General features: G+C 40.9%; 1 protein-coding gene and 1 long non-coding RNA gene across 4 annotated transcripts; both read right to left on the bottom strand.

Moving 5' to 3' along the window:
* Nucleotides 1-204: 204 nt before the first annotated feature.
* LOC137752629 (uncharacterized) lies at nucleotides 205-31103 on the bottom strand. Of its 3 annotated transcripts, none has more exons than XR_011071242.1 (5): nucleotides 30928-31103; nucleotides 26770-26846; nucleotides 11059-12019; nucleotides 10780-10840; nucleotides 205-644 (listed from the first exon to the last, which is right to left on the bottom strand). It is a non-coding gene; the product is annotated as an uncharacterized lncRNA (long non-coding RNA). The 3 variants fall into 3 exon arrangements; XR_011071241.1 differs by having other exon boundaries at nucleotides 10780-10857; XR_011071243.1 differs by lacking the exon at nucleotides 11059-12019 and having other exon boundaries at nucleotides 10780-10857.
* A 2104-nt stretch (nucleotides 31104-33207) lies between these two features.
* Nucleotides 33208-43577, bottom strand: TAT (tyrosine aminotransferase). The gene is made up of 12 exons (XM_068528691.1): nucleotides 43505-43577; nucleotides 42661-42907; nucleotides 42402-42506; nucleotides 40133-40200; nucleotides 39102-39260; nucleotides 38758-38896; nucleotides 38276-38328; nucleotides 37356-37508; nucleotides 36609-36737; nucleotides 36188-36271; nucleotides 35028-35126; nucleotides 33208-34298 (listed from the first exon to the last, which is right to left on the bottom strand). The coding sequence occupies exons 2-12, from the start codon at nucleotides 42893-42895 to the stop codon at nucleotides 34158-34160; spliced, it is 1365 nt and encodes a 454-aa protein (XP_068384792.1). The 5' UTR covers nucleotides 42896-42907; nucleotides 43505-43577; the 3' UTR covers nucleotides 33208-34157.
* Nucleotides 43578-65921: the final 22344 nt, after the last annotated feature.

Genomic DNA, 65921 nt, shown 5'->3' on the forward strand with positions numbered 1-65921 from the left:
TTATGATTCTGGATGAACAATAAGGAAGCTAGTTTATTGTTTGTTTGTTTTTTAAGTTTATGACAAGAGTTGATAACAAATGGAATAGGAACATAAAATAGGTTCATAAAGAATGAGGTACGTTTCAGAAAAAGTTAGCCATTGCTCTACCCTAAATCAATGTGGACTTAAATGGCTAACTGCAGATAATTTAAACATGTTGAATGAAAAGAAATAAAGGCTCCTATTATTTTATGTAGTGGTAAGGTGAATGATTATCTGATCCATCATAAACCAAACTATGAGACCTTAGCAGATGCAACACACACACACACACACACACACACACACACACACACACAGGCCATTCTAGATGCAAATAAGCTTAAAAAAGTTGACTACACTAAATTTAACTGGGTTTTCAAATGTGAGACCCTCAGAACTTCAAATATGTTTATGTGCATATTAAGAAGGGATTAGAGTATATAGCAGTTCTCCCAAACTTCTTTGACCACGGACGTTTTCATCCTGTTAACATCTGTCAGTAGAATGTTTTGAGAAAGAGCAGTTGGAGAAATGCTGAATTGTCTTCAGCACTCACAACCCTGGACGTTCCCAACACTCTGGCTTCTCCTTGCCTTCTCCCAAGCCCAAGCAGGCAAATTCTGAATGGAGAAAATCACATGAGGGCAGCTTAGTTCACAGGCAGTTATAATCACCTCCATCAATTTATGATCACTTCAACACTCACCTGCAACCCTTTCCCCCTCTCCATAAGAACTTTCAGGTTTAGAAAGCCTTTCAAGATCTGTCCCTTGCATCCTTCTCTAAGAACTCCCTCTTAGACTCTACTTCCCCCATCTCAAATGTGAAGTTCTACCAATGTACCACATCTGGATCTTAGATCATGCTGCTTCTCCCACCTGGAATACCCTGTTCTGTCCCATCTTCAACTTCTCTGGCTCATTTTTTTGATCCCTCAGTTCTCAACTAAAACATATCCTCTGGAAGTTTTTTCTGGCTTGATCCTTAAGCCTCTGTTGAATGCCACTTTTACATGCTTTCTATTATAGCATTTATCACATTGTAATAAAACTGCCCAATTTATGTGTTCTTCGAGCTCTTTGAGGGCAGAGTCTATCTTATTCACTGTGGTATAACCAATGCCTAGCACAGTTCCTAGCATCTAGTAGGCACACAATAAATATTTGTTTAATAAATGAAAGCTTGATCTCAGCCTCATTTTATGTAAAGGGATCAGTCTTTATGTAATACTTTTTAAAAGGCCAATCAGAGAAACACAGTGACATATTTAAAGATTCAGATAAGAAATAACCAACATTTAAGAGTTTCCTGTCTGAGTGAAATAAGGGAAGTTGAATCTTAAAGCCAACAGCTCTGAAGTGCTGGTCAAGTGGGGTGGCAGGTGGGAGGGTGGATAAAGCAGAGATTCAAAAATTAAGTTGAACTGTATTTCTAATAGTGATACATATTATCATAGCAAGAGAAGCTGCAAATTATGCTGGTTGTCTAAAGCGCTGCATGTGTTCACAGGGTGCCATCTGGAAGCAGCTGGCAAATACTTGCTTAGTGATTGCCCTCCAACTGTTTTTTAGGCAAATCTCCAAGCAGAAAGTTTATGACTTGTTTTTTAATTGCCTCTCCACCCTCATAATGGCAACATTTTGTTTAAGGAATGTCTTGGGGGAATAGAGTCACCTTTGATTCTTTCTTTTCTTTCACTTTCCACAATCCCGTCCATCAGCAAATCCTGTTAGCTTGACTTCCAAAATGTACCCTGAATCAGACCATCTCCACTCACCATCTGCACTGCTACAATGCACTGCTACAATGTTCATCCAAACCAACCTCAAATCTCACCTGAACTGCTGCAAGAACCTCCTAACAGGCCTCTTCTTGCCCTGCCCTCATAGTTCACCTCCCATTTACTAACCAGAATGACCTATCTAAAGGGTAAATTAGATGCCAATTCTCTGCCTAAAGTCCTCCAGTAAATTATAGCCCAGGTGACTGTAAAAAGGAGAATGGATAAATAAGTTGGTAAATTCATATCATGCAATACTATTCAGTAATAATATTGAATAGTTGATACATGCAACATGGCTGCCTCTCAAAAGCATTAGGCTAAGTGAAAGAAGTTCTACATGAAAGAGTTCATACTATATGATTTCTTAATATGTACAGTTGTAGACCAGGAAAAAACTAATATACGGTAGAAAAAAATCATAACAGTGGTTGCCTCTGGGGGCGGGGAGGTGATGGTGACTGACGGGGAAGAGATATGGGGAACTCTGTTGGGTGATAGAAATGTTTCATATCCTGACAGGAGCTTGGGTTGCACAGGTGCATGAATCTATCAAAACTCAATGACTGTACACCTAAGATTTATGTACTTCATTGTATGCAAAATTTACCTCAAAAGAAAAAAAAAACTGCAAACAAATATTGAATTCTAGTTAATGATACACATGCGGGAGAATTTAGAAGTTACTGATGTCTGCAACTTACTTTGCATTGCATCCAAAAATACATCAGAGTGAATGATAGATAAATGGACAGATATGATACAACAATTATAACAAAATGTTAATGGTAGAATCTTAGTAAGGAGAACATGGGTATTCACTGTGAAATTCTTCCAACTTTGCTGTTTAGAATTTTTCATACTAAAATAGATGGGGAAATAAAACCCCTAAGGTGACCACACTTCTGGAATGGCAGCGTGAGAAGCTCATCTCCCCACTGAAACATTTAACTAGTGAAAATTATTTTTTTTTAAACCAACCATTTAAAATCTCTGGATATTGTCCCAAGAGTATACAGAAAATGGAGAAACATTTATTCAAGAAAGTTTAGTAAATCTTGATAAGAACAGTAAGAGTCTATGGTATTTGAGCCACTGTCTGATTCTATCTCCTCCCAGCTTACTGTGACATAAGTTCTACTTCAAGCAGGGAGGTCAAAGAAAATAGGACTCCCTTTCCCTTCAGCTCCTAGTTTAGGACTATGGTTTCACCCAAGGAAGGGCAAGTGGCCAGCATATCATCCCTCTTTCTGGCAGGGGCCTGGACTGGGACTCCCTTCCAAATCCCAGGTCCCACTCATAGGGTGGAAGCTTTACCTAGGCACAGAAAGCTGAGAATATTGGGTCCCAATTGCCCCCACCCCAGCTCACTCATAGATTCCATGCCAGGAGGGCAAGCCCAAAAGACTAGGGGCTGCCATCCACATCCAATGCCCCACTTGTGGAGCAACACAGGTTTATCACTTCAGAAGAAGTGGACCACAGTCCCTTCCCCTGCCCTACTCTAATGCAGTAGTACAGGCATTCTGTTGGAGGGTGGGGGAGAGGGAGGCCATAAGAACAGAGAGCTCAGACACTTCTCTGGTGGCACAGTGGTTAAGAATCCGCCTGCCAATGCAGGGGACATGGGTTCAATCCCTGGTCCAGGAAGATCCCACATGCCACGGAGCAACTAAGCCCGTGCCCCACAACTACTGAGACTGCACTCTAGAGCCCGCGAGCCACAACTACTGAGCCCGCATGCCTAGAGCCCATGCTCCACAACAAGAGAAGCCACTGCAATGAGAAGCCTGCTCACCACAACAAAGAGTAGCCCCTGCTCGCCACAACTAGAGAAAGCCCGTGCGCAGCAACGAAGGCCCAGCGCGGCCAAAAATAAATAAGTAAATTAATTAATTAATTAATTAAAATAAAAAAAAAAAGAACAGAGAGCTCAGTAGCTCTCCCTAAGAGGACATACTTTATTAGGAAGACAATGTGGGGAAGTTCATGCATAAGGGTATTGTCAAAAACAATGGAGAGTTTGGTGGCAAACAGTTAAGAGGAGGCTCTTAGCTCCATTAAACTAGCAGCAACAAACAAAATAGTAGCCCAGCTAGAAGTTTAAGAGAGTAAACCAAGGAAAGAGACAGATAAGAAGGGCCCTTCTGAGCTCAGAGCAAGCCTCAAAGACTGCCCCCACAAAGGGGCCTGACTTTAGCTGGATCACACTGTGGAACAATTTTATGCCCCAGACTTTGCCAAAAACAACAGAGCAGTCAGCTAGCAATTACTGGAGGCTAAAGGCTGTGAGTGTTACAGTAGAATCAGATCACCTAGCAGCTTAACAGGGAGACCAGGGAAAGAGAGCACTGCTAAAACTACAATAATCCCTGGTGGTCAGAAGACTGTGCACATGGTCAAAGCTTCACTCTTTGAGGAGCAACATCAGAGACTACACACTGTGGATAAAATATTGATAGATTTCTGTGAACTAGTCCAGGCAAGTCACTGAAAAAATAAATAAGAAAACAAGCCCCAGGTGAGAGAGGGATCAATATCCAGAGTTGCTACAATATATTATTGTAGCAATGTTCCATTTTCAACAAAAAAATTATGAGACATGCAAAGAAACAGGAAAGCGTGACCCATGACAAGAAGAAAAAAAAAAAATTAGGCAACAGAAACTGCTTTGGTGGGGGCCTAGATGTTGAACTTAACAAAAACTTCAAAGTCCCTATTGTAAATATGTTCAAAGAACTAAAGGACACCATATTTATAAGGAATGAAAGGAAGGTATGTTGACAACATCTCATCCAACAGAGAATATCAGTAAGGGAGTTAGAAAATGTTTAAAAAAAAAACAACAAATAAAAATGAAGACACAAAATACCAAAACTTATAGGATGGAGCTAAAACAGTGTTCAGAGGGAAATTTTTAGCTATAAACGCCAACATTAAAAAAAAAAAAGAAAGAAAGATCTCAAATCAATAAACTAAATTTCCACCTTAAGTAACAGGGGGGGAAAAAGCAAACAAAACCCAGAGCAAGCAGAAAGAAGAAAACAATAAAAATTAGAGTGGAAATTATCGAAATAGAGAACGGGAGGGGAAAAAAATAAAACCTAATTTCATTCTTTGAAAAGATCAACAAAATTGACAAACTTTTAGCTAGACTGACCAAGAAGAGAGAAGACTAAAATCAGAAATGAAAGAGGGGACATTACTACTGACCTTACAGGAAAAAAAAGAATTATAAGAGAATACCATGAAGAAACATATGCCAACGAATTATAACAAACGAAATGGACAAAGTCCTAGGAAGACACAAACTACCAGAATCAACTAAAGAAGAAACAGAAAGTCTGGAAAGGCCTATAACAAGTAAAGAGATTGGATTAGTAATTTAAAACTTCCCCCAAAGAAACTCCCAAGCCCAGATGACTTTACTGGTGAATTTCACGAAACACTTAAAGAATTAATATGAATCCTCTCAAACTCTTCCAAAATATAGGAGAGGAGGAAACACTTCTCAATTCGTTCTATGAAGCCAGTGTTACTCTGATACAAAAACCAGAAAGACATGTTACCAAAAAACCCTACATACCATTATCTCTTATGAATATGGACACAAAAGCCTCAACAAATACTAGTCAACTGAATGCAGTAGTATATAAAGAGAATTATACACCATAACCAAGTGGGAACTATCCTAGGAATGCAAGGTTGATTTTACATTGGAAAATCAATTAATTTAATGCACCACATTAATAGAATAAAGGACAAAAACCATTTCATCATCTCAATAGGTGCAAGAAAAAAAAAAAGCATTTGACGAAAATCCAAAAACGTTTCATGATTAAAAATACTCAGTAACCTAAGAATAGAAGGGAACTTCCTTAAACTGAAACAAAGAACATCTATAAAAAACCCACAGCTAATATCATAATGGTGAAGAAATGAATACTTTCCCCCACAAGACCAGGACCAAGACAAGGATGTCCATTCTCACCCTTTTATTCAATAATATATTGGAGATTCTATCCAGGGCAATTGAGCAAGAAAGAAATGGCATCCAGATTGAAAAGGAAGAAGTAAAATGATCTTTATTTGCAGATAACATTATCTTATATATAGAAGATCCTAAGGAATCCACTAAAAAAATATTAGAACTAATAAAGGAGTTTAGCAAGGTTGCAGGATACAAGATGAATAAACAAACACCAATTCTACTTCTACATACTAGCAAACAATCCAAAAATGAAATTCAAAAAACAATTTAATTTACAATAGCATCAAAAATAAAGTACTTAGTAATAAATTTAACAAAAGAAGTGTAAAACCTGTACATTGAAAAGTATAAAAAACTGTTGAAAGAAATAAAAAGATCTAAATAAATGGAAAAATATCCTATGTTCATAGATCAGAAGACTTAATACTGTTAAAAGGGTAATACTCCCCAAGCTGATCTACAGATTCAATGTAATCCCTATCAAAATCCCAGGTGGCTTTTTTTGCAGAAACTGACAAGCTGATACTAAAATACTGTGGGAAAAAACAAAGTTCTGATTTCAAAATTTACTACAGAGCTACAGAAATTAAGACAATGTAGGGACTTCCCTGCTGGCACAGTGGTTAAGAATCCGCCTGCCAATGCAGGGGACATGGGTTCGAGCCCTGGTCCGGGAAGATCTCACGTGCCACGGAGCAAATAAGCCCGTGCACCACAACTACTGAGCCTGTGCTCTAGAGCCCATGAGCCACAACTACTGCAGCCCGTGTGCCTAGAGCCTGTGCTCCGCAACAAAGAGAAGCCACCGCAGTGAGAAGCACACGCACCGCAATAAAGAGTAGCCCCTGCTCACCGCAACTAGAGAAAGCCCGCGCACAGCATCGAAGACCCAACACAGCCGAAAAATAAATAAATTTATAAAAAAAAAAAAAAAGACAATGTAGTAGTAGTATGAAGACAAATAGATCAATGGAATAGATCAATCAATCTACGCACAAATGGTCAAATGATCTTTGAAAGGGTGCCAAGACGACTCAATGAGGAAAGAATAGTGTTTTTGTTTTTTAATAAATTTATTTATATTTATTTATTTTTGGCTGCGTTGGGTCTTCGATGCTGTGCGTGGGCTTTCTCTAGTTGTGGCGAGCAGGGGCTACTCTTTGTTGTGGTGCGTGTGCTTCTCACTGCGGGGGCTTCTCTTGTTGCAGGGCACGGGCTCTAGGCGGACTTCAGTAGTTGTGGCTTGCGGGCTCTAGAGCGCAGGCTGAGTAGTTGTGGTGCATGGGCTTAGTTGCTCTGCAGCACGTGGGATCTTCCTGGACCAGGGCTCGAACCCACGTCCCCTGCACTGGCAGGCGGATTCTGAATCACTGTGCCACCAGGGAAGTCCCAGGAAAGAATAGTTTTTTCAACAAATGATGCTAGGACAATTTGATATCCATATGTAAAAGAATGCAGTTGGACCTCTACCTCACACCATATACAAAAATTAACTATGATCTATTATCATAGGCCTCTTATGTAAGAGCTAAGACTATAAAACTCTGAGAAGAAAACATAGAAGTAAGTCTTCATGACTCTTGGTTAGGCAGTGGTTTCTAGGGTATGACATTGAAAGCACATGCAACTAAAGAAAAAAGAGATGTCGAACTTAATTAAAATTAAAAACTTTTGTGTTTCAAAGGACACCATCAAGAAACTGAAAAGACAACCTGCAGAATGGGAGAAAATATGTGCAAATCATATATCTGATAAGGAACTTGTATCTGGAATATATGAAGAACTGTTACACTTCAACGATAAAAAGATAAATAACCTAATTTAAAATTTATTTATTTATTTATTTTTGGCTGTGTTGGGTCTTCGTTTCTGTGCGAGGGCTTTCTCTAGTTGCAGCAAGCGGGGGCCACTCTTCATCGCGGTGCGCGGGCCTCTCACTATCGCAGCCTCTCTTGTTGGCGGAGCACAAGCTCCAGACGCGCAGGCTCAGTAGTTGTGGCTCACGGGCTCAGCTGCTCCGCGGCATGTGGGATCTTCCCAGACCAGGGCTCGAACCCGTGTCCCCTGCATTGGCAGGCAGATTCTCAACCACTGTGCCACCAGGGGAGCCCAAATAACCTAATTTAAATATATATATGTGTAACTGAATCACTTTGCTGTACATGTGAAACTAACACAACATTGTAAATCAACTATACTTCAATTTAAATAAATAAAAATTATACAGTGCTGTATGTCAATTATATCTTAATAAAACTGTAAAAAAAAACAGTAAATAAAAAAACACAGGCTTCCCTGGTGGCGCAGTGGTTGAGAGTCTGCCTGCCAATGCAGCGGACACGGGTTCGAGCCCTGGTCTGGGAAGATCCCACATGCCGCGGAGCTACTGGGCCCGTGAGCCACAACTACTGAGCCTGCGCGTCTGGAGCCTGTGCTCCACAACAAGAGAGGCCGCGATAGTGAGAGGCCCGCGCATTGCGATGAAGAGTGGCCCCCGCTCGCCGCAACTAGAGAAAGCCCTCGCACAGAAACGAAGACCCAACACAGCCATTAAAAAAAAAAAAAAAAAAAGTACAAATGCACAATAAAAATTATTTAAAAAAAAAAAAACACAATGAGATACCCACTAAGATTGCTGAAATAAAAAGATAATAAATGTTCGGCAGTTCCTCAAAAGGTTAAACATAGAGTCACCATATAGCAATCTCACTCCTAGTTATGTGCCCAAGAGAAATACAACCATTTACCCACACTTGTATACAAAATCTTGTATGTGAATGTTCATAGCAACATTATTCATAATAGCCAAAAAGTGGAAACAACCCAAATGTTCATCAACTGATGAATGGATAAACACAAGTAGCATATTTATACAGTGTAATACTATTCTGCGTAAAAAGGAATGAAGTACTGATACATGCTACAACATGGATAAACCTTGCAAACATTATGCTAAGTGAAAAAAGTCAGTCACAGAAGACTATATGTTGTATTATTCCATTTACATGAAATGGCCAGAATAGGCATATTCATACAGACAGAAAATATATTAGTAGTTGCCTAGGGCTGGGGGTGAGGGCAGGGTGTGAAGGTAGAAAGTGAATATTAATGGCTATGGGAATTCTTTTGGGGGTGATGAAAATGTTCTAAACTTGATGGTGGTGATGGTTTCACAATTCTGTGAACATATTAAAAACCGTTGAAATTGTACACTTTAAATGGGTGAATCATATATGAATTATGTCTTTTTTCGCCGTGCAGCTTGCGGGATCCTAGTTCCCTGACCAGGGATTGAACCTGGGCCCTTGGCAGTGAAAGTGCGGAGTCCCAACCACTGGACCGCCAGGGAATTCTCTGAATTATGTCTTAATAAAGCTGTTAAAACAAACAAAACAGAAACCTCCAGGGGTTTCCAACCCACGTGGCCCTTCTCTCCTCATTCACTCACCTGCATCCATGTTCTCCACTTTCTACCAAATTTTCTGGACTTTGTATGTGTGGTTCCTGCTTAGAACATTCTACCCCAAATTATCTCAAGCTGACCTTATTATTATTTAGTCTCGATTCAAATGAATCCTCCTCAGAGACATTTTCCCTGACCATCCCAACTAAAGCAGTCTCTCCCCCTTAAAATGGTCTATTTTATATTCTGTCAAGAAACAAAAAATAAAGTAATTCAGATATTCAGCTGATGCGTGTCAGGTAGCGCCTCAAAATTAGCTAACTCCCCGAGCTGAAGCAGAACTGGAGTTTTTATAAGGCAAGAGAAGAAAGGGGTATATGGTTATGGTATTGTCCCAGGCTGCAATTTTCTTTATCTGTAATTGCTGCAAAACACTGCAGTTTAAAAGGGTGGGATATATTGGGGTATTCATGCCTCTTTCTTGTAATTGCTGGTGTAGTGTTATTTTGGTAGCAGTTGAAAGGGTTCTTTTGAGAGCTATCTTTGTAAGCCTTCTCAATCATCTAATGCTAATTAAGTTCATGGGAAGGACTGACAGAAAGGGGAAAAAAAGGAAAGGAAAGGAGAAAGAAAAAAAAAGGAGGTAAAGCCTGAAACAAGGAAAAGCAGGGTCTGTTTCAATTCTTTAGAACATGTCTCAGTATCTGAAATTGTCTTAGTTGTTTGCATGTTTATTTTCTGTCTCCTCTACCACTAGGATGTTTCTGTCTTGTTTGTCCACATAGTAGATGCTTAATATGTGGTGGCTGATTGACCAAATTCCACACCAACATGATAATCTAAGGTGAAAGCATGAGCAAATATTTTGGAACTTTCTAACCACTCCTCTCATTTCTCAGGACTATAATGAACTGTCACCTGGGTGCTTAGAGAATTAAAAATTATTGGGCCACACCTCCACAGACTGGTTCATCTTTGCTTTAATTATACATCTGCCTGCCTACAGAAACAAATATTTTAAAAGGTAAGGAAAAATCTGTGTGACAGTCTGGGCAGTGCTTCCATTGCCTCGAACTCGACCCTAGGATTGTTGATTATATAGGAGGAACTGGAACAAACCTACTGAAATTTTATGCAGGGGTTTCAAGTCTTTAATTCAAGCTTGCTTCTTCCTAGAAGTAGGAGTGGAGTCATTGTGCTTAGTTACTTCTGCAATTGCTAGAGGTTAGGAACAAAGACTCAAAGAATTTAAGTGCTGGAAGGAACCTCAGGCATTACTTAGCTTCTTTCTTTCTTATCAGATGTTTCTTATCGTCTGTATCCAAAATATCAAGATTTTACCCTCTAAGAACACTTCCCTGCTCAAAGCACTTTCTCAGACCAGCACCACTGGCATTACCTAGAAGTCTGTTTGGAAATGCAGAATTTCAGACCCCATTCCAGAGCTATGTAGTCAGAATTTGTAATTTCACATGACCCCCAGGTAACTGGTGTGCAGTCTGAGAAGTGCCGCAGCATTTCTGGACATGCTGAACCAGTGCCTACTATCTCCAACAGCATGCATTTATCATTAGCACTTACCTGCAAGCTGGACCAATGGAACAAGGAAAATTCATAGGTGGAAAGTTTTCCCAAATGTCCCCTGCAGAATTCAAAGACCTGTGTATTAGGGAAAGAAAAGAAGAGGCTCAAAGGATAAAGCTCAAAAGTAATTACAAAGCTTACTGGTAAAATGGTGATAATTTTTTTGAACTGGGTGATGAATACATTGAGAGTCATTAAACTACTCTCTCTACTTTTGTGTATATTTGAAAGTTTCATAATAAAAATTTTTTTAAATTATATTTTATTCACACTTACCTTTTTTTTTTTTCGGCCACGCCATGTGGCATGAGGGATCTTAGTTCCCCGACCAGGGATCGAACCCTTGCCCTCTGCATTGAGAGTGCAGAGTCTTAACCAATGGACCACCAGGGAAGTCCCCTGAAAGTTTCATAATAAAATATTTTTTTAAAAAGTAGTCTCAAGTTTGGGACTTCCCTGGTGGCACAGTGGGTAAGACTCTGCACTCCCAATGCAGGGGGCCCAGGTTTGATTCCTGGTCAGGGAACTAGGTCCCACATGCATGCCACAACTAAGAGTTCGCATGCCACAACTAAGGAGCCCACATGTTGTAACTAAGACCCAGCGCAACCAAATAAATAAAATTAATTTTTAAAAAAAGTAGTCTCAAATTAGTGATAACTACCAGTCCCACCAAGAGGCACTTGTGGTGAGAAAGTGTAGTCAAGAATGTTGTGTATCTTGGGACTTCCCTGGCAGTCCAGTGGTTAAGCCTTCACCTTCCAATGCAGGGGGTGTGGGTTTGATCCCTGGTCAGGGAGCTAAGATCCCACATGCCTCAGAGCCAAGAAACTAAAACCTAAAACAGAAGCATTATTTTTCTTTAAGAATTTATTTATTTATTTATTTATTATTTATTTATTTGGCTGTGTTGGGTCTTCGTTGCTGCACGAGGGTTTTCTCTAATTGTGGCAAGCAGGGGTTACTCTTCATTGCAGTACGTGGGCTTCTCACTGTGGTGGCTTCTCTTGCTGCAGACGACGGGCTCTAGGCGCGCAGGCTCCAGTAGTTGTGGCTCATGGGCTCAGTAGTTGTGGCTCGTGGGCTCTAGAGCACAGGCTCAGTAGTTGTGGCGCATGGGCTTAGTTGCTCTGCAGCATGTGGGATCTTCCCAGGACCAGGGCTCAAACCCATGTCCCCTGCGTTGGTAGGCGGATTCTTAATCACTGAGCCACCAGGGAAGCCCCTAGAAGCATTACTGTAACAAATTCAATAAAGACTTTAAAAATGGTCCACATCAAAAAATCTTAAAAAAAAAAAAAAAAAAAAAAAAGAATGTCGTGCATCTGCCCCAAAGTGAAGGCTGAAGGGGAATGGGGAAGAACTAAGGTTTATGGACCAGACCCCTTGGGTACATTCCTTCATTTAATCCCCCATCACAGCTCTGTTAGGTAACACCACCTTAACCAAGTGATTGAATTTAGCATCACCAATCCTGGGACAAATTGATACTGTATGCCCCCGGTTGAGTGTATGGGGAAGTACACATCCTCGTTGATGTGGTCCTCTCACCAAAAATGTCTCACCTGAATCTAAAAAGGAGGCAGCAAACGCTGAACAGAGGACATTCTACCAGACAATGGGCCTGGACTCTTCAAAAGTGTTAATATCATGACAGACAAAAGATTTAAAAAGTAAGGTGAAGTGCTTTAAATTAAAGGAGACTAAAGACGTATGACATCTAAACGCAATGGGTGAACTTTGATTGGATCCTAGATTCAAAAAAGAAACACTAAAAAAAGTCATTGTGGGGACTTCCCTGGCGGTCCAGCGGTTAAGACTCCGTGCTTCCAATGCAGGGGGCACAGGTTCGATCCCTGGTCAAGGAACTAAGATCCGGCATGCATGCAGTGTGGGCAAAAAAAAAAAAAGAATCATCTAATACACTGTCCATTTTCCAAGTTTCTAATTGTCCCCACAATGACGTTTTTTAAAAATAAATAAATTTATTTATTTATTTATTTATTTTGGCTGCAATGGGTCTTTGTTGTGGCGGCGTGTGGGCTCTTCGTTGCAGTGCGTGGGCTTCTCTGGTTGTGGCGAGCGGGCTTAGTTGTGGCATGTGGGATCTTAGTTCCCAGACCAGGGATTGAACCCGGGCCCCTGCACTGGGAGCACGGAGTCTTAACCACTGGACCACCACGGAAGTCCCCAAGATGATTCTTTAAAATATATATATATTAAAATGTACTGGGTGTGACTAAAACAACAACAACAACCTTATGAGGTAAGTGGTAACCCTCTTTTAAAGACTGGGAAACTTAAGTTCAGAGAGATAAAGGGACTTGCTCAAGAATCCGCAGCTGGTAAATGGCAGCGCCAAAACAGGCCCAGATCTCCCTGACTCCACAGCACAAGCTCCTGGCTGGTGGATGCTTCTTCCTCTGCAGCACCCCCAGGAAGCAAGAGATAGGGCTGTGTCTCCAAGGAGATGGTAAGGGTTGTAAAGAGGCACCGTGCATTGTTATGCCACGAGCAGTCATTCATTTATTCAAAATTTAATTTCTGTGTGACAATGATAAGCAAAAACAGGCAGTCCCTAGACTCAGGTTGCTTACAGCCTAGTGGAGGAGACAGATGCTGATCAAATGTTGGAAACACTCAAAGGAATATATATATATATATAACAAAAGGAGATCAGAGCAATGAAGAAAAGGAAGCTGACCAAAGCAGAGGGTCAGCAGAAGACTTCTATGAGTTGTGCTTTAAAGACTGAATAGAAGTTAATGATACAGACAGAAGGAAAAGTGTGAGCAAAAGGCCTATGGCAGGAGGGAGCATGACCTTGCAGTAGGAAAGCCCCAAGAGCCGGCAGCTGTGTGGTGCAAGGTAAGAATGGAGGAAAGTAGGCAGGGTCTGACCATGTAGGACCTTAAAGGCCATGCTAGGAATTCTGTTCAATTTTAAAAGCAATGGAAAGTTATTAAAGGGTTTAAGCAAGTGACAACATAAGATTTCAAGTTAAAAAAAAAAAAAAAAAAGAAACACTTTGGCTGCAACGTACCAGTTAAAAGAGATTGTGGTAACCTGTGGTTACTTGTATTAGAATGAGCACTGGAGATGGAAGGGGCCACATCCAGAGGATATCTGGGCAGACCGGATATGGGGAAATGCAGGAAAAGGAGGTACTGAAGATGTCTTAGGTTTGTAGCTTGTGCAGTTGGATGGAGACGCCATTCTCTGCGAGAAGGAACACTGGAAGAAGGCCAGATATGGGAAGATGTAACGTGAGTGATATCTTGGAAATGAAGAATTGGTGGTGCTTTTGAGACCTCCAAGTGGAGATGCAAGAAGGCAGCTGGATGTGCAACTCTGAAGTTCAGAAGACAAGTCTAGACTAGAGATGTACATTTGGGAGTCATCAACTTATGGCTACTGAAGCATGGATAAGGTGGCCTCAGAAAGGGAGGATTTAGTCAGTGGGAACCTCTGATTCTTAAAGGGAAGGCTTTGATGCAGAAATACTGGAAGGGAGCAGTAGGGGGGCTGAGTCACAAGCCTGAGCGAGAAGTGTGGGCTGGGAGAGAACCTCATTGTCACTCTCTGCTTCTAGAAGCAATGTGTTCCTGCCAGCAGTGGGGTCACCTTCACTACTTTTGGAGGATGGCTCATGCGTTTCTCTACCTGGTGGGCTCTACTACTCACCCTCTAGGCAAGCCTCTGCTGGCAGCCCCCATGTCTTCTGCCACTGCTTCCTGGGGGAAGGTGTCCTGCCCCCGGGCTTCTCTCCCAGTGTCCTTCAAACTATACCATAATTTATTTATTAAGCAATTAATTAATTGATTAACCAATGCCTTAGTGATAGACAAAATTTGGGGGCAAAAATTATGGTATAACCATACGTTGGAATACTATGTAGCAGGAGGGCGAGAGAGAGAGAGAGAGAGAGAGAGAGAGAGAGAGAGGGAGGTGGAAAGAGAGAGACAGAGAGACAGAGAGGTATTTCTCTGTGTTCATATATGGAAAGCTCCCCAATATTCCCCAATATACATACATTGTGAAAGAAAAAAGAAAAGTACAAAACTGTGATTTTATGCTATTTTTCGTATTAATGGGGAATATAAATCTGTATTCCAATTTACTTGTATACGCCTAGAGAAAGTGTGGAAAGATACACGGGACACTAAAAACAGTGACCCCATAGGGGATAAGGCAGGGTGGATTGCAGAGATGATAAATAAGGATGAAACTTATCATGACTCTGTTTATTTAAAATTTTCTGAACCTTGTGACTATATCACCTATTCAAAAAATTAAATTTTAAAATATGGAAAAATGTTGTTTTCCAATATGTTTCGTATTTTATATTTTCTAATGAAACTGATTTTAGTGCTCCCACCCCCAAAGATAACATTTTGCAGACATATAATACAATATCGCAACCAGGATATTAACGCTGATACAGTCAAGATACAGACAATTTCCATCACCATTGTGTGCTATGTTTTAAATCTTGAAGATGGATGGTCTATTAAATAAAATAACATGTTTTACAAATCAGTATGTTTAGTACACATTAAAAAAAAGTCTGGAAGGAAATTCAGCACAACAAAATGGTAACAGTGGTCATCTCTGGTCACGAGGAATACAGGGGGCTTAACTTTTTTTTTTTCCTTTTTAGTTTCATGGTTGTTTTCTTTTCTGAGGTGAAATTCACATAACATACAATGAACCATTTTAAACTGTATATTTCAGTGGAACTTAGTGTATTCATGATGTTGTACAACCACCTCTCTTTAGTTTCAAAACTTTTTCATCGCTCTAGAAGAAGACCCCCTATCCATTAAGTAATCACTCCCTAGCCTCCTGTCACCAGCCCCTGACAACCTCTAATCTGCTTTCTCTCTCTATGGATTTGCCTATTCTGGATATTCCATACAGAAGGAATCACACAATATGTGACCTTTTGTGTCTGGCTTTTTTAACTTAGTATAATATTTTCAAGGTTCATCCAAGCTGTAGCAGTATCAATACTTCATCCATTTTTATGGCTAAATAATATCCCATTTTGCGTATACATCATAATTTGTTTCTCTGTTCATCCATTAATGGACATTTGGGTTGTTTCCACCTTATGGCTATTGTAAATAGTGCTGCCAAGAATATTCATGAACAAGTTTTTGTTTGGACTCCTATTTTCAATTATTTTGGATATAAACGTAGAAGTAGAATTGCTAACAATTCTGTTTATCTTTTTGAGGAATCAACAAACTGTTTTCCACAGCAGCTGTACCATTTTACAGTCCCACAAGCTGCATATGAGAGTTCCTAATTCTCCATAGCCTTGCCAACACTTGTTATTTTATCATTTGTCTGTTTATCATAGCCATCTTAGTGGGTGTGCAGTGATATCTCATTTTGGATTTGATTTGCATTTCCTTAATGATCAACAACGTCAAACATCTTTTCATGAGCTTATTGGCCACTGAGTATCTTTTTTGGAGAAATGTCTCCAAAGCATGTGCTATTTTTAATTGTATCATTGATGATGTATTTTAAAACAGAGGGATTAAATTTTACATTACTGCGCCTGAATAAAATTTTCTCTTATTACTGATGAAAATTAAAATTTTGAAATGGTATCTCATTGCATTAGTTAAGGCAATGGAAGTTGCTATAACAAATCCCCAAATGTTTGATGGCTCAAACACAATTGAAGTTTCTTTCTTGCACAAATAAAGCCCAACATGTTCAGTAAATGGCTCTTCTCTAAGCGGTAATGCAGGTACTTGGGCTCCTTCCATTATGTGCTCTGCCATCTTCAACTCAAGGCTTCTAAGGCGGCACTGGTGCAGTATTTGTAAAAGGATTTTCAGCGAGGCTGGACACCATGCACCAATAGCACCAATTTACCTTTTTTCTTTCTTTTTTTTTTTAGGTATAGAAATGGAGAGCGCTCAGGGTTAGATTAATCTCAGGTAGAGACTTTCCACAGTAGATGCTACACAAAGATAAGGAAGCTAAGTTCAAGTGGCTGGCAAGAATGTGGGTATGTATTGCACCATGGGGTATATGTTGGAAAGAAAGAGAAGAGTAACAATGCAGGGGAGTTGACAGACTTAGGAGGAAAGTGTGGAGAGATCAGAGGGTTGAATAATGTCTAGGTGTAAACTGTGACTGACTTGGACAGCAAGAAGATTGTAGTGAGTTAATTATACATCAGGATTTAAGATTCCTAAAAAAGTCTAGTTCAAGATCATGATAAAGAACAAGGTGTAGGGACTTCCCTGGTGGCGCAGTGGTTAAGAATCCGCCTGCCAGTGCAGGGGACATGGGTTCGATCCCTGGTCCGGAAAGATCCCACATGCTGCGGAGCAACTAAGCCCGTGTGCCACAACTACTGAGCTTGCACTCTAGAGCCCGTGAGCCACAACTACTGAAGCCCGTGCGCCTAGAGCCTGTGCTCCGCAACAAGAGAAGCCACTGCAATGAGAAGCCCACGCACTGCAATGAAGAGTAGCCTCCGCTCGCCATAACTAGAGAAAGCCTGCGCATAGCAACAAAGACCCAATGCAGCCAAAAATAAATAAATAAATAAATTTATTATTAAAAAAAAAGAACAAGGTGTGCCTGTGGGAATGGGTGGCCATAATGGGGTAAGATTTATATATAGCTCCTCAAGTTCGAGATAGGCAGGAGGCCTTTATAGGTGTTGGTTGGGTTATCCACAGAAATACTGAAATTTCCCACATGTCAAGGCCTTAAGTAAAATTAAAGGAGAGTGTACAGAAAGGGTATAAAGTAATATAGCCTATATTTTATTTATTTTTAAAATTTTTATTGGAGTATAGTTGATTTAAAATGTTGTGTTATAGCCTATATTTTAAAGGATAGTTATTGCATGATTCTGAGAGACTAGAAATCCTGAAAGGACAGTAAGTTAGATTTCTAGACTAGGTGAAAAAAAAGCAATTTCAAGCTGGCTGTAGGGGTGGCAGTATCTTTGGGGGAACAGCCGAGTTATGGTTAAAGCAAAGAGGTGAAGGAACTATGCTCGACAATTTGGGAATGGCAGGGAATTTTAATCTGCCATGGAAGAAGAATTCCAGCGGGAAAGAATGGAAGGAGGAAGCATCAGGCTGGAGGGAGCTAAAAGTATGGGAATTTCTATAGCAATATCACAAACAAGACAATGCGAAAATGTGTGGGCTTCAAAACACCTAGATATGTTAGATAAAATCTAACATACACTTTTTCAGATTGAGAGCTAACTTTGCAAGAGGGTAAGGGTACCTCCCAAGGAGCACAAATAAAGAGGGAACTGAAAACTAGGAAAAAAGACTATGGTTATGCTGGTGCTATCTCAGTAACCAAGAGGTTTGGATTTTAAGACTAGGAGAGGAAGCCTTAGGCCCAGGTAAGGCAGGGAGTTGTAATTTAAACTCTGCATGAAGTCAGGACCCTTCAAATGTTAAGCTTGAATGAAAGGATGAATTAAAAAGAAATCTCGGAGAAGCTTCAAGATGGCGGAAGAGTAAGACGCGGAGATCACCTTCCTCTCCACAAATACATCAGAAATACATCTACATGTGGAACAACTCCTACAGAACACCTACTGAACGCTGGCAGAAGACCTCAGACCTCCCAAAAGGCAAGAAACTCCCCATGTACCTGGGTAGGGCAAAAGAAAAAAGAAATGACAGAGACAAAAGAATAGGGACGGGACCTGCACCAGTGGGAGGGAGCTGTGAAGGAGGAAAGGTTTCCACGCACTAGGAAGCCCCTTCGCGGGCGGAGACTGCAGGTGGCAGAGGGGGGAAGCTTCGGAGCCACGGAGGAGAGCGCAGCCACAGGGGTGCGGAGGGCAAAGCGGAGAGATTCCTGCACAGAGGATCGGTGCCGAGCAGCACTCACCAGCCCGAGAGGCTTGTCTGCTCACCCGCCGGGGCGGGCAGAGGCTGGGAGCTGAGGTTCAGGCTTCGGAGTTCAGATCCCAGGGAGAGGACTGGGGTTGGCTGCGTGAACACAGCCTGAAGGGGCTAGTGCGCCACGGCTAGCCGGGACGGAGTACGGGAGAAAGTCTGGAACTGCCGAAGAGGCAAGAGACTTTTTCTTGCCTCTTTGTTTACTGGTGCTTGAGGAGAGGGGATAAAGAGCGCCGCCTAAACCAGCTCCAGAGACGGGTGCGAGCCCCAGCTATCAGCGCGGACCCCAGAGACGGGCATGAGACGCTAAGGCTGCTGCTGCCGCCACCAAGAAGCCTGTGTGCGAGCACAGGTCACCATCCACACCTCCCCTCCCGGGAGCCTGTGCAGCCTGCCACTGCCAGGGTCCCGTGATCCAGGGACAACTTCCCCGGGAGAACGCACGGCGCGCCTCAGGCTGCTGCAACGTCATGTTGGCCCCTGCCGCCGCAGGCTTGCCCTGCATCCGTACCCCTCCCTCCCCCCGGCCTGAGTGAGCCAGAGCCCCCGAATCAGCTGCTCCTTTAACCCCGTCCTGTCTGAGCGAAGAACAGACACCCTCAGACGACCTACACGCAGAGGCGGGGCCAAATCCAAAGCTGAACCCCGGGAGCTGTGCGAACAGAGAAGAGAAAGGGAAATTTCTCCCAGCAGCCTCAGGAGCAGCGGATTAAATCTCCACAATCAAATTAATGTACCCTGCATCTGTGGAAAACCTGAATAGACAACGAATCATCCGAAATTGAGGAGGTGGACTTTGGGAGCAACGATATATGTATATTTTTCCCTTTTTCTCTTTTTGTGAGTGTGTATGTGTATGCTCCTGTGTGTGATTTTGTCTGTACAGCTTTGCTTTTACCATTTGAACTAGGGTTCTGTCTGTCTCTTGGTTTTTGTTTTTTTTTTTTTAACTTAAAAATTTTTTTTCTTAATAATTACTTTTTATTTTTTAATGACTTTATTGTATTTTATTTTACTTTATTTTATCTTCTTCTTTCTTTCTTTCTTTTTTTCCTCCCTTTTATTCTGAGCCGTGTGGAGGACAGGCTCTTGGTGCTCCAGCCAGGTGTCAGGGCTGTGCCTCTGAGGTGGGAGAGCCAACTTCAAGACACTAGTCCACAAGAGACCTCCCAGCTCCACGTAATACCAAACGGCGAAAACCTCCCAGAGATCTCCATCTCAACACCAAGACCCAGCTCCACTCAACGGCCAGCAAGCTACACTGCTGGACACCCTATGCCAAATAACTAGCAAGACAGGAACACAGCCACATCCATTAGCACAGAGGCTGCCTAAAATCATAATAAGGGCACAGACACTCCAAAACACACCACCAGACGTAGACATGCCCACTAGAAAGACAAGATCCAGCCTCATCCACCAGAACACAGGCACTAGTCCCCTCCACCAGGAAGCCTACACAACCCACTGAACCAACCTTAGCCACTGGGGACAGACACCAAAAACAACGGGAACTCTGAACCTGCAGCCTGTGAAAAGGAGACCCCAAACACAGTAAGTTAAGCAAAATGAGAAGACAGAGGAACACACAGGACATGAAGGAGCAAGGCAAAAACCCACCAGACCAAACAAATGAAGAGGAAATAGGCAGTCTACCTGAAAAAGAATTCAGAATAATGACAGTAAAGATGATCCAAAATCTTGGAAATAGAATGGAGAAAATACAAGAAATGTTTAACAAGGACTTAGAAGAACTAAAGAGCAAACAAACAGTGATGAACAACACAATAAATGAAATTAAAAATTCTCTAGAAGGGATCAATAGCAGAATAACTGAGGCAGAAGAACGGATAAGTGACCTGGAGGATAAAATAGTGGAAATAACTACTGCACAGCAGAATAAAGAAAAAAGAATGAAAAGAATTGAGAACAGTTTCAGAGACCTCTGGGACAACATTAAATGCACCAACATTCGAATTATAGGGGTCCCAGAAGAAGAAGAGAAAAAGAAAGGGACTGAGAAAATATTTGAAGAGATTATAGTTGAAAACTTCCTTAATATGGGAAAGGAAACAGTTAATCAAGTCCAGGAAGCACAGAAAGTCCCATACAGGATAAATCCAAGGAGAAACAGGCCAAGACACACTAATCAAACTATCAAAAATTAAATACAAAGAACAAATATTAAAAGCAGCAAGGGAAAAACAACAAATAACACACAAGGGAATCCCCATAAGGTTAACAGCTGATCTTTCAGCAGAAACTCTGCAAGCCAGAAGGCAGTGGCAGGACATATTTAAAGTAATGAAGGAGAAAAACCTACAACCAAGATTACTCTACCCAGCAAGGATCTCATTCAGATTTGACAGAGAAATTTAAACCTTTACAGACAAGCAAAAGCTAAAAGAATTCAGCACCACCAAACCAGCTTTACAACAAATGCTAAAGGAACTTCTCTAGACAGGAAACACAAGAGAAGGAAAAGACCTACAATAATAAACCCAAAACAATTAAGAAAATGGTAATAGGAACATACATATTGATAATTACCTTAAATGTAAATGGATTAAATGCTCCCACCAAAAGACACAAACTGGCTGAATGGATACAAAAACAAGACCCATATATATGCTGTCTACAAGAGACCAACTTCAGACCTAGGGACACATATAGACTGAAAGTGAGGGGATGGAAAAAGATATTCCATGCAAATGGAAATCAAAAGAAAGCTGGAGTAGCAATTCTCATATCAGACAAAATAGACTTTAAAATAAAGACTATTACAAGAGACAAAGATGGACACTACATAAGGATCAAGGGATCAATCCAAGAAGAAGATATAACAATTGTAAATATTTATGCACCCAACATAGGAGCACCTCAGTACATAAGGCAAATACTAACAGCCATAAAAGGGGAAATCGACAGTAACACAATCATAGTAGGGGACTTTAACACCCCACTTTCACCAATGGACAGATCATCCAAAATGAAAATAAATAAGGAAACACAAGCTTTGAATGACACATTAAACAAGATGGACTTAATTGATATTTATAGGACATTCCATCCAAAAACAACAGAATATACATTCTTCTCAAGTGTTCATGGAACATTCTCCAGGACAGATCATACCCTGGGTCACAAATCAAGCCTCGGTAAATTTAAGAAAATTGAAATCGTATCAAGTATCTTTTCTGACCACAATGCCATGGGACGAGATATCAATTACAGGAAAAAATCTGTAAGAAATACAAACAAACACATGGAGGCTAAACAACACACTACTTAATAACCAAGAGATCACTGAAGAAATCAAAGAGGAAATCAAAAAATACCCAGAAACAAATGACAATGAAAACACAATGACCCAAAACCTATGGGATGCAGCAAAAGCAGTTCTAAGAGGGAAGTCTATAGCAATACAATCCTACCTTAAGAAACAAGAAACATCTCAAATAAACAACCTAACCTTACACCTAAAGCAATTAGAGAAGAACAAAAAAACCCCAAAGTTAGCAGAAGGAAAGAAATCATAAAGATCAGATCAGAAATAAATAAAAAAGAAATAAAGGAAACGATAGCAAAGATCAATAAAACTAAAAGGTGGTTCTTTGAGAAGATAAAATTGATAAACCATTAGCCAGACTCATCAAGAAAAACAGGGAAAAGACTCAAATCAATAGAATTAGAAATGAAAAAAGGGAGGTAACAACTGATACTGCAGAAATACAAAGGCTCATGAGAGATTACTACAAGCAACTATATGCCAATAAAATGGATAACCTGGAAGAAATGGACAAATTCTTAGAAATGCACAGCCTTCCAAGACTGAACCAGGAAGAAATAGAAAATATGAACAGACCAATCACAAGCACTGAAATTGAAACTGTGATTAAAAATCTTCCAACAAACAAAAGCCCAGGACCAGATGGCTTCACAGGCGAATTCTATCAAACATTTAGAGAAGAGCTAACACTTATCCTTCTCAAACTCTTCCAAAATATAGCAGAGGGAGGAACACTCCCAAACTCATTCTACAAGGTCATCATCACTCTGATACCAAAACCAGACAAAGATGTCACAAAGAAAGAAAACTACAGGCCAATATCACTGAAGAACATAGATGCAAAAACCCTCAACAAAATACTAGCAAACAGAATCCAACAGCACATTAAAAGGATCATACACTATGATCAAGTGGGGTTCATCCCAGGAATGCAAGGATTCTTCAATATACGCAAATCAATCAACGTGATACACCATACTAACAAATTGAAGGAGAAAAACCATATGATCATCTAAATAGATGCAGAGAAAGCTTTTGACAAAATTTAACACCCATTTATGATAAAAACCCTCCAGAAAGTAGGCATAGAGGGAACTTACCTCAACATAATAAAGGTCATACATGAGAAACCCACAGCCAACATCATCCTCAATGGTGAAAAACTGAAACCATTTCCACTAAGATCAGGAACAAGACAAGGTTGCCCACTCTCACCACTATTATTCAACATAGTTTTGGAAGTTTTAGCCACAGCAATCAGAGAAGAAAAAGAAATAAAAGGAATCCAAATTGGAAAAGAAGAAGTAAAGCTGTCACTGTTTGCAGATGACATGGTACTATACATAGAGAATCCTAAAGATGCTACCAGAAAACTACTAGAGCTAATCAATGAATTTGGTAAAGTAGCAGGATACAAAATTAATGCACAGAAATCTCTTGCATTCCTATACACTAATGATGAAAAATCTGAAAGTGAAATTAAGAAAACACTCCCATTTACCACTGCAACAAAAAGAATAAAATATCTAGGAATAAACCTACCTAAGGAGACAAAAGACCTGTATGCAGAAAATTATAAGACACTGATGAAAGAAATTAAAGATGATACAAACAGATGGAGAGATATACCATGTTCTTGGATTGGAAGAATCAACATTGTGAAAATGACTCTACTACCCAAAGCAATCTACAGATTCAATGCAATCCCTATCAAACTACCACTGGCATTTTTCACAGAACTAGAACAAAAAATTTCACAATTTGTATGGAAACACAAAAGACCCCGAATAGCCAAAGCAATCTTGAGAAAGAAAAACGGAGCTGGAGGAATCAGGTTCCCTGACTTCAGACTATACTACAAAGTTACAGTAATCAAGACAGTATGGTACTCGCACAGAAACAGAAATATAGGTCAATGGAACAGGATGGAAAGCCCAGAGATAAACCCACGCACATATGGTCACCTCATCTTTGATAAAGGAGGCAAGAATATACAGTGGAGAAAAGACAGCCTCTTCAATAAGTGGTGCTGGGAAAACTGGACAGCTATATGTAAAAGAATGAAATTAGAACACTCCCTAACACCATACACAAAAATAAACTCAAAACGGATTAAAGACCTAAATGTAAGGCCAGACACCATCAAACTCTTAGAGGAAAACATAGGCAGAACACTCTATGACATAAATCACAGCAAGATCCTTTTTGACCCACCTCCTAGAGAAATGGAAATAAAAACAAAAATAAACAAATGGGACCTAATGAAACTTAAAAGCTTTTGCACAGCAAAGGAAACCATAAAAACGACAAAAAGACAACCCTCAGAATGGGAGAAAATATTTGCAAACGAAGCAACTGACAAAGGATTAATCTCCCAAATTTACAAGCAGCTCATGCAGCTCAATATTAAAAAAACAAACAACCCAATCCAAAAATGGGCAGAAGACCTAAATAGACATTTCTCCAAAGAAGATATACAGATTGCCAACAGACACATGAAAGAATGCTCAACATCATTAATCATTAGAGAAATGCAAATCAAAACTACAACGAGATATCATCTCACACCGGTCAGAATGGCCATCATCAAAAAATCTACAAACAATAAATGCTGGAGAGGGTGTGGAGAAAAGGGAACCCTTTTGCACTGTTGGTGGGAATGTAAATTGATACAGCCACTACAGAGAACAGTATGGACGTTCTTAAAAAAACTAAAAATAGAACTACCATATGACCCAGCAATCCCACTACTGGGCATATACCCTGAGAAAACCATAATTCAAAAAGAGTCATGTACCAAAATGTTCACTGCAGCTCTATTTACAATAGCCAGGACATGGAAGCAACCTAAGTGTCCATCCACAGATGAATGGATAAAGAAGATGTGGCACATATATACAATGGAATGTTACTCAGCCATAAAAAGGAATGAAACTGAGTTATTTGTAGTGAGGTGGATGGACCTAGAGACTGTCATACAGAGTGAAGTAAGTCAGAAAGAGAAAAACAAATACTGTATGCTAACACATATATATGGAATCTAAAAAAAAAAAAAAATGTTCATGAAGAACCTAAGGGCAAGAAGGGAATAAAGATGGATACCTACTAGAGAATGGACTTGAGGATACGGGGAGGGGGAAGGGTAAGCTGGGACAAAGTGAGAGAGTGGCACGGACATATATACACTACCAAACGTAAAATAGATAGCTAGTGGGAAGCAGCCGCATAGCACAGGGAGATCAGCTCGGGGCTTTGTGACCACCTAGAGGGGTGGGATAGGGAGGGTGGGAGGGAGGGACATGCAAGAGGGAAGAGATATTGGGGACATATGTATATGTATAACTGATTCACTTTGTTATAAAGCAGAAACTAACACACCATTGTAAAGCAATTATACTCCAATAAAGATGTTAAAAAAAAAAAATACAAGCTACACAGGTAAGATTATATCAATCAGGCAATTAAAAAAAAAAAAAAAAAAAGAAATCTCTCTCCGTCTGGCCTCTGGGAAGAAAAAACCTCTCCGGTGAGAATCTGTAACCATAGGCATTCCTTTGCGTGGATTTGGTGTTCAAATGCATTCTGCCTGCATGGTCTGGGACCCCAAGCTGAGAAATTCACAAGAAAAGTGGTCCTAGTCCAGGAGTTTTAATACCGGAAAAGAAGGAGAGAATGGGTATTGGGGAATGTCTAGCAGTCTGCCACATCAGTCCATATTTTTGTTGCACAGAAAAATAATCAGTAAAATACTTTTAAGAATAAAAAAGTATCACACTAACATAAAATTGGCGGAAAACGTGGAATAGAGATAACAAGATCAGGAGAGAAAAGTAACAATGTAAAATTTCCACTATCACCCCAGTTGAAAATACATGCTCTAGAGCTAAATTCCATTTAATGGATGTTTGGGCGTTAGAGGAACAAGTTAAATGACACCACAAGAATGTCTGCCACATCCAGAATGTGGGAAATTTCACAGGACAACTGTTTCGACAATTAAGTCAATGGCATGAAAAGATTAAGAGAAATTTAAGAGATGTAAAACTAAAAGTAATATTTGAAACTTGTTCAGATCCTAACCCAAATGAACCAACTATAAAAAGATATTTTGGATACAGTTGAAGAGATCCGATTATTTGATGCAATGTGGAATTGTAATTAAGAAATTAGGTTTTTAGAGATGCATACTGAGGGGTATGAGAGGAAATGACATGTACCTAGGATTTGCTTTATAAATACTTCAACAAAGAAAACAAGGAAAAGGAGGAAAGAAGAAATACGGCAAAGTCTTGATAATGGATGATGGATATATGGATATTAACTATACTATTGTTTCTTTTATACACATTTAAAATTTTCATTGTCAGAATTCAAAATTATTTTAGAGAACACATGAACAGAAAACAGCACTAGTATAATATACGAACTAATTCTGCTATTTATAGAAACATCCCAGGTGTTTTTCTAGAAATTTCTTATTTTTCCCAGTGTGCAAGCCCCACCGATGCTTTGCCCTGCTTCCATTATGAAATGCTAGAATCAGGAAAAATAAGCACTTTGTACCCCAAGATGAACAAATGATGATGGGGTCATCTCATCTAATTTCAGTCCTGAGGAAAAACTTAAAAACTAAGCAATTCCTACTCCCTAATAAAAAATGGTGCTATCCCTGACTTAGAATGCTAGTGTCTGAAACAATGTCACAGTCCTTTGTAGATATGGTTAACATGAGAAAAAGTTACTGTTCCTACCATGATCAGATGAATGAAACTGGTAATTTCTCAGGTTTCTTACCTTTCTTTTAAAAACTTGAAATTCCTTTAAATGCCAAATATTTGAGTTGGTCTTCCTGAAGTCTGACTCCTTTGCACCTTTAAAAAAAAAAAACAGTGTTGTGGAGGTATAGTTCACATACCATACAATTCATCCATTTAGTGTATAGTTCGATGGTTTTTAGTATATTCACAATCACACCACCATCAACACAATCAATTTTAGAATATTTTCATTGCCCCCAAAAGAAACCCTGCATCTGTAAGCAGTTGATCTCCACACCCACCCACTACCCGTCCCCACCACATACGTCCTCACACTCAACTCTAAGCAACCACTAGTCTCTTTTTTGTCTAGTTTGGACATTTGATATAAATGGAATTACACAAAATATGCTCTTTTCCACTGGCTTCTTTCACTTAGCACAATGTTTTCAAGGTTCATCCATGTTGCAGCATGCATCAGTACAACATTCTTTTTTCTTCTCAAGTAATATTCCATGGTATGGATATATCACATTTTATTTATCCATTCATCAGCTGATAGATATCTGGGTTGTTTCCATTTTCTGGCTATTATGAATAATGCTACCATGGACATTCTTGTAAAAGTTTTATGTGGACATAAGTTTTCATTTCTCTAGGAGTGGAACTGATGGGTCATATGGTAACTATATTTTTAACCTTTTGAGAAACTGCCAAACCGTTTTCCAAAGTCGCTGAACCATTTTACATTCCTACCAGCAGTGTGTGAGCATTATAATTTCTCCACATCCTTGCCACCACTGTTACTGCTGTTTTTTTTTAACAGCCATCATAGTGGGTGTGAAGTGATATCCCATTATGATGTTGATTTGCATTTTCCTAATGGCTCATGATGTTGAGCAACTTTTCAAGTGCTTATTGACCATTTCCTTGCACCTCTTTGAAAGTAAACTTTCTAAATGTCTTTGTCTCTGAATCTTCCTTCCACACTAGTAATATTTTCAGTTAAACCTAGTATCTCCTTGTTGTAATTCACTTAACAAGAAGATAAAGAGTAATGGCAATCCATTAGTCATGGTATTTTCTAATCCATTCATTCATCAAATATGGATTGAGTGCCGATTATGTGCCAGAGGCTCTTCTGGTCACTAAGCATATAGAAGAAAATAAAACAGACCTAAATAAATAAATAAATAAAACCACCTTGCCCTCATGAAGCTTACATTTTCATGGCTTTAAAGTTTTTTTCCAGTTTTATTGAGATATAATTGACATACATCATTGCACAGGTTTAAGGTGTACAGCATAATGACTTGATTTACGTATATTGTGACGTGATCACCAAAATAAGTTTAGTTAGCATCCATCATCTCATAGAGATACCAGAAAAATAAGTTTTTTCCCTTGTAATGAGAACTCTTTGGATCTACACTTCTTTTATTGTATAAAAAGAAAACATATAAATTTTACCATCTTAGCCATTTTTAAGGGTACAGTAAGTAGTGTTAAGTATATGCACATTGTTGTGAAACAAATCTCCAGACTTCCTTCATGTTGCAAATATGAAACTCTATACCCACTAAACAGCTCCCTTTTCTCCCTTACCCCCAGCCCCTAGTAATTTTTTTCTGTTTCTATGAGTTTGGTTAATTTAGATACCTCATATAAGTGGAATCATACAGTATCATTTCATGACTGGCTTATTTCATAACATAATTTCCTCAAGGTTCAGCCATGTTAAAGTATTTCCTTCCTTTCTAGGGTTGCATAGCATTCCACATTTTGTTTATCCATTCATCCATCAATGAATATTTGGGTTGCTTCCACCTCTTGGCTATAGTGAATAATGCTGCTATGAACATGGATGTACAAATATCTCTCTGAGACCCTGCTTTCAATTCTTTTGGATATATACCCAGCAGTATTGCTTGATCATATGGTAATTCAGTATTTAATTTTTTGACTAACTGCCATACTGTTTTCCATGGTGGCTGCACCATTTTACATTCTCACCAACAGTGCACAAGGGTTCCAATTTTTCCACATTCTCTCCAACACAATTTTTGTTTGTTTCTTTTTTGCTTTTCTCTGGTGATTAGCGATGTTGTGCATCTTTTCACCTTTCACTTCCTCATTTAGATCTATTCCCAAGTATTTTATTCTCTTTGATGCTACTGTAAATGAAATTGTTTTCTTAATGTCCTTTTCAGATTGTTCACTGTTAGCGTATAGAAACACAACTGATTTTTGCATGCTGATTTTGTATCCTGCAATTTTGCTACATTTGGTTACCAGTTATAACCGGTTTGCGTGTGTGGGCGCCCATAATCTTCAGGGGGTTCTATATAAAAGATCACGTCATCTAAGAACAGAGATAATTTTACTTCTTCCTTTCTAACTTGGACACCTTTTATTTATTTTTCTTGTCTATTTGCTCTGTCTAGGACTTCCAATACTATGTTGAATAGAATTGGCAAGAATAGGCACCCTTGGAAAAGCTTTTAGTCTTTCACCATTGAATATATTAGCTTTGGGCTTTTCATAGATGGCTTTTTTCTTTTTTTAAAATAAATTTATTTGTTTATTTATTTCTGGCTGTGTTGGGTCTTCATTGCTGCTCACGGGCTTTCTCTAGTTGTGGTGAGCGGGGGCTACTCTTCATTGCAGTGCGCGGGCTTCTCATTGCGGTGGCTTCTCCCGTTGAGGAGCACAGGCTCTAGGCGTGTGGGCTTCAATAGTTGTGGCACACGGGCTCAGTAGTTGTGGCGCACGGGCTTAGCTGCTCCGCGGCATGTGGGATCTTCCCGGACCAGGGCTCGAACCCGTGTCCCCTGCATTGGGAGGCAGATTCTCAAGCCACTAGGAAAGTCCCCATAGATGGCCTTTATTATGTTGTGGTAGTTTCCTTCTATTTCTAGTTTGAGTGTTTTTATCATAAAAAGGTGTAGAATCTTGTCAAATATTTTGTTAGCATCATTGAGATGACCAGGTCGTTTTTGTCCTTCATTCTGTTATTGAGGTGTATTACACTGACTGATTTTTTTTCATTTGTTGAACCATTCTCATATTCCAGGAATAAATCCCACTTGGTCAGGGCTTCCCTGGTGGTGCAGTGGTTAAGAATCCGCCTGCCAATGCAGGGGACACAGGTTCGAGCCCTGGTCCGGGAAGATCCCACATGCCGCAGAGCAACTAAACCTGTGTGCCACAGCTACTGAGCCTGCGCCCTAGAGCCCGTGAGCCACAACTTCTGAGCCTGCGTGCCACAACTACAGAAGCCCACGCACTTAGGGCCCGTGATCCGCAACAAAAGAAGCCACTGCAATGAGAAGCCCGCGAGCAGCAACGAAGACCCAACGCAGCCAAAAATAAATAAATTTATAAAACAAAAAATCCCACTTGGTCATGGTACATAATCTTTTTAATGCACTGTTGTATTTGGATTGCTAGTACTATGCTCATCTTCTCTGTATTGTTCCAATTTTAGTATATGTGCTGACAAAGCAAGAACTCCCTGTGGCTTTATTTTTTAAACACGGGATAACGTACTTTGAATTTCATAATGTACTTTGCATTTCAATTTTCAAATGAGTAAATGTCTCAAGGAGCAAGAATTATTTTCTATGCTTGAAACACTGACAAAAATTAAGACACACTTGCTAGTTTGCAGACTGTTTTCTTCGCAGAATTAGCATCACCTGCTTCCTACATAATACACCTCAACTGGAGTGTCAGAAAGTGACTGTTTCTTTGGAAGGTGCTGTGCAACAATCTGACCCATAGAGAGCATCCAGATTTGAGGTTTCTATGACACCATTATGAAACCCGTTTGTAAAGACACACAAACTGTTTAGAGTAAATAAGAGTATGAATAAGATGTACCGGGAATTCACTTCTCCAACAGATTCAATACTTCAACCTTTAGAGTACTTAAAATACAGGCCCTCCTGCAGAGTAAAGTGTGGTGTGCGTGAAGCACAGCGGAGGATTCACCTTTCTGGGTCAGTAGAAATCCAAATATATATGCCATGCACTCGGGACCGTGAAGGATACGATTCTTTTAAGAAAATGTCCAGGGACCATACTTTTGAGAACTGACAACAGCTCCTGGGAACTTCTGCTTCTGTTTCACAACTTATGGGACTTACTGGCACCCGCCCACAGCTAGGAAAAGGTTAACAGGTGTTTACAATACCTAAAGATGACTTGTCGACTTTCTGGAAGCCTCCCGCCTGATGTGGCCCGAAAAGGGGGCAAAGGAGGAAGGGAATCTCTCAAAAAGGCGCGGGTCCGAGAAATAGGCTGAAGTAGGAAACAAAACCAACCCTCCGGAGAAAAGATAGTCGCTCGAACTAGAGATACGCAACCTCACCGGCGCCTCAGCTTCTGCGCCTGCGCCCAGAGCGGCGTCTCGTAGTCCCACGACTGCGCATGCGCCCTGAGTAGTGCGATGCCCTCCCTCGCATCTGAGTCTGCGCAGCCGTGGGTTCTTTCCCGCCCTCTACCCCACCCCAACTCCCCCACCCCTCCATCCCCCGACCCCCTCCTCTTCCAACGCGGTCACCCAGAGCGGGGTTGAGTCGTTGGTGACTGCTAGGGACTAGAGTGGGACGGTGTGTGGTACCGGGTCAGTGGTAACTCGCCAGTTAATCGCGTAGGCGATGCTTGGGTTAGACAGGTGAATTCACAGCTGCGAGCCCTTGTCTCTGACCTTTTAAAGCATCCTTTGTTTTATCCTGGGACGCTCGGAAGCCACCATCCTGCTGCCGCCCTCCGCGAAGCAGCTGGGAATTGTCTCTTGGGAATTTTAATCTTGTTCGGAAGCAGCCCCGACCAGGGGGTCCTTTTTTTATCCAGAATCACCCAGGATATGATGGACAGAAATGTCATCCCTCCTTAGACTTCCATAGAAGCTGAATTAAAAAGTTGAGTAATAGTTACTGTGAAGAAAGGAAAAAAAAAAAGGAAAAATTCACACACAAAAACATTTATGTGTACACAGAATAATCTCGAAGAATGGATCAGCAACTGCTACTGTGATTACCTCAGGGGAGAAGAAAAGGTGCTGAAGGACTGGCATGAGTGTTTTATTTTTTTGCATCGTTTGAAATATGTCCAATGTGCATGTATTTTTTGTTTTGTTTATTTTTAAAAATTATTTATTTATATATTTTTGTCTGCGTTGGGTCTTTGTTGCTGCGCAGGGGCTTTCTCTAGTTGTGGCGAGCAGGGGCTACTCTTCACTGTGGTGCACGGGCTTCTCATGTGGTGGCTTCTCTTGTTGCGGAGCACGGGCCCTAGGCGGGCGGGCTTCAGTAATTGCGGCTCGCGGGCTATAGGGCAAGGCCCCTAGATCGCAGGCTCAGTAGTTGCAGTGCATAGGCTTAGTTGCTCTGCGGCATGTGGGATCTTCCCGGACCAGGGCTGGAACCCACGTCCCCTACGTTGGCAGGTGGATTCTTAACCACTGCGCCACCAGGGAAGTCCCCGTTTTGTTTTTTAAATCTTTGAATGTTCATTTGACTCCCTTACCAAAATGGTAGATATCAAGGAAATTTGGAAATTTAAGAAGTCTGTCTAGATTCAGTAATGCTGGATAGAATTATACATACGTGTGAAGATAAAACGTTTTGTGTAAACCACTAAGTCTTCCTGTTTATTTCTGGACAGATATCCTTGGGAGTTGGGGCCAGAAGTACAGGAAAAGAGGAGCCAGGAATTTTCGAAAAATCGGCAGGAATGGCATACAGGAAACAAATGTTTTTCATCTCTATCATTGTATATTCCTCTTGGTTTTGCTGAAGAAAATTGAAGGGTAAATTTTAGTTCACCGAAGTCCGACATAGATGGGAAGGGGATGTTTGATGTTTATTTTTGTAAAGGAAATTAATTGGGTGTGGTTGGCAGAGTTGAGACTTGAAGTTCCTATTCTAGGTAAGGAAAACATCCCTTAGTGAAGAATTTTCAGATTGATTATGGTATATTACTGCCCCTAACCTTGCAAAATAACTTCAGGCTCCCTCCTCCAAGGGAAATGGTTAGGAAAAAATTAGGCAACTGTCCTTAAGAGGACTTGCAGACAAAAAGCTCATACTGAAAGATGAGCACACCAGACACACCTCATTCTCTTGGTTAGCTGAACCAGTTCAACTTGTTACCCAGTGAGTGGTTAGTAGATCTAGACAAGTGTAGGAATTTGGAGAGTGGGGATCCCAAAAGCTGAAAGTGTGAAGTCAGAGGCCAGGGGTTTATAATGTTGCTTCTTAGTTTGTCTTGTTTGTAAGTACAAGCAAGAAGTTGAGCTCCCAAATAAAATATTTTAGGAATAGTGTTTCTTAAGTGACTCCAAATGTCAGTACATCTACAAAGAAATAAATGAAACCTAGTGGGTAATAAATCAATCAGACTGAGCAATAAGCAGTACCTGAGGATAGAAATTCCCCACAGAGGAGAAAAATGACATCACAGAAGAGAATACTTAGTAAACTTTATTTTTAAAAAAAAAGAAAAAGGAAAACAATAATTTATGCCCTTGGCAAAATAAAAGATCTTTTCAATATAAATGTTTCTTAGAAAACATATGAAAAGATAATATAACATATATATCAATAAATCAATATCAATGTTACAGCAAAAGTAATAATGATTCTATAACAATGACAAGTGAAGAAAATTCTGGCCCTTACACAGCAGCGTTCCTGGAAGGTCCTCTGATTCCTCCTTTTTTTAGTACAGAGGTGCCCTCATTTTAAGAAAGCCTGATACACATATATCTACATTTAGAAACTCTATCAATTAAATTTCTCTGTATCACAAAATAATTCTCTACAAAAAAAAAAAAATCAACGCAAAGTTTCTGTAAGTAATCCTTCAAATTGGCAAGCTTTCCTAATGTGTTTAGAATTAACCAAATACATGTGTCCCCAACTTCTTTCATTATAGCATTATTGCATACAGTGAGGTATACCTGAAGTGAGCCAATGACAGAGTTGGGCTTCAGACCTGACTGAAGAGAATGCGTTCTTACTTAGAGTAAGAGGAAATGGTTGGGGGCACGAGTTCCCTCAATCGTTTGATTCTCTAATCCTGAGTTCTTAATTTTCCTGTCTCTACTGTTTCCTGGGTAACTTTGTTCACCTGGTACTCTCAAGCTAAAAGGAGGAAGTCATATGGGAGGATGGATTGATGGAAGTCATACGGGTGGATTAATGAATTAGTGAGTCACTCCAGCAGAGCAGAGTGAGATGAAATCTGGGGTTCAGAGTGTGTGTGTGGATATAGCCGGGGGAAAGCTGGAGCAATTCTGAGCCCTTGTCGTGGTATTTGCGAGGCCCCTCTCCCAGCAGGGGCACCTGAGGAGCAGCAGGGCTCAGTCCCGCTCTCCCCAGCCGGATGGGACACGTACTCAGGAGAACGAACTCCATCCTATTTGTCACACTCCTCCTGGCTCCCTTCAGCACAATGGTAGTGCTGCTCACAGAACTCCTGGATCCGGCTGCAGGCCTCCAGCATCATCACTTCGGGGATTGTGATTACCACCCGGAAGAAATTTGGGTACTCGAAGCACTGCAAAAATAAAAGCCTGTTATTCTCAGAGCAATTGAATCAGGGACTGGACCACCCTAATATGGCCAGGGCCCTAATCAGCAAGAAGCAGTGATGCCATTTACCCAGGGCTATCATTTCACTTAATTCCTACCACTGGAGTGCTAAGCCAGTAACTGAGTTAATTTATCTTAAAAGGAATTTGTGGGACAAGCTTGGTTTCCTCTCACCTAGAATGTTCAACCACAATTTTTCTTCCTGGATGGGGGAGAAACAAATTTTAAATAGAAGTCATGAGACCCATCAGTTTGAATCTTTTCAAAAGAGAGTACAGTAGTCCCTCGGTATCCATGGAGGGTTGGTTCCAGAACCTTCGAGAGTACCAAAATCCGAGGATGCTCAAGTCCCACATATAAAATGGCGTAGTATTTGCATAACCTACATACATCTTCCTGTGTACTTTAAATTGTCTTTAGGTTACTTATAATACCTAATACAATGTAAATGCTATGTAAATAGTTGCCAGTCTGCAGCAAATTCAAGTTTTGCTTTTTGGAACTTTCTGGGATTTTTTTCCCCACATATTTTTCCATCCACAGTTGGTTGAATCCTTGGATGAGGAACCTGTGTATATGAAGGCCGACAGTACGCTTTGTTGGGGGAGAAAAAGTCAGGCTAAAGACCAGCTCAGGGAGAGTTCCTGAGGCTCTAGAAACCGTTGAGAGTGTCCTGATAGACATAAGCACTCACTGTTGCCGGGAGGCAGTGGACGGATTGCTCAGCAAATAACTGCTCAGTGAATTCCACATCATTCTCAAATTCTGGGAAATGTTCCATCTCAATTCCAACCTATACCAATAACAGGGAGATGCAAATTTATCAGGAGGGAAAACAGGCCAACTCCCTATGCCACAAATTAAGGTAGGGACTGCTCTAAAAAACATTTTGGAACTCCACTGCTGATAACTAAGAGTTCTTGCTCTATGAACTCACAGAATTTTTCATAGAGAAGAGAAGATATATTTATATTAATGTTTTAGTTTACTGAAGGGTTCCTTCTTGGATGCTGATAAATGAAAGCTGGAAATAGGATGCCAGTGTTTCTCAAAAAAGGCACTATTGGGACTTCCCTGGTGGCGCAGTGGTTAAGAATCAACCTGCCAAAGCAGGGGACACGGGTTCGAGCCCTGGTCCGGGAAGATCCCACATGCCGCGGAGCAACTAAGCCCGTGTGCCACAACTACTGAGCCTGTGAGCCACAACTACTGAAGCCCGCGCGCCTAGAACCCGTGCTCCGCAACAAGAGAAGCCACCGCAATGAGAAGCCCATGCACCACAAGGAAGAGTAGCCCCGTCCGCCGCAACTGGAGAAAAAGCCCGCGCGCAGCAACGAAGACCCAACGCAGCCAAAAATACATTAATTAATTAATTATTTGTTTTTAAAAAGGCACTATTACCATTATGGGCCAGGCTATTCTTGATTGCATGGAACTACCCTGCCCATTGAAAAATATTTAGCATCCCTGGCCCACAAAATGCCAATAGCACCCCAAACAGTCTTTCTGAAAACAAACAAAATTCCTATATATCCCCAAACATTCCTAGGGAACCAGATCGCTCCCAGGTGAGAATTACAGTAGTGTGGAAAGCCTCTTATTTGTGTCTTATGTCATCCCTGTATCTACATATAAAATGATTCTCTGTATGAAGAATTAAGTCATTTTAAGAGTTTTTTTCTTTTTCTTCTTTTTTCTTTTTTTTAGCACTGAGGTTAAACCACATCAATGGGACAATTCAGAACAAGGCAGTTCCTAAACTGACTGGCTCAGGAGCCCATGTGGTTGTCTTCATGAGCCCTGCAGACTGGCTTCCCCTGCCTACCACCAACTGCCTGCCACCCACATACTCACCATGAGGTACATGGCCCCAGAAGGGCGGATGGGCCGGAGTCCAGGGATGGCAGCCAATGCCCCATAGCAGAGATCCGCATTGGACTACGAGAGGAGACAGAGACATCAAGAATGAAAAGTTAAGCAAAAGAAAAACCAAGTCATTAAAAGGAGAGCCCACATCAAAGGCAGAGAACCTAAGTTTGCTCTCCTGGCATAAGGGGTAACAAGATAAAAACTCTGCCACTTGAAGCTTTTGGCCAGGAGCAGGGTGGATTGCCAGAAGTTAGAGAAATGTATGGGTAGATATTTACACTGATGCCACCTCCTGGTTTGGAAGCCCCATAATGGAGCATTGCTCCAGAAATGAGGAGCCATTATTCCAAATTCCACTGGTGGTGTTCCTTGTCTCCCAAAGTGGAAAGTCATGGGCTGCCCTTACCTTGAGGAAGCTTAGAGTGTTGTGGTAGAACTCTTGAGGGGTGCGATGCAGGATGCTTTTCAGAGCTCCCTGGACAAGGGTGCAGGGTCCCAGGATCCGCTGACTCAGCTTCACCAGCCCATCTCGGATCTAAAAGCCCCCCCAGCAAACACATTATTTAGCCTTTCTTAAGCATCTCCACTGTGGAGATCCTTGTTCTGCCAATTCTTTCTATCAAGTTTTTAATCTCTGGAGAAGTGATGGTGCCTAGTGTCATTCTTAGATCAGACCACCTAGGTTTGTAGCCCAGCTCTGCCATGCACTGGCTGTGTGACTCTGGGCAAATTATACAACTTCTCTGTGTCTCATATTTCTCACCTGTAAAATGGAGGTAATACTAATACTGGCCTCACAGGGTTGTTCGGAGAATTAAATTGAAATAAAGTACATAAAGCACTGGCACATTGTAATCCCACAAACAATATTAGGTATCATTACTGCTATTGTTTCCTTTTTTGTGGTACTAAAATTGGAGGTAGATGGAACTTCCTCACCAAGACAGAAAAACTGAGTTTTGGAGAGGAATAACTAGTACTGTCTTTATCCAGCGTCTTTCCAGGCACACGGAACTACAGGGCCAAAAAGAAAGAAAAAACTCCCTCCTTACCACTGTGCATGCAAAGTAAATAAATAAATAAATATTTAGAAAATATATACATATATAATCGCCCCTAAATTAGACGTACTATTTCACCACATTGCTCTCACCTCGTTGCCAAAAATATCTCTTCGGTCATGGATGAGGATCCAGCCCATCCTCCAGCCAGGAACCAGCCAGCGCTTGGCCAGCCCTCCACAGCACAGGATGGGGACGTTGCTGCTGAGGGTGGCTAGAGGTTCAAATTTGGAATCTGAAAACACCTGAGGAGAAGAGGTGCTTGTTACAGTTGTCTTCTGGTTTACTTTCCTCCAAATCCCATGCCTCGCAAAATTTTCCTTATATCACTAGGGACAGGGTCTCAGATTTACGGGCTCATTCCTACCCTGAAGCGTGATTGGAATCTCAAGAGCCTTCAGAGGGGACTATCCAAAAACATTTAACCCAGTATCTAGTCTAGATTAAAGGAAGCCTAAAATGAGGAAACTGACCCCAGCCCTTGGCTCTAGGGAATGAATGACCGTTGGAGTTACAGATTTCACAATAATATATGGGTCCATAATCCCTTATGTGAAATTCCTGGGCTCAAGTATGTTGCAAAATGTAGAATTGTTTGGATTTTAGAAAGGTTATATAGCACATGTACCATATATTATACAACAGCCGCAGGGCAATCTGGGACAGCACTCCTTATCAAGCAGAGTAACTGTTCCGCCCCTTTCCTTACCCTCTTATATAGATCCATAAGTGAGATAAATAAAGATTTACAAATATCTTTATATCAGGCCAAGTCAGGTTTTGCCACCAAATGAATTCCAAAAATCTTCGGATTTTTGTAGCTTTTTGGATTTTGGAAAACTGGCTAAGGGGTGGTTATCTGTATATCTGTTTAGAGCGCAGGGATACTGATTAGTGCTGTACTGAAATGATTAGGATATGCTTCTGATTATTCTAGGTGCCACATCTAAAGGTGCCATGAGATAACTTGGGATTGAGAGTATGGAAGTGGTGCATCCTACCCAAGACTCACCATGTCTCCATAGATCTCATCAGCTAAGATGGGGACACACTGCCTTGCAGCCACTGAAAATAAGAGCAACATGCTGAAATCATTTTTAATGTGAATCGCCTTAGCATTTAATATTTACCTGGGCTTATTATACTTTGCATTTCATGTTTGTCTGTTTCATCTTCCTCTTTAAGAACTATAAACTCTTCTTATACTCTTCCAGGGTACAGAGCCTGAATTTGCTCTTTAATTAACTAGATATTTCAAACCCTCTCTTCCACATGATGGGAGTGGTGAAGAGGCAAGTATTTCCTCTTTTTCTCCTTCTTTCAGGAAATTCCTACCTTTCCAGGGGCACACCACTCACTAGGGACCCCAGTGGAGCCCTCCCACCTCCATCCTAGGCTTGGAACTTAGTGAAGGACTCCTTTCTCGTTCCATGAAACAGCTGAAGGATTCCATCCCCATCTTCTCCCCTGTCAAGTGAAGTCTGCTGGACTTACCTGCCAAAATTTTCTGGAGATGACTTCTACTGAACACTGACCCACAAGGGTTTGATGGATTATTGACAACGAGACAAGCTGTCTTTTCATCAATCAGAGATTCCAGTTGTTTCAGGTCAATTTCCCAAAACTTCTCTGGCTGGGGAGGAAAGAAGGGGGAGACTAAGATGATTCTGAAAAATGTAGGAGGACTACTCACTTCACTCAAAGGTATAATGTAAATAACAAAATGTGTCTGTGGCCCCGACCACCCACTTCCAGATCTTTCTCTGCTAAGATAATGGTCATATATTTTTACGAAGTAGTAATTGAGCTCTTGTGTCTAAAATTTAAAAGTCATTTACCAATAAATTGTAGGGTTTGACCTCGATTCCCATAGATTCAGCCAGAGTCCTGTAGAGAGAGAAGCCAGGTCTGGGAACTAGGATGTTTTGCCCTGGGTTGGCCAGCACAGCTAAACAAAGTTCAATAGCCTGACTGCAGCCACTTGTTAGAATGACATCCTGTGAAGAATAGAAAAGTTTCATTTTGTTAGGGGTTCCAACAGCAACAGGAGAAAAGAGGTTATCAGATGAATGAGTGGGTAGCAAAAAAAACCTTATTTTTACAAACTCTATGTAAAGTAGTGGGGACTGTACAAAGCCAAAATTGAAAGAAGTGAATATGTTTATATATGTGCATATCTAAAAGTTGTTGAAAATGTTGGCCACTTGAGAGAAATAAATCACTTTAAAAAGAACGGGTTGGCTGTGACTCAGCAGACCTCCACGAGAGATCATTATGACCTTGGACTTTTTCACCTGGTTATTTATTTACTTTTGACCAGAGATTTGAAACCTGACTCTCTTCTGAAAGACAGATATAGGGCACCTCTTAATGTTAAGAAATACTGACCCCCACCCAGTGGACAACAGAGCAGAGGATAGCATTTAAACTTGGCCCTGCCATCAATCCAGTATGCCATGGAACCTCGATCTTCCCATCTAAGTGACCTTAATGGCAGTGAAGGAAGCTACAGATTAATAAAAGATCCTATTGGTAAAATGAAAAATTTCAATTATTTGATGTTTATGAATTATTGTTTTTCAATGATCTTCTGCAGAGAATCAAATATAGGGTGACCTCTGAGTCCTTTAAGCCTCCTTGAGACAGACACTATATGAGTTGTATGCAACGTTATTATCATACTATAATGACATTAAATATAATCACTGATTAGTGGCCTCCCCGTATGAAAAGTCCTCAACTTGCCAAAGGGAAATTATCCTTAGTTTTTTTTCCACTTGAAACCCTTATTCCTCAAGGAACAGAAACAAGGAAAAGGGTAGAGTTTGCCCGATATTGTTCCCAAGCTGGTGCCTTGTCTAGGGCTCACCTTAGCTTCCAGGGGTGCCTCGGGGCAGCGGTAATAAGAAGCAACCTCCTCCCGACTCGATAAGTAGCCTGAGAGAACAGAGCAGAGTGAGGAAGCTGGAAGTTTTCATCCCACAGCTGACAGCTTTGCCCTTAAGTCAACAGGGCTTCGAGGCTACCTACTGCCCCAGCTCAGAGCACATACAATTTAGCTTAGCCCTCTGTCACTATAGATAAAGGAGATTAACTTTATATCTTACAATTTTATAATGAGCACAAATGTATAAATAATAACAAAAAGAGTTCCCCAAACTATAAAATACTCTGCAGCATCTTGGTTACTGTGATTATGTTTTATTTTATTTTAGATTATTTAATCTAAAATTTAGATTAAATAATCTAAAATAGGATTAGATTATTTAGGATTTAGATTATTCCTAAATCCCTTCCAGGTATTATATATTTTGAAAACTTGTAATTAATGAATTCATTACCTTGGGTCCATTTTAACTTTTTCACATTGTATTGTATACCTATTACTATTTTTCCTTTTCAATTATATTGAGGGACTTCCCTGGTGGCGGAGTGGTTGAGAGTCCGCCTGCCAGTGCAGGGGACGGGGGTTTGAGCCCTGGTCCGGGAGGATCCCACGTGCCACAGAGCAGCCGGGCCCATGCGCCACAACTGCTGAGCCTGTGCTCTGGGGCTTGCAAGCCACAGCTGCTGAGCCCATGTGCCACAACTGCTGAGGCCCCACGCCTGGAGCCCATGCTCCACAGTGGGGGGGAAGGGGGCCACCGCGGTGAGGAGTGGCCCCCGCTCGCCGCAACTGGAGAAAGCCCATGAGCAGCAAGGAAGACCCAACACAGCCAAAAATAAATAATATAAATTAAAATAAATTTTTAAAAATTATATTGAAATTAAAATTTTTTCCTTTTAAATTATATTCTTATACAATAGCTCCAAATGTTGGCTTACAAGCTTGAAGTATAGACAGTTTCATACAAATTATTATGTTTTACAAAATTGCTCTCCAGAAAGATTGTCTTCAGTTACCAAGACTAGAGGCAATATTTCCTAATGTTTGTTAAATTAATAGGTAGAGATAGGTCTCTTGATGTTATACAAATTAGCCCTTCCTTAACTACTAATAAAGAAGAGTATTTTCTAGATATATATTATTATCTGTGTTTCCCTTGGCATTAAGTGTTCATATCCTTTGCATTTTGTCAAATGGAGACTTGGTTTTGGGTTTTCAGGTTAAGTCAGTTTCCTAATACTTTGGATATAAAAGTCATTATAAACTTTTAAAAAATTTTATTGAAGTATAGTTGATTTACAATCTTGTGTTAATTTCTGCTGTACAGCAAAGTGATTCAAGTTATACATATATACATTCTTTTTCATATTCTTTTCCATTATGTATAAACTTTTTTTGCAACTTAACTTTTGGTTTTATTTTGTTTTGATTTTTATTTATGAAACGTCATAAAATGTAAATAATCAACCTAAAAATCACATCCCTGATATCTCTTTAAAGTGTTTTTAAAATTCTATTTTAGCATGAAACTGGATTTTTATTCTGCATTAAGAATATGTTTCTATGCGCACATATACACGGGGGGAAATGTGCGACACTGAAACAAAGTCAAGGAATCACTTATTTTACCAAAATGTTTAGGATAGAAATGTTTAATAGATGGAGAGAGTTAAACCTAAATAAGAATAATTTCTTTCTGTCCTAAACAAACCTTCTGTCCTCCAGTAGGTCAGCTCATTCTTTGCTGTTCTTGGTTTTTTTGTTTTTGTTTTTTGTTTTTGCCTTGAAACAAGCACAATTACATTGAGAGTGTGATTAGGACCGTAATTAAATTAAACCTTGAATGTGTAGAGAAGGAGAAATAAAGCCAAGAAGCTATTTACACAGGGCAGTAATTAAATTAATTTAGGAGCTAGAGGGCTTTGTAAAGAAGCAGGTGCAGCCAAACTCAAGGCCTCCGTTTAGAATTAGCGATGAGAGAATAGGAGTGTTATTTGAGAAATAAGTATGTAATGGGAACCTAGAGCAGGGAGGTGCCATAATGCCAGAGGAAGCCAGGAAAGAAAGACCTTGATGGCTTGAGGTTAAGCATGCTGAGACTCCTTTCCCCAAATCCAACAGCCATTTTATCTTAGCTTCTTCTTAGGAATTATGCATCAGGAAAGCAAAGAGGAGTGCTAGAAATTTATTCCTATTAGAAGAGCACTAAAGATTTGGAAGCCACCAGATTAGAGTCTCAGGAGGAATTTACCAGTGGAGGGGGCATAGCCGTTATACTTCCCCGAGTCAAGGGCATCTTTTATTGCTTGGGTAACTTCAGGATCTGTAGGCAGGTTTCCAAACACTGTAGGGTCCCCTTTTCATGGGGGAAAAAAAAAGAACCGCCAAGAGGTTAATCTTCCATGCCCAGTGCTCAGACCCACCCTCCACTTCCATCCTCTCCAACCAACCCATGAGGATGGGGGTGGGAGGAACAATGCCTGCCTCTCGGTCAAGTGTCTCCAACTCACCAATTGACAGAGCAATCGTGGTCTTGTTTGGATTTGGCTTCACCTTCATGCTGTCCACAATGGCCCGGATGGGATTGAAAGTTTTGTTGGACATGTCCGAGGGCCTCACGGACCATCTGGCCTTCCTGCCTTTCATTTTTCCCGGCACAGAGCTTCTCCCAGGGATGTTGACATGCACATCCAGCACTGAGGGGAGGTTGCCATGGTCGTGCAACTGAATCATGTATGGGTCCATCACTAACAAAGACTATGGGGAAAAAAAGGGCTCGCTGTGACACTAAGAACAGGCATCATCCTGGGGGGGCTACAGTTGGACCTAAACATTGGGGTGATTTCACCAGACATCTCTTTCCAAACTCCTTTCTCATGTAAAGTAGCTTTGTTCTGAATGTGGGGAGTTTTAAGACTTTTCCCTGAGAAGGAAAATAAGCAAGAGCCCATTCTACAATCTTAGCAGAGAGTGTTCCATCAAATACTTACCTACTGTGAGATTCGCTGTGTGCAGCTGTAATCCCCAAGAAAATTTAACCACACTCTCAGTGAAACCAAGGAAAAATGACATGAGAACTGTTAAACAATGAAAGCATATGTGTTCCTTCCTTTCCATGCAAGGAAGAGTCTCCCTAACACTTCAACAGACTGTGTCTTGTCCGGTGCAAAGAAGAACCAGGAAGAACCATTCTACGTTGTTAGAAATTTAGTGTTAATATCGTCATTAGTAAAAATAAAGCCCCATTCCATAAGCATCTTACTGTCCTGTGGATAAAGAAGTCAATACACCACAAAGAAAAAAGTGCGTACTCCAAATCACCACCACCAGATTAGCTGAGGCTTGAGATTTTACCTTCTGAGTAAAGGAGAAGCAGCTTCCAAGTAGCCAAACCAGGAAGTCGTCTTAGTTCTTTGGCAAGTTACAGTGACAGTGAATTCAGATGCAACCTCTTGACTCCTGAAATAGTCCCACAAATGGGCGTTGGGCCTGAAACTTTCATGCTATTGGTTCAGGTGAGAACTGAGCAGCCAGCCCTCCTCTTCCCTCCCCTCCCCACTTTTTGCTTCTTTTTACCTCTAACCCTGCCTCCACCTCCACCACCAAATCAGGAATTTGAACTCGCTCTGTGTTAACTCTTTCCGCGTACTTTGTGAGATGTTTGAAAGGACTGTCAGAGAGGTAGTTAGGATTACAGTTGGTAACTTTTATTAAAACTTTTTTGTTACAGAACAACCTATTAAAATTTCAATAGTACAGAAATGTATAGAGTAAAAAGTGAGAGTCTTGCTATCTGTATGTTCCATTCTCACTCCCAGGGCCAGGCAGTGGTAATGATTTGGCCATTTCGATCCATTCACCAAGATGGATAGATGATAGTAGATCAATTGATCTGTAGATGATAGATAGATAGATAGATAGATAATGATAGTAGATCAATTGATCTATAGATGATAGATAGATAGATAGATGATAGATTAGATGACAGATACATAGATACAGAATTTTATGTATTTTCAAAACAAGCTGAGATCATGCTCTACAACTTGTCGGGCAGCATGCTTATTTACTTCCTACATCTTGGGCTCCTTTCCTTGTCAGTCCACAAAGTTCTACTCCAGCAGGAACACACTGCACAGTCAGAGTAAACTAAGGCCCCCTCCATAAATATCTTACCTCCATAAATATCTTAAAAGTACACGGTCTCCAAGGCAACCAAAACCTGTGCAATTGTGAATTCTCCTTCATTTTCCTGTTGTGGAGCTACTGGAAAAATAAGATGTCAGATGAGATCTAAATAAAAAACTTTGCTAAGCAAGCACAGCAGAGATCTCAGCATTCCTGTGAGCCTATGAAAAGTACCACCCACCCAAGGGTTAAGAGGAGCCTCAGTGACCCCATGGCTCAGATCCTATCTGTTTATTTATTGAGAGACAAAGAGTTGTTACATAAGCTCTGTCTTCTCCAGCTGCTTATTGGTGATTTGAGTCTCCAGTGGGGTTGAATAACCTTTTATTTCTCTGGTGCTTCTATCTCTTAGTGCTTTGAAAAACTTACCTAATGCATTCTCTTCCCCGCTCCAGTGAAGTGAGCATTTACCACTTCATCTCACCAGTGGAGAAGCAGAAGCACCAGGCAAGGACAGGAAGCCAGTCAGGTCAAAGAGAATTTAGGTTTTGAAGCCCTGAGCCCTGAGCTAGTAATCGAGGCTGCTCTGTTTCAAAAAACTGTGTCTACAACATCTAAAAAGACAGAAAAGGAAAGATTTAAGTCAGCTCTGCTCTTTGGCACCCTATAGCAATAGGTGAATGGCTTGTTTTACTAAATGCAGTGAAACATTGTACAGAAAGAAGTATAGGGGCTTCCCTGGTGGTGCAGTGGTTGAGAATCTGCCTGCCAATGCAGGGGACACGGGTTCGAGCCCTGGTCTGGGAGGATCCCACATGCCGCGGAGCAGCTGGGCCCGTGAGCCACAATTGCTGAGCCTGCGCGTCTGGAGCCTGTGCTCCACAACAAGAGAGGCCGCGATAGTGTGAGGCCCGCGCACCGCGATGAAGAGCGGGCCCCCGCTCGCTGCAACTAGAGAAAGCCCTCGCATAGAAATGAAGACCCAACACAGCCAAAAATAAATAAATAAATAAATAAATTTATTAAAAAAAAAAAAAAAAAAAAAGAAGTATACTTCACAGGCTGGACAGACTGCCCTTGGTTAAGTTGCCAAGTGAGAACATGGTGTTATTTCCAAAGCACATAGATTTTGGCAGGAGAGAAGACCACCCTTTCCTAAATGCTTTCATTCCACCACTGCCGCCATTTAAAATATAACATGTATGTGCTGGAGAAAATCAGAAAAAATTAAAAGCATTTATAATCCACCACCACTCTTAATACATTAGTCTTACTTTTCCCCCACAAAGTTTGGATCTTGTTCTATATACATATTTTTTAAATTGAGATAAAATTTATATAACATAAAATTCACCATTTTCACCATTTCAAAGTGTAGGATTCAGAGATTTTTTTAGTTCATTCACAACACTGTGCAACCATCACCACCATCTAATTCCAAGACATTTTCATTGCTCCAGAGAGAAACTCCATACCCATGAACTAGCCCCTCCCCACTTCCCTCTTCCCAGTCCCCCCCAACCACTAATCTACTTTCTGTCTCCATGGATTTGCCTATTCCCGACGTTTCATACAAATGGAATCATACAATATGTTATCTTTTGTGTCTGACTTCTTTCACTTGGCAAATATTTTTCAAAGTTCATCCATGTTGTAGTGTGTATCAGTACTTCATTCTTTTTTATGGCTGGAAAATAGTCCATTGTGTGGATATACTTCATTTGTTCATCCATTCACCAGCTGCTGGCCATTTGGGTTGTTTCCACTTTTTGGCTATTATGAATAATGCTGCTATTAACATTTGTATACAGGTTTTTGTGTGAACATATGTTTTCAATTCTCTTGGGTATATACCTTGGGGTAGAGCTGCTGGGCCATATTATGGATAGTGTTTGCATTGTGAATTTTTAAATTATATCATGAATATTTTCCCATGTTATGAAAAACATTCCATCATAGAGGAGTACCAGAACTTACTGAATAATTTTCCTATTGTTGGACATAATGTGGAGTCTAGTTTTTATCATTGTAAGAAATGCTGCCAAGAGCATCATTTTATGTAAATATCGGTTCATACACTTTACTATCTCCTTAAGATAAATTTTACTATCCATTGACTTACTGAAGACAATAAACATTTTGCTTTTACTTTTACTCTCCTAATAATTAAAGTATAATATATCGTCATATAATAAATTCAAATTTAGATGTTTATGAACTAAACCCTTAATACCTTCTTTCCCCATAATCCCATTCCATAGAGATAGCCCGTTTAGCCATTTCTTGGTTATCTTTCCAAGTGTCTTCGGTGTCTACACAATAATTGTACACCTGGTTTTGGAGTTGTTCAAAATTATATATATACTATATGTTTGTTCTGAAGCTGCACTGTCTCTTACTGTAGCCACTATTCATAAGTGGCTATTGAGTACTTGAAACGTGCTTTGTCCGAATTGAGATGTATTGTTGGTGTAAAATATACATCAGGTTTCAAAGACTTATATAAATACTGTAATGTAAAATATCTCATCAATAGTTTTATATTGATTACATGCTTAAATAATATTTGAATTTATTGAGTGAAATAAAGTATACTATTAAAATTAATTTCATCTATTTATTTTGACATTTAAAAATATTTCTATTAGAAAATTTGAAATTACTATGTGGTTTGCATTCCATTTCTATTGAATAATGTTCTATAGCCTGCTTTTTTTTTAACATCTTTATTGGAGTATAATTGCTTTACAATGGTGTGTTAGTTTCTGCTGTATAACAAAGTGAATCAGCTATATCTATACGTATAACCCCATATCCCCTCCCTCTTGCGTCTCCCTCCCACCCTCCCTATCCCACCCCTCTAGGTGGTCACAAAGCACTGAGCTGATCTCCCTGTGCTATGCAGCTGCTTCCCACTAGCTAGCTATTTTACATTTGGTAGGGTATATATGTCAATGCTACTCTCTCACTTCTTCCCAGCTTACCCTTCCCCCTCCCCATGTCCTCAAGTCCATTCTCTACGTCTGAATCTTTATTCCCGTCCTGCCTCTAGGTTCATTAGAACCTTTTTTTCTTTTTTTAGATTCCACGTATATGTGTTAGCATACGGTATTTGTTTTTCTCTTTCTGACTTACTTCACTCTGTATGACAGACTCTAGGTCCATCCACCTCACTACAAATAACTCAATTTTGTTTCTTTTTGTGGCTGAATAATATTCCATTGTATATATGTGCCACATCTTCTTTATCCATCCATCTGTCGATGGACACCTCGGTTGCTTCCATGTCTTGGCTACTGTAAATAGCACTGCAATGAACATTGCGGTACATGACTCTTTTTGAATTACGGTTTTCTCAGGGTATATGCCCAGTAGTGGGATTGCTGGGTCGTATGGTAGCTCTATTTGTAGTTTTTTAAGGAACCTCCGTACTGTTCCCCATAGTGGCTGTATCAATTGACATTCCCACCAAGAGTGCAAGAGGGTTCCCTTCTCTCCACACCCTCTCCAGCATTTCTTGTTTGTAGATTTTTTGATGATGGCCATTCTGACTGGTGTGAGGCGATACCTCATTGTAGTTTTGATTTGCATTTCTCTAATGATTCTATAGCTTGCTTTTTAAAAAGTCTTAATAATATGTTGTGTGGACATTCTTTCCATTTTCGTACATAGAGATCAACTTAATTCCTTTTAATGGCTACATAGTGTTCAGTTAACCATTCCACTGTTGTTGGCTATGGGGCAGCTTCCAATTTTTTCTTTCTATTACAAATAAATCATATTGAACACACATTACTTATGATTGGGAATTTTTATGAGTATCCTGTAATGTGTGGGATAATTTCCTAGAGGAAGAATCACATTTCAAACACTGATAGACCTGCAAATTGGTCAAATAATAGACTATAGGGAGAAGAGACAACACAAATATGTCTTATTTTGACAACTTCTTGGAGTTCAGACCAGCTGTCAGAACCACATATCCTGCTTGGGAGGTGACACAGGGAATCAGCTGAGTGTTACAGCAGTGGTTCTCCAGGTGGACAGAATCTCAGGGATTAAGACCTCCTCTTGACATTGGCCTTTGCAAGAGTTAAGTCAGGCAAAGATGAGATTGTCTCAATGTTAGAAGCTATTGCCACTCAAGGTTTAGACTTGCAAAGATCCCAGCTACACTGGAGACTCAGGTTCAACTCGCCCTCCCACACATACAGCCAATAGGCTTGGTGTCCTGTCCCCTCCTCGACATTATAAACCGGGAGCCTTAGATTATTCAGACTGATAATCCCCCCTGGGCGGCAGCAGGGTCAGCTCATCTATATCTCTGGTTTTCTGTCCTTCTCATTGCTTGGCCCCTGGGGCATTCCATTTTTATCTTTGGAGCTCAGTTAGGTATTTTGTTATATTTAACCCAACAGTTTTAGATATTTTTATAACTGGAGATCTTCCAGGTCCTCCTGACCTCAATATCACCAAAAATGAAAGTCTCTCCTCATTAATTTGAAATGTCACCTTTACCTTGTACTAAATTCTTCTATCTTCCTAATCCTTTATGGAATACTATATTCTAGAATGAAAAATTTTACAGTTCTTGATATGCATTGGCAGCTTCCTTTCAGAATGGCCAGTAACCTTCCTGTCAGTAATTGTTTGCAAACCCTGGGAATTATTTTCCACAAAAATCTTTGCCAAATTGATTGATAGGAAAAAAGGATATTAAAGGTTGCCGTTGTTTCTGTTCCTTTTTATTTTAGTGAGGGCAGTCATTTTTCATGATTTAATATTAGCTCTTCTCATGTTGTGAATTACCTGTCCACATCCCTCACCTGTCTTGCCCAGGGGCTCAACTTTTTCTTAGGTGAGACCTGGACAGAGGAAGCCACTGCAAGGCAACAAAACAGCAGCACTGAGATCACTGGCCCAGCCTCCTCTGTCTCAACCCAGCTGGCTCAGACTCAGGTTTACAGATCAAAGAACAGCGAGTAGCACGGGGTTTGGGCAGGTGGTCCTGCAAATAGTGCAGCTGACGCAGAACCAGCAGGGCCGAGGGGGTGTGAAGGGGACAGGGGCTGCTGTATCAGAAGGTCATCCCCATGGCACGCCCTCATTCAGTAGCTGAAAAAAAGCAAACAAAGCAAACAAGTTTTGGTAATACCCTTCTTCTGTAGCTCATGTTTTCTCTCGATAGAAAGCTGAGGGGGGAAATCAAAGGAGAAGGCCCAACTCTGCTTACGGAGCCTAACTGCCACCAGGTAACCTTCACTGGACAGTCAGGGCCCAGTAAACCGTGGAAATACTCACTAAAAGCTACACCAACCAGCCATTAAGGCTTTCACTTAAAAATTAAACTTGCATTGAGTTTGTTCTTAAGTATAACACTATTGTGTTTGCCATAGAAAAGTGTTTCTATGTGTGTGGTAAAAAAACACGTAACATTAAATTTGCCATCTTCATCATTTTTAAGTGTATACTTCAGCAGTGTTAAGTATATTCACATTGTTGCACAGCAGATCTCCAGAACTTTTTCATTTTGCAAATCTGAAACTCTATACCCGTTAAACACTAATTCTCCCTCTCCCCTCCCCACAGCCCTTGGCAACCACCTGTCTACTTTCTACCTATTTTCTGATAGGAAAGTATTTTAAAAACTGTTACACCACCCAGAGATAACCACCGTTAACCATCTTGCCCACAATTAATATTTTGAAATATATTTTTTCCTAGGGGTACATCCACAGGCTTTATATATCAGAATTTGGTATTCCACGAGTCTCTTTTTACACGATATTGTGATCTTTCTAAGACTGTAAAAATTTTTTTGAATTTCTTTTTGGGGATCACCTAAAACCCTGGGTCTCCCATTTTTATACATCTCTTTCCACACCCTTTTTTTCTCGACCCAGGCATAAGAGTTTATGCTCACCGGGTATCTATCCCATACCCAGCACTGTTTGATATGCTCTACCCAAATCAACTCATAATCCTCATCTCCATCCCAGAAGTAGGGCCTGTTTCATCTCCACTTTACAGATGAAAACGAGTCCCACAGTAGTGAGTGGTGAGTTGCAGCTCCAGTTTCACCATCCAGCTCCAGATCCCATTACACAAGTCTGCCCCATTTTATTTTTTTATTTTTTTTATTTTTTATAAATTTTATTTATTTATTTATTTTTGGCTGCGTTGGGTCTTCATTACTGTGCGCGGGCTTTCTCTAGTTGCGGCGAGGGGGCGCTACTCTTTCGTTGCGGTGTGCGGGCTTCTCATTGCGGTGGCTTCTCTTGTTGCGGAGCACCGGCTCTAGGCGCGCAGGCTTCAGTAGTTGTGGCACGCGGGCTCAGTAGCTGTGGCGCACGGGCTTAGTTTCTCCGTGGCATGTGGGATCTTCTCGGACCAGGGCTCGAACCCGTGTGCCCTGCATTGACAGGCGGATTCTTAACCACTGTGCCACCAGGGAAGCCCTGCCCCACTTTAGAGGACCAAGTGAGTTGGGAAATACAGTCCTTTCTTTCCTAAATTGGAAATAAATTAAAATAGTAAAAAGAAAAAAAATAAACAAGGAGGTCGCTGGGGATAACTTTAAGAAAATAATGAATGGACTGTGTGGATTAAGCATGGAGGATTCACCTGCCTTTTATTGCTTATAATTAGTTACTTTGTAACTTTTCATCCTGAACTATTCCCAATGATCACTCATCTGTTGGGTACAGAGGAATGCATATGTTTTAACTCCCCTGGTGGAGAGTAAGCTCCCTGAGGAGGCACCAGGTGGGGAGCATTCCTTATACTGCTCTACATCCTCCTTCAGGTCTGGCGTGGTAACTTTACCAGCCATACTCAATACTTGCTCGCCAGTTGGCAGTGAATAGTACATAAACCAGAGGGAAAGGAATGGCAGATGGGGTGGTCAAATGAGAGGAAACCCAAGCCTTTGCACAGTTATAGAAGAGGAGGTGAGGAATTCGGGTCCTAGTTTGTTCCCACATTCACTATCTCATGTAATTAAAAAAAAAAAAAAAAACCCACAAACAAACCACAGACCTGTGAGCTAGACAGATAGAAGGCTATCAGAACAGATAGGTGAACCTGGTTGAGCTTTTTAAATTTAAAGTAAACTTTTTTATTTTAGAATAGATTTAGAGGGACTTCCCTGGTGGCGGCAGTGGTTAAGAATCCGCCTGCCAATGCAGGAGACAGGGGTTCGAGCCCTGGTCTGGGAAGATCCCACATGCTGTGGAGCAACTAAGCCAGCTAGCCACAACTACTGAGCCTGCGTGCCACAACTACTGAAGCCTGCGCACCTAGATCCCGTGCTCTGCAACAAGAGAAGCCACCACAAAGAGAAGCCCGCGCACCGCAATGAAGAGTAGCCCCTGCTCGCCGCAACTAGGGAAAGCCCTCACGCAGCAATGAAGACCCAATGCAGCCAAAAATAAATAAATTTATTTTTTAAAAAAATCTTGTATAGAATAGATTTAGATTTACAGAAAAGTTGTGAAGATAGTACAAAGAGTTCTCACATACACCTCACCCAGTTTTTCCCGTTTTTAACATCTTATATTACCATGGCATATTCTTAGTCATAACTAAGAAATAAACATTGGTCCATTAACCTTCACCAAACTCCACATTTCACTTGGATTTCACTAGGTTTTCCCACTAACACACTTTTTCTGTTCCAGGGTCCCATCCAGGAGACCACATTACATGTAGTGGCCATGTCCCCTGAGTCTAATCTAATCCCAAACAGTTTCCTCTAATCTGGGACGGTTTCTCAGACTTCCCTTACTTTTCATGATCTTGGTAGTTTTGTGTAGAATGTTCCTCAACTTGGGTTTGTCTGATGTTTTTCTCATGGTAAAAGGGAAGACAAGTTGAGCTTTTAATGTTATGGCCACTCACTTCACATCAGGGCTCTAAAGGTTAAAGAGGAAATAAAGCTTTCATCTGTTTGCTGGTTAAAGCACCTGCTTGCTACTTCTCTCATGGAGTTTAGCAAATCATAACATCCTGTTTGTTTTGTGCTTTGCATAATCATTTAAACCATTCTCCCATTAACTCAGTCATTTCTCTTTAGGCAGAACTTGGAGTTCTTTCATTTGAGGATGGCCAGAACTTCAATCTCACTCCAATTCTTAGCATTCATCAGGAAAGAGTGTCATTTGTACTTACAGGGGGAGTCACCAAGCAAATAAGCTTAGATTCTTGGGAAATGATTCTGTGTTCTTGCCATTCCAATGTTCAGAATAATCTAGAGTCTCAACTATGCTCCAATCCAGCAGCCTGTCTCTAGACTACAATTTCTCACTATTTTTCTAATAATAAAAATATTATTTGGGGCCCTGTTTTTAAAAATTGAGATATAATTCATATTCCATAAAATTTATCCTTTCCAAGTGTACAATTCACTGGTTTTTAGTATATTTACAATGTTGTACGATCATCACTACCATCTAATTCCAGAACATTGTCATTACTCCAAAAAGAAACCCTGTATCTATTAGCAGTCACTTTCTAGTCCTTCAATCCTGCCTTGCCCCTGGCAACCTTTAATCTATTTTTTATCCCTATGAATTTGCCTATTCTGGACGTTTCCTATAAATGCAATTGTATAATATGTAGCCTTTTGCGCCTGACTTCTTCCACTTAGCATAATGTCCTCAAGTTTCATCCATGTTGTAGCAGGTATCAGGATTTCATTCCTTGTATGGCTGAATAATATTTGATTGGATGAAATACAGCACATTTTGTTTATCCATTCATCAGCTGATAGATATTGAGGTTGTTCCTTAACTGATTGTGTTTTGATAGCTGTTTGTTATTTACCAATTGACTCAGCTCCTGGCGTCATACCTTATCTTCCTAATTCTTAATCCCCATTCATGTTTTACCTCCAGGCCCCATGAAAACGGCCAACAGTGGCTATCGCTGAAAACAAATACACAAAAAACACCCAAAAAAACACCTCTATAGAGAAATCATTGCTGATTTTTCTACCGTATTCATTCAGTAATTGACTCACATCTGCTTACTGTGTACCTACTATTTGTTAAGCACTGTGCTAAGTCCTACAGATATAGGGTTCAACAGGACAGATACAGACCCTGCTCTCAGGGTACTACTATCAATGTCTAATGAGAGACAGACTTTAACCAAATCATTATACGAATAGATATTTAAATGGCTATTAGGATAAGTGCCACAGAGAAGTGCAGAGAGAACATCATGAGTGAGAGAGGTTGGAGGAGCCTTCCCTGAAGAAGCTGTGCTTAAGTTGGGTTGGGAAGATAAGGATTTGGCCAGAAGAAAGGAGCGAGAGAGATTCCAAGCTCTGACACCAGCATGCTGAAAGCCTTGAGGGGCTAGGGGCTTGAGAGAAAGCGGTGGGACACTGTGAATAAGAGGGTAGCAGTAGACGATGAGGCTAGGGAAGTACAGAGCAGTCTCTGAGCAGCTTATGCTCATGCAGAAGGTGATCAGAAAATGTAGCACCATCTTCTTACCAAAGAAAAAGGCTTAACACTCTTTTCCAACACTCCAGGGCATTTAGAAATTTTTCAAGCTGCTCAAAATTAGGCAATTTTTCTTCCAGTCCTAAGAGGAGCAATTCTGGTCCCAAATCTCATTCTTGCCCATGGGTTACATATCCTAGATATTTTGTTATCCACTGGGATGCTGGATATCTTCCCTTTGTCTCTTCAGATCCACTCTTTGCCCTTCTCCTTTCTCTGTGCCCCAGGAACCTGACTTGCATGGACCCATCAGTGGGATCCCTTGGCCACTGTGGGTCACTGGTGGGAGATCCAAAGTGGGGTCAGGGGTGTACAAGGTCAGCTCCTTTCCGGTTGGGTTGCATCTTCTGAAGACCATAGCTACCATCAGGAGGCTGTCTCCATATAGCTACCCTCTCCAGGTTCTTGTCACCACTTCTTCCCCTTGCCCCCTTAGGCCTCAGTGGGGACAGCTCCTGTTGGTTTCTCTAAAGCCTGTTTATACCTTTTAGAGCAGATTTAGTCCCCCCAAATGGCTGCAACAAGACTCCCACTCACATGCTCCTCAGCAATGTGGCTTTGCCATTTCTCCTTTGAGAGATGGAGTCTATCCTCCACACTCTTGAATCTGGACACTGTGACTGCTTTGACCAACGGAATCGGAGGGAAATGCACTGTGCCCTTTCTAGGTATAGTTCTTAACTGGTCTACCAACTTCTGCTCCCTGCTCTTGAGACCCTGAGCCTCCATGTAAGAAATTCAGTTTACTCTGCTGAAGAGAGAGGACACCTAGGGAAGCGCTGAGGTGCCAGGCAGGTAAGTGAGGAAGCCATCTTGGGTGTCCAGCCCATCTGAGCCTTCAGATTACACCAGGCCAAGATAACTATGACTGCATGAGAAATCCCAAAAGAGATTCACCCAACTATTCCAGTCAACCCTCAGAACCCTAAGAGATCCAAAGTAAATTATTTTATGCCAGAACACCTTTGCATATGGTTCCTTTGTTAAACTCTCTTCAAATTGCCTAGTTTGTATGCACCCTCTGTTTCCTGCTGGGACCCCATAGATGACAACCAAAAGTGTCTGGCAACAAAAAGCCCACTCTAACTTCTAACCTGGATCACACAGTCCTATGAGTGATAGGCATTGGGATAATCCTGGAAAGCCATCAGCTTGAAGTCATCCTGCATCCATGGGTCTCTATTTTATTTTAAACACAGGACCTCAGTCACCTGTTTCAGGACCTTTCACAAACCACTTTCAAGAGCAGATGTAGTAGAACAGATCATTCAGCTGCACAGACAGAAAAAGTGCAGCAGAAGAAAAGTGTCAACTTTTTCTTTTCCAGGCCAAACATATTGGGTCTTTAGAGCTTCCTCAAGGGCTCTATAATTAATTGGTCAATCCTTGCATTTTTTTCCTTGTCCTTCCTGGAACGATTTCATGGGTGGTGGTATTCAAAAAGGAGCTCAGCCCCTCCTGTAAATGTCTACATAGTTCTGTAGATAGGAGGAGGCTATATATATATAGATATAATACATACATAAAAGGGAAAGAAAGAAAAAAAGGGATTCTCTTCCCAACAAGTCTGAGCTCTGAGCAGCCAACTAAAATGATAGCTAAAATAATAACATGAAATACAAAGCATTTCTCTCTCTTGCTGACCTTCAATGGGATCCTTAAAGCCTAGGAGACCCATCCTTTAGCCTACATTACCTCCTGCAGTGAGAGATCTGAGTCACAAGACAGACTTTCTATGAGGAAGAGCATCTCCTGGTAGCCCAACACCAACTTAAGCATCCCCTGCCCTGTGCCTTAGTGGGTAATAAGGGTCTTCCTTCCAGACCAGGCAGGTGCTGAGCCCGGCTTCTGCACTACAGAAAGTCCCGAGTACATTTCCATGGGTCTGCAGTTCCGAAGAAGTTTCTCAGCCAAGAAGCATAGAATGTTCCAAAGGTTAAAGGGTTTGCTGCTGCCATCCCCCAATGAGGCCTCAAGGACACTCCTTCACTCTTCTGCCTGGAAACAAGTGCCAGAGGTGACGCAACTCAGCAAACTTTATCCAGATTCACTGCTGGGATCCACAGAAGGGAGAGGACCATCGACGGGGGCCAAACCACAGTAATTACCCAAGTCTGGGAACATCAAGTTCCCACAAGACCCTGACGAAACAAAGAGACGCAATGGAGTCTCTAGTACTTGAGAAGAGTGCCACGGGTTACACATCTCTCTCAGTGGGAGGATTGGGAGGGAGAGAATAAAAAAGAACAATATGGTTACCAAAGGGGAAAGGGGGTGGGAGAGGGATAAATTAGGAGTTTGGGATTAGCAGATACAAACTACTATATATAAAATAGATAAACAACAAGGTCCTACAGTATAGCACAGGGAATTATATACAATATCTTGTAATAAACCATAATGGAAAAGAATATATATATATAACTGAATCGCTTTGCTGTACACCAGAAACACAACATTGTAAATCAACTATACTTCAATTTAAAAAAAAAAAAAAAAAGAACGAGCCAGGATAATAGGATTCAGGTTTGAACCAAAACATGGGGAGAGGTGGGGTACTGTGCCTACTTGTCACTTAAAGCTCTTCCACAGCAAGAGTTCTGCAACCAATTTTCATTAATAAATTCACTCAGTAAGTATTTATGAGCCAGGCACTTTCCTATTACTGGGGATGCAGCAGTGAAGGAAACAAACCAAGCCCTGCCCCTACATTCTTGGAACTGACATTCCTGTGGAGGAAGAGAAGCAATGAACAAAGAAATATATGTCAGGAGGCACCAATGTCACAGAGAAAAATAAAGCAGAGTGTGGGATTAGAAGGGGTGCTATTTTGTGCATGATCATTAGAACAATCCCCCCCGCCCTCCCTGAGGTAGTGACATTTAATGGAGAAGGGAATGGAGAAGGGAGTCCAGTGGATGACAGGGGAATAAGCGTTCCAGGCAGAGGGAACAGCAAGGGCAAAGCCTTGAGGTGGGATAGTACCTGGTGTCTTTAGGGCGTGACCAGGCCAGTGGGCTGAGTGAGCAAAGTGGAGGGTGGCAGGAGATGGAGTAAGAGAGAAAGTGCTTTAGTCTTCCTACCAAGAGGACTAACTAGGCCATTGGTTCAACATAGGAAAATTTGTTTCACGGCCCCAGACTGGTCCTCTAGCTCCAACTCGCCATCAATAAATGCCTTCGGACATGAGGGGTTGGGAGTGTGTCTGCATCAGTGCTGACCCCTCGCAAACTAAAATAAAACCTGCGAAACACATGTGCTGCTGGCGGTGGGTCAGCAGGTTCACCTCATTCTGGCTGTTGGGCACAGACCGGAGGGACCAGACAGAGATGCAGATGGGAATTAGGGGGCTGTCCTTCTGGTTGAGTCTACAGAGAGCTGGGGCTCTGCTGGGGACATCCCTGCAGCCACCCCCAGGAAGTGACTCCACCCCACAGGGATTTTACATACACCCTGCTCCATCTCACCCAAGGGCCTTCCAATCCAGCTCTTCCCTTGGCCCTCACCTGACAGCCCTGCAGAGTGATGGTTTGATCACAGTGGTTATGGCTGTAGGACCCTGACAGGTTTTATAACAGGGATGGGAAAGCTATTAATATATTAATTTATTTTAAAATATCTTACTCTTGTTCTAGAAATTATTAGGCAGTCATAGACTGTCACGAGCATGGAAGGACATCACCTGGGATGACAGGATTGCATCCCACCCAAGTGCTGGGGCTGGGCTTCTCCCATCCAAGCAAAGACAGCCTCCCTCCTTCCTTCTCCCCTCTCCCTGCCCCAGGTACTGGGCCCATCTCTCATATTCGGGGCTTAGTGAGCACACCTGGCTGCTGAAGGGCTGGTCCTCCAAGTTCAGTCTCTAGGTGGGAAGTCTTCTGCAGGAGGGTTAGGGACAGGCAAAGAGGGCCACAGAGTTCCCGGCTCCTTGCCCCACCACCCAATTCACCTCCCACTCTTACCCCCTCCTCCTCTTGTCTCTCTTCTCAATCCATTGCCTAGAGATAAACCCTGGCCCGGGAGGGTGGGAGGGAGGGAGACGCAGAGGGAAGAGATATGGGGATATATGTATATGTATAACTGATTCACTTCGTTATACAGCAGAAACTAACACACCATTGTAAAGCAATTATACTCCAATAAAAATGTTTAAAAAATAAAAATAAAAATAAAATATATGTAAAAAAAAACAAAAACAAAAAACCCTGGCCCTTCATTTGATTTGCCAAAAGCCTTTTTCCTTTCTCTCAGAAAGCCAAGAGGATCAAAATCTCTGGCTTTCACAGCTATTATCTCTAAAATGGACTTTGAGAATCCTTTTTGGAAGTCAGAAGCTGAGCTTAGATTCTTCCTCTGCTGTAACAGTCCTGGTCTTCCCTGTGAGATGGGTACCTCTGAGCGAAAGGCAGAGGAAGTTCACAGATGAAGAAAAAAGAAAAGCACCTCAATGCTCCTTCAAGATAATATTTAATGATCCATTAACCCAAATTTGTTTATTATTGTGATACTAGCAGCCGCTTCTTGAGAGCACATATAAAGATAACAACAGTTTTCACTGATGTTCTTTTTTAAGATGAGTCTTCTGGATTGGAAAACAATTTTCTCATAAAGTTATATACACTTAGCCATACAACACCAAGAAAAGACATCCTACTCGTAGGAAAAAAAAACAACAACTTATCTTCACACAAAACCCTGGATGTGAATGTTTATAGTAGCTTTATTCATAATTGTCAAAAATGGGAATCAGCTTACATGTCCTTCAGCTAGTGAATGAATAAATTGTAGTACATTCATATAATGGAATACTACTCAGCAATAAAAAGGAAAGAACTACCAGTATACACATCACCATAAATGAATCTCAAATGCGTTAGGATAAGTTAAAGAAACCAGATTGAAAAGGCGACATATAGTATGATTTCATTTATAGGATATTCTGGAAAAGGTAGAATTACAGGGATAGGAAACAGCTCAGTGGTTTCCCAGGGGCTGGAAGTTGGGGAAGGGAGGGCTACACATAGGAATTTTGAAGGATACTGTCCATATCTTGTTTGTGGTGCTGGTTATATGACTGTATGCATTTGACAAAGACTACAGAACTGTACACACACACAAAAAAACCCAGTGAATTTTACTGTTTGTAAATTACACCTTAACTTTTTAAAAGGAAGAATACCAAGTTACCGCCAACAAAACAAAACAAAACAAAACCCCAACCCAAACCAAAACACCTGTGCTGAGAAGGGTGCCACTGAAAGTAATTTTGCAGGTTAAACAGATGGGACAACATCACCTGGAGGGTGGTTTGTTTTTCTTTTAGGAAGTAGAAGTGTCCTTTGTGGACAAAACACCACATCCTACCATACACCTCCCCCCACACCTCTCCAAGCTCGGCCATACTGGCCTTTTGGGTCCTTGAGCAAACCAAGCTCATCCCCACCTGAAGACCATTGCCTCAGCTAGATTTGGATCACAGTTAAATCATTTCCTAACTGTATAAATTGGGCAAATTACTTAATCCTTGTGCCTCAGTTTCTTCATTGGTAAAAATGGGAATAATGATACTACCAACATCATGGGGTTGTGGTGAGATTTGGTCAATTAACACGTGTAAAGGACTTCAAACAATGCTGGGGCCTTGTAAATGTTTGATAAATGTTAGCAGTTATTATTTCCGGTTCCCGAAGCTCTTGTCTTTTCTACCTTTTAGTCTTATAATCCAGAACTGTTTGCATGCATGAGTGTGCCTACTGGATAAAATATCTTACACAGAAACTGTGTCCGGGACTTCCCTGGTGGTGCAGTGGTTAAGAATCCACCTGCCAATGCAGGGGACACGGGTTTGAGCCCTGGTCCGAGAAGATCCCACATGCCGCAGAGCAACTAAGCCCCTGCACCACAACTACTCAGCCTGTGCTCTAGAGCCCACGAACCACAACTATTGAGCCCATGTGCCAGAACTACTGAAGCCCCCGTGCCTAGAGCCCATGCTCCGCAACAAGAGAAGCCACCGCAATGAGAAGCCCGCGCACTGCAACGAAGAATAGCCCCCCGCTCACCGCAACTAGAGAAAGCCCGCCGGCAGCAACGAAGACTCAACGCAGCCAAAAATAAATAAATAAATTTATTTATTAAAAAAATTATAATTTTATTCATCACCAAATATTGATTGAGCACCTCTATGTTCTCGGCACTTTTGCAAGTTCTCAATACAAATGTTAACTCATCTAATTCTCACAACAACCACACAAGGTAGGTACTATTACAAGCTCTGTTTCACAAATGAGGTAAACCAACGATAGCCACCATGGAGGTCTGTAAGGAGATTCAGGATGAGCCCAGAGGAAGACAGAGGACTTTGTGGACCCTTGGGTTGAGACATGAAGGAGTCAGTTCGCCAAGTGGGAGCAAAGGAAGGCTGGACTCACTGCCAGGCAAACCTCCTGCCCTCCAGACCCGAGGCTGGATGGACTCATTCCCCTCTCTTTACAGAATGGTTTTCACTGCCCTGCAACAAGAGATCAGCTCTGGCTGCCTATCTCTGCCAGAGCAAATATTAAGAAACATCAGACTCAATGACTCAGTGTTGCACCTTATTGCGTGTGCCACAGAATAAATCTCTTCTCCCACCCCCCGACCCCCAAAATGAGCATCAGGTGGTCGAGGCAGAGCTAAATCCTAGTAAATGAGCTGGGGGATAACTAGGGGCTGCCGAGGGATAAAGAGAGTGAGGAACCAAAAAGCAGTGGCTGGAGATTAATCCTGCAAATTTTCCCACCCACAAGGGCCCTGGGCTTGTGGAGATGGTGAGGGAATACTGCCTGACATCAGAGCAATAACCCATAACTACAAGGCATGTGAATGCTAGCTGCTCTGGGATCTCCCAGGAACCGCTGTCTCCTTTCTCTTTTAAAAATAAAATCATAGTTATAAGCACACACACATATATACAGTAGTGTTTCCTCAAGAGGTTTCATGTATGATCAATCTATCGAAGTGACCAATAAAATTGCTTACAAAAGGAGATCAGCTCGGTGCTTTGTGACCACCTAGAGGGGTGGGATAGGGAGGGTGGGAGGGAGACGCAAGAGGGAGGAGACATGGGGATATACGTATGTGTATAGCTGATTCACTTTGTTATACAGCAGAAACTAACACACCATTGTAAAGCAATTATACTCCAATAAACATGTTGGAAAAAAAAGTTTCTGATTTTTACTGCTCTATTGATTTTTTAACTACCACTAAGTTCCCACTTAGATGTCAGTGAGCCCTAACATGAAAATTATTAACTGTAATGCTTATGTGTCTTGTAAATATTTGATCAATGTGTTCCTGGCTTGTGCCAAAGTGTGGACTCTGGGAAAGTGTATATATCTCTGTTTCTTTTCATGTTTGTGCATTTCTGAGGGCAGGGGCCATATTTGTTTAACTTGTTTTATACAGTACTAGACAGTGCCATGCACAAGGGTGTACTTAATCCAATTTAATCAAGAGGTCAATGTTTATTTCCAAGAGGAAGTAAGATATAACACATTCATACATTTCATTTTTTTAAAACTCATAAAAAATATGATTTACAAGTGCCAAATAAATCAGACCAAGATATACATACTAACTAATAAAAATGACAATTTGGGCAAGTTCATATATCTTGGTTTTTCAGCATTGAGTGACAATCCCCAACAGGGAACCACAACTTGCGTCTGATGGAGGCAGGATCAGAAGAAAATTCCAGCACAACAGTAATGCTCCAACTTCCAATTGTCCTTCTCCATGCATCTTCAAGTCATGTCTATCATGATTTTTCCCTCTCTTTAAAAAAAAATTTTCTTCATGCTTGTGCTTTCCCTTCTGTGCAAAATATGGGAGGGTTCAGGTGTAAAGTGACAGAGAGAAAATAAATATGACAGCTAACACTTACATAGAACTTATTATATGTCAGTCCCAATTCTAGGTGTTTTATATCTTAATTCATTTAATTCTTACAACGACCCTATGAGGTCAGCTCTATTACTATGCTCATTTTCAATGAAGGAAAACTTTTCATTTCCTTGAAAGAAACTTAAGGCCAGAACGATTAAATATCTTGCTCAAGTTCACAAATCTATCAGGTAGTGGATCTGGGATACAAACCCAGATAGCCTGGCTCCCAGATCTATCTTAACCACTAATATATGACCAGAAAAAAGCCCTTCAAGAATTTGCCAGTCACCTTTATCTTTACTGTGAGTGGTTTTGACCTGGGTGTTAAGTAAGTGGTACAACAACTCTCAAACTTCTTAAAAGCCATGGCCAAATCACAGATTGAAAAAGGAAACAGCAATGAAAATGCCAAAGTATAAGGTTGACCAAAAAGTTCGTTTGGGTTTTTCCATAACAGCGTATGGAAAACCCGAACGAACTTTTTGGCCAATCCAAATATATAAAACTTACTTTAAGTTATTCGATATGTTGGTGTGTATGTCACATGAATGTTGGTAACATGATAGCTTAGAATGGAAGTTCCCCAGAAGCTTAGGGACCTCTGATGATACTCAAGGTATTTCTGCAGCTTCTTCCAATCATCTGTCATTTACAATTCCACATGTGATATCTCAGAGGTAACAAACTTCACATGTCCCCAGTAGTCAGACCAAATGGCAGCAGCTGCTGGACATTTCATATAATATATTGTAGCAACTCTAAATTCTGATTTTTCTCCCTAAAGGTTGTTGCTATTGCTGTTTGTTTTCATTTTTTTCTTTTTGGTTGTTTAGTGACTTGCCTGGACTAATTCCGTAGTGGCTGTTTACAGAGTGCAGCCCCTGATATCTATGCATGTTTTGGCTTTTCTTTCTTTTTCATTATTTTTAAGTCTGGCTTCCTTGGAGTTGTCCCTTCATCAGTACAACTTAATGCTCAGCAATGATCCAGAGCCATTTAGATAGCTGCTCATGCACATGGCCTTCTGGATCACCAGAGGTCCATGGGAGCTCATCAAGACCCACTATGACTGTTTCAGTTCTTGATCTCCCTATCAACTTTCTGGCCAATCTACTGTCCTGTTGCTTGCCCAAACCTTCAGGATAGCTGAAGGCATTTGCCTTCCTTATTTGTTTGCCACTAAGATCACTGCGGTTTTTTACTAAACCCCTGGGCATTTGGTTTTCCCCATGTCCTGCTCCAAATCACATCAGTCCCCTCTGGCAAGGTAGCTGTTATTTTATAGCTTAGCTCACTCTGGTGGAATTACCAGCCACAAGAACTGGGTGCCAGGGTGGGAGTTGTCCCAGACAAGAAAGTCATAAACTCTCACTGCTCGTACCTAATGCTGAGTAGTTTTTCCTGAATAAACATTTCTCAATTTGTTGTCCACCTTTGGTCAACTTTCAGAATCCTTAAGTGGATTGTTTTTGACAATTTTTTCAGTTTTATTATTCCTTTGGGGGAAAAGGATTTGCCACGCTCCTCACTCTGCCGTTCCAGAAGTCCTACTCTCCTCACTCTCAGATATCATCAACCACCCAGTCCTAGCGAATTTACTTGTCATGTATCTCTGGAATCCATTCCCTTCTCTTTATCTCCACCACCTCCTCCTAGCCCTAGTTACCATCATCCCTCTTTTTTTTTTTTAACATCTTTATTGGAGTATAATTGCTTTACAATGGTGTGTTAGTTTCTGCTGTATAACAAAGGGAATCAGCTATATGTATACATATATCCCCATATCTCTTCCCTCTTGCATCTCCCTCCCACCCTCCCTATCCCACCCCTCTAGGTGGTCACAAAGCAACCGAGCTGATCTCCCTGTGCTATGTGGCTGCTTCCCACTAGCTATCTATTTTACATTTGGTAGTGTATATATGTCCATGCCACTCTCTCATTTCGTCCCAGCTTACCCTTACCATCATCTCTTGACCGAACTATTTGTAATCACCTCTTTGGATATCTACCCTCATTAAAAAAAATTTTTTTTAAGTGGACCATTTTTAAAGTCTTTATTGAATTTGTTACCATATTGCTTCTGTTTTATGTTTTGGTTTTTTGGCCGCGAGGCATGTGAGATCTTAGCTCCCCGACCAGGGATCGAACCCGCACCCCCTGCATTGGAAGGCAAAGCCTTAACCACTGGACTGCCAGGGAAGTCCCTACCCTCATTTTAATCTGTTCTCCATATTGTAGCCACTCATACTGTCCAAAGGTATTTTCTAATCATGTCACACTCATCTCCTTCACCCTTTGCTTAAAATCTTTGACTGACTCCCCATTGCTCTTAAGGTAAAGAGAAAAAAATCCCTAACACTCTCTCAGAAGACCTGAGTTGTCTGACTGCCCACTGTAGAGCTTCATTTTCTAGACCCCACTGGTCGTCCAATCATTCTGGGATTGTCCCATTCTCCTTTTTACCTTAGGGCCTTTGCACATGCTTTTTCTTCTGCCTTGAACTCCCCGGTCCTTCTTCATCAAACTAAGCCTCACTCTTATCCCACAGACCTCAGTGCAAACATCACTTCCTTGGGGAAATCTTCCCTGACATCTCCTATGTCAGCTCCCACTATGGTTTACTTCTTGGCACTAACTGTAAGTGCAATATCACATTTATGGTGTGATTATTTCTTTGATTTCCATTGTCTCCTCCACTGAATTGTATGCTCATGAAGGTAGGAACCATGTTTTACCTCTGCATCTCCAACACTTAGCTCATAGTATGTGCTCAACAAGAATGAACGCATTCTTAGCTCAATAAGAATGAGTGTATGCATGCATCACCCAAAATACACTGCTTCATGACAATTCAATTTAATATCAAAGGAGATATAAAAGCAAAGTTCTAAACCTTACATTATTGAGAAAAAAAGATTTAAAATGTATATTCTAAAGGAAACTTGTAGAGAAAAAAGACTTGGTGAACAAAAAATCCAACTATTTTTATCACACAACAATTACTCCTGATATATTTTTAATAGACTATATTTTTTAGAGTCATTCTAGATTCACAGCAAAATTGAGCATGAGGTATGGAGATTTTTCATATATCCTCTGTCCCTACATATGCATAGCCTCCTCTATTATCAACATCACTCACCAGAGTGGCACATTTTTTTCTTTTACCAAGAATGAACCTACATTGACACATCATAATCACCCAGAGTCCATAGTTTACATTATGGTTCATTTTTAGTGCTGTATATTCTATGGGTTTGGACAAATATATAATGACATGTATCCATTATAGTATTATAAAGAGTAGTTTCACTGACCTAAAAATTCCCTGTGCTCCACTTACTCATCCCTCTCTGCCTAACCCCTGGCAACCACTGATCTTTTTACTGTTTCCATAGTTTTGCCTTTTCCAGAATGCCATATAGTTGGAATCATACAGAAAGTAGCCTTTTCAGGTTAGCTTCTTTCACTTACTAATATGCATTTATGTTTCCTTTCTGTCTTTTCATGGCTTGATAGCTCATTTCTTTTTAGCAATGAATAAAATGCCATTGTCTGAATATATCCCCCAGTTTATTTATCCATTCACCTACTGAAGGACATCTTGGTTGCTTGCAGTTTTGTGAATTATGAATAAAATTGCTATAAACATCCCTGTGCAGGTTTTGCTGCGACATAAGTTTTCAGCTTCTTTGAGTAAACACCGAGGAGAGTGATTGATTGCTGGATCATATGATAAAAGTAAGTTTGGTCTTGTAAGAAACTGCCAAAAACTGTCTTCCAAAGTGGCTTACTATTTTGCATTCTCTCCAGCAATGCATGAGATTCCTGTTGCTCCACATCCTCATCAGCAGCTGGTGTTCAGTGTTCTGCATTTTGGCCATTGCCGTAGGGATGGCCTGGAGCTACTTCACTGTTGTTTGAATTTCCATTTTCCTGATGACATATGATATGGAACACTTTTTCACGTGCTTATTTGCCATCTGTATTTCTTCTTTCACGAGACATCTGTTAAGGTCTTTGGCCCATTTTTAAATCAGGTTGTTCATTTTCTTATTGTTGACTTTTGAGAGTTCTTTATATGTTTTGGATAACAATACCTTGTCATATGCATTTTTTGCAACTACTTTATCCCAGCCTGTGGCTTGTCTTCTCATTCTCTTGATACTGTCTTTCTCAGAGCAGAAGTTTTTAATTGTAATGAG

This window comes from Eschrichtius robustus, chromosome 19 (assembly GCF_028021215.1).
Source record: "Eschrichtius robustus isolate mEscRob2 chromosome 19, mEscRob2.pri, whole genome shotgun sequence".
In the NCBI taxonomy this organism is placed as follows: domain Eukaryota; kingdom Metazoa; phylum Chordata; class Mammalia; order Artiodactyla; family Eschrichtiidae; genus Eschrichtius; species Eschrichtius robustus.

Coding starts and splice junctions, on each gene's coding strand:
- TAT (XM_068528691.1), bottom strand. CDS start 42,895: ATGGACCCATACATGATTCAGTTGCACGACCATGGCAACCTCCCCTCA. Junction 37,509..38,275: donor ATGAGATCTATGGAGACATG/GTGAGTCTTGGG, acceptor TCTTCTCCTCAG/GTGTTTTCAGATTCCAAATT. Junction 34,299..35,027: donor TCCACTGCCTCCCGGCAACA/GTGAGTGCTTAT, acceptor TTATTTTTGCAG/TGCTTCGAGTACCCAAATTT.